Source organism: Dendrobates tinctorius, unplaced genomic scaffold (genome assembly GCF_039654945.1).
Source record: "Dendrobates tinctorius isolate UK_male_01 unplaced genomic scaffold, ASM3965494v1 ptg000085l, whole genome shotgun sequence".
Taxonomy (NCBI): domain Eukaryota; kingdom Metazoa; phylum Chordata; class Amphibia; order Anura; family Dendrobatidae; genus Dendrobates; species Dendrobates tinctorius.
Genome location: NW_027361753.1, coordinates 1972456 through 2044544, shown reverse-complemented (window position 1 = coordinate 2044544; position 72089 = coordinate 1972456).

The following is a 72089-nucleotide window of genomic DNA, read 5'->3' as shown; positions in this document are numbered from 1 at the left end:
CTCAATCAAGAAAAGACGTAAATAGGACCAGCCTGACAAAGTGAAGTAGACAAAAAGATCCTCAAAAGCTAGACATCATGCCGCCATCCAAAGAAATTCAGGAACAAATTAGAAAAAAAGTAATTGAGATCTATCAGTCTAGAAAAAGTTATAAAGACAGTTCTAAAGCTTTGGGACTCCATTGAACCACAGTGAGATCCATTATCCACAAATGCTGAAAACATGGAACAGTGGCGAACCTTCCCAGGAGAGCCTGGCCGACCAAAATTACCCCAAGAGCACAGTGACGACTCATCCAAGAGGATAAAAAAGACCCCACAGCAACATCCAAAGAACTGCAGGCTACTGAGAACTTGCCTCAGTTAAGGTCAGTGTTCATGACTGCACCATAAGAAAAAGACTGGGCAAAAGTGGCCTGCATGGTAGAGTTCCAAGACAAAAGCCACTGCTGAGCAATAACAACATAAAGGCTCGTCTCAGTTTTTCCAGAAAACATCTTGATAATCCCCAAGGCTTTCGGGGGAATACTCTGTGGACTGATGAGACAAAAGTTGAACTTTTTGGAAGATGTGTGTCCCATTACGTCTGGTGTAAAAGCAACACAGCATTTCAGAAAAGCAACATTATGCCAACAGTAAAATATGGTGGTGGTAGTATGATGGTCTGGGGCTGCTTTGCTGTTTCAGTACCTGGAAGACTTGCTGTGGTAAATGTAACCATGAATTCTGCTGTCTACCAAAAAATCCTGAACGAGAACGTCCGGCCATCTGTTCATGTCCTAAAGCTGATGCGCACATATGTTATGCAGCAGGACAATGATCCAAAATATGGCAGCAAGTCCACCTCTGAATGGCTTAAGAAAAACAAGATTAAGACTTTGTAGTGGCCTACTCAAAGTCCTGACCTTAATCCGATCGAGATGTTGTGGCATGACCTTAAAAAGGTGGTTCATGTTTGGAAACGCTCCAATGTGGCTGAATTACAACAATTCTGCAAAGATGAATGGGTCAAAATTTCTAACTGTTGCATCCTCCTGCTGCTGTTGAGTCTCCACCCAGTTAAAGGAAGGCATGGCCAGATTTTGCATGAACTTAACCACTTGTGTCCAGCAGAGTTTAGCTTCTTCAGCCTATCCCGAGGTAGCAGGTGGTTTATTAGACAACTCCCTCCACCACTCCTTGCCTGAATGTAGGTTCCTAGTTGCTTGTCTATGCATATTCCTTCTTTTTCCCCTGCTTTTGACACAGCTCGTTTACCATTTATCCTGATCTCTTCACTCCTGACCTCGGATGTGTACTGTATATTGTACCTGTGCTGCCTGACCTGTCGTTGGATTGTCTGACCATGTCTTTGTCTTCATCCTCATGTACTTTGTACCCATGCCTCTAATCCTCCGGTCAGCTGCTGCAGACCTGGGACCCTCTCTTGCTCTTGAGTGGTATCTGGTGACTACCTACGGTCAAGCCTATCCTCATCAACAGAGGCTCTAGTGAATACCAGGTAGTCACTTAGTTATGCCCCACTAGGGTAAGACTGGTCAGTGGTGCATATTCGGTCAACATTCACCCACATTACAATGGAAACATTTAATTTGTGCAATGATTGCCAGAACCAATGTCTTTTACAAGGTTGGTATGATGACACCACTAGTGTCACTGGCGCAGCCTAGGGGGTCCTATCAGGGGGCACATACACAAGCGCAGGGAGTGAAGGAGCCAGTCACACAGTGCTCAAGGACCTGAGACTAAGCAGTGAGCACAGGACCCGGAACTAGGCAGTCACATGACCAGGGGACTGAATCACTGCACATGAAGACAGGGAAGGCAACTGAGCATGTGGAGTATGGAGCACAGAATATAAACATAGTCAAAGGAGAGCTGAGGGTCAAAAGCCAGATGAGAGTGAGAGCGTGGTACCTAGGGATAAGACAGACAGTAAACGGAGACAAGTCAAGGGGTCAGATAACCAGGAGGGACAGAACAGTGCAAAGCAGGATACAGAGGCAAAAGTCAGGGGACAAACTGGGTCATACACAGCAACGCACACAAGCACAGAGGCACAACGAATACAGATGAGAAACCTGGGTCAGCAACCACAAACCGAGTATACGGAAGTATCACCGACACCAAATCCAGGAACTGCCAACATTAAATAGCCGCCCCAGAACCAAAGAGAGGTGAACTAGAATTAACCCTGACCTGACCAGGATGGAGGCGGAACCATCCTGTCCAGAGTCATAACAGTTAGTAGTGTGATAAAATCATGGGGTGTGCCCATATTCCAACATTATCAGTCAGTGCTATGTGTGTCTGACACTATAGAGACGTGTTTTTCTCCCAGTTCTTAATTAATTCTTAATTTCCAGGTGGAGTAACAGAGGAGCAGCACAATGTGGTGTTTAAGAATAGATGATCTAGAACTTGTATTTCATAAAGAGTACAAGTGTTTACTAATACAGGCATGTACGGAGAGAGGACAGAGTGAGTAATAAGTTGCTCATTACTGGAGGTCCGAGAAATAGGACCTCCACTGATCCCAAAAACACTTGTTTATTATGCGCAATGCCACTCCTATTAAAGTTTTTAGGACTGATGAAGATGGATAAATGCAACATTTGGAAATGTTGTTTGTCCTATGAACATTGAATGAAACGGTGTTTTACATGCTAAACATTCAGATCAGAGGCTCCAGTGTCCCATGATTTGGAGCAGTGGGGGTCCTGCAGGTCAGACCTCAAGTTTTTACAAAAAGTGAAACTCATATATAGAGTCATTACAGAGTGATCTATTTCACGTGTTTATTTCTGTTAATGTTGATGATTATGGCTTACAGCTAATGAAAACCCAAAAGTCATTATCTCAGTAAATTAGAATACTTTATAACACCAGCTTGAAAAATGATTTTAAAATCTGAAATGTTGGCCTCCTGAAATGTATGATCAGTAAATGCACTCAATACTAGTTCGGGGCTCCTTTGGCATCAATTACTGCATCAATGTGGCGTGGCATGGAGGCGATAAGCCTGTGGCGCTGCTGAGGGGTTATGGAAGCCCAGGTTGCTTTGATAGCAGCCTTCAGCTCCTCTGCATTGTTGGGTCTGGTGTCTCTCATCTTCATCTTGACAATACTCCATAGATTCTCTATGGGGTTAAGGTCAGGCGAGTTTGTTGCCAATCAAGCACAGTGATACTGTTGTTGTTAAACCAGGTATTGGTACTTTTGGCAGTGTGGACAGGGGCCAAGTCCTGCTGGAGAATGACATTTCCATCTCCAAAAAGCTTGTCGGCAGAGGGAAGCATGATGTGCTCTAAAATTTCCTGGTAGACGGCTGTGCTGACTTTAGTCTTGATAAAACACAGTGGACCTACACCAGCAGATGACAAGGCTCCCCAAACCATCACTGATTGTGGAGACTTCACACTAGACCTCCAGCAGCTTGGATTGTGGCCTCTCCACTCTTCCTCCAGACTCTGGGACCTTGATTTCCAAATGAAATGGAGAATTTACTTTCATCTGAAAACAACACCTTGGACCACTGACAACAATCCAGTTCTTTTTCTCCTTGGCCCAGGTAAGACGCTTCTGGCGTTGTCTATTGGTCATGAGTGGCTGACACAAGGAATGAGACACTTGTAGCCCATGTCCTGGATACGTCTGTGTGTGGTGGCTCTTGAAGCAATGACTCCAGCAGCAGTCCACTCCTTGTGAATCTCCCCAAATTTTTGAATGGCCTTTTCTTAACAATCCTTTCAAGGTTGCGGTTATCCCGGTTGCTTGTGCACCTTTTTCTACCACACATTTTCCTTTCACTCAACTTTCCATTAATATGCTTGGATACAGCGCTCTGTGAGCAGCCAGCTTCTTTAGCAATGACCTTTTGTGGCTTCCTCTCCTTGTGGAGTGTGTCAATGAATGCCTTCTGGACATCTGTCAAGTCAGCAGTCTTCCCCATGATTGTGGCACCTACTGAAACAGACTAAGGGCTTTTTAAACGCTTAGGAAGCCATTACAGGTGTTTTTTGTTAATTATTCTAATTTCCTGAGATAATGACTTTTGGGTTTTCATTGGCTGTAAGCCATAATCATCAACATTAACAGAAATAAACACGTGAAATAGATCACTCTGTGTGTAATGACTCTATATAATATAGGAGTTTCACTTTTTGTATTGAAGAACTGAAATAAATTAACCTTTTGATTATATTCTAATTTTGTGAGAAGCACCTGTATTATATAGCACCGTGTACTTACAGTTGCTCATTTTGCCTACCATCTAATAATTCTCTTTTCCATTAGGTTTATGACATCACATGATAAAAAAAACTGACTAACTGTATCATTCTAAGCTCTATGTACAAACAGGAAGTCCCTGCATGAATCATCATTAGAACTACCAAACTACATCACTGCAAAGTCTTTGACAGGGGTTGGGAAGCAGAGCAGCTTGGTCAGAAGTTGAAGTGTATATAGAGCTGGGCTGCCAATGACTTTGCAGTGATGTAGTATTATAGTTCCGATGATGGCTCATGCAGAGAAAAGAGACTTCCTGTTTCTACACAGAGCTTAGAAGGATTCAGCTAGTCAGTTTTAATCATGTGATGTGATTAAATGAAAAACAGAAGACCTAAATAAACCTAATGGAAAACAGAAGAATTATCTGGGTAGAAGGGCAAACGAGCAATTGTAAGTACACAGTGCTGTTTAATATGATGACTGCACTGTATTAAGAGGTTAAAAATTTTGATGGGAGTGCTTCTTTAATTGTCACACTATTGCAGTACATTCACAAAAATTGCATACATTTTTCATAAAAGCAAACAAAATAACAAATAGCGAAAAGAAAAAAAAAAAGAAGAAAATAGAAATAAATTGGTGAAGAAAGAGAATTTTTTTTAACCCATTCTGGTTTTTGTAAGTAAATAAACATTACTTCTGGGTGCGGGGGGCTTATTTTACTTTCTGCTGAATTAGAACCAATTTTTTATGGCAAATATAATCACTTTTTTCAAAGCCGAGCGAGTGGCAATTCATCAAAACCGACGGCCGTTATCTTTGTATCTCCAGATCATATGAGTGTTTTTTGAGGATATACATTGAATTCACCGCCCGAAGCTGACAATTATATAGGTGACATATGAAGAGGAGACGACATCTTTAAGATGAGATTTAAGGACAAAAATAAATTAATTGTCTGTCAGCCGGGTAAAAAGCAAAAAAATGAAAAATGCCATCTCCCCCCTGTCTCTAAATGGACCAGTTAAAGAAATACATGTCCGTCTGGGGCTGGTACCCAGAGGGTTAGACACAGTCATAGACTTCCACTGCTTAACAGATAATGCATGTCTTCATCTGATGCAAGCAATGTGTTTTTTCTTTTTTTTTTACCTCTCCCTATCTGGAAGGAATGAATCAAATATGAGGAAGGCTAGAACATAATTTTCGACCCATTGCCTTTGATTAAGTGCCTTAACATGTGGGTCCTAAGACTGGAAATCATTCTAATGAGGCATAAAACACTATAAACAGACTATGCCTACTTATCTAGCTAGAACGCCGCCAACTCCTGCACATAACGCGGGAGAGGTGTATATTGGAATACGCCGCGCGGTAATATTGCCAGCCATTTTCAATGAGACATAAATATATATGTTGTTCCAATGACTGGATGGCGCCTTGCAGCTTAAGGGTCCGTAGCTCGGGTTGTACTTGCTTTTATCCGCTCTGTGATCTTTTTATTATTTAGTGGCTTGGATTACATTTGTTATTTTCTTTCTAGGGTATGAATATAAATTTACTTGGATTCTTTTTTCTTTCTAAAAGTCGTAATATTTTTGGTGCAACGAGAAAGCGTTCCCTATTATCTCAAAACCTTGAGCCTTACATATCAAATTTACCATGGAATAGCAATAGGGTTAGAAAGGTAACGATACTCAAAAGGGCCCTTCAAATTTAGGAGGTCACCCTTATTATCTAATTTCCCATACCATCATTTTAGCTTTTAATCACTGGACACATTTGAATATTTTTTCCTTTGTTTTTTTTTTAATTTTGCTTGTGGTTGATTTAATGGTTCATTTTTTTATGAAAGATAAACCTGTTTTTTTATATTTTTTTCTCTTTCAAAGTATATTGTATGGCATGTAAAATAAGCATTAAATTTAATTATTTATAATTTATTAAACTGCAAATTTACACTAAAAGAAATCAATAAAAAAAATTTTTTCCACTTTGTTTACAAGAATATAACTGCTATAATACTGCCCGCTATGTACAAGAATATAAATACCATAATACTGCCCCTATGTACAAGATTATAACTACTATAATACTGCTCCTATGTAAAAGAATATAACTACTATAATACTGCTCCCTATGTACAAGAATATAAGTACTATAATACTGCTCCTATGTACAAGATATGACTACTATAATACTGCTCCTATATACAAGAATATAAATACTATAATACTGCCCCTATGTACAAGAATATAACTACTATAATACTGCTCCTATGTACAAGAATATAAATACCATAATACTGCCAATATGTACAAGATTATAACTACTATACTACTGCCCCTATGTACAAGAATATAACTACTATAATACTGCCCCTATGTACAAGAATATAACTACTATAATACTGCTCCTATGTACATGAATATAACTACTATAATACTGCCCCCTATGTACAAGATTATAACTACTATAATACTGCTCCTATGTACAAGAATATAACTACTATAATACTGCTCCTATGTACAAGATATGACTACTATAATACTGCTCCTATATACAAGAATATAAATACTATAATACTACACCCTATGTACAAGAATATAACTACTATAATACTGCTCCTATATACAAGAATATAAAGACTATAATACTGCCCCTATGTACAAAAATATAACTACTATAATACTGCTCCTATGTGCAAGAATATAAATACTATAATACTGCCCCCTATGTACAAGAATATAAATACTATAATACTGCCCCTATGTACAAGAATATAACTACTATAATACTGCTCCTATGTACAAGAATATAAATACTATAATACTGCCCCCTATGTACAAGAATATAACTACTATACTACTGCCCCTATGTATAAGAATATAACTACTATAATACTGCTCCTATGTACAAGAATATAACTACTATAATACTGCTCCTATGTGCAAGAATATACTGTAACTACTATAAAACTGCCCCTATGTACAAAAATATAAATACTATACTACTGCCTCTATGTACAAGAATATAACTACTATAATACTGCCCCTATGTACAAGAATATAACTACTATAATACTGCGCCTATGTACAAGAATATAACTACTCTAATACTGCCCATATATACAAGAATATAAGTACTATAATACTGCTCCTATTTACAAGAATATAACTACTATAATACAGCTCCTATGTACAAGAATATAACTACTATAATACTGCTCCTATTTACAAGAATATAACTACTATAATACTGCTCCTATGTACAAGAATATAACTACTATAATACTGCCCCCTATGTACAAGAATATAACTACTATAATACTGCTCCTATGTACAAGCATATAACTACTATAATACTGCTCCCTATGTACAAGAATATAACTACTATAATACTACCCCCTATGTACAAGAATAAAACTACTATAATACTGCTCCTATATACAAGAATATAAATACTATAATACTGCCCCTATGTACAAGAATATAACTACTATAATACTGCTCATATGAACAAGAATATAAATACTATAATACTGCCCCCTATGTACAAGAATATAACTACTATACTACTGCCCCTATGTATAAGAATATAACTACTATAATACTGCTCCTATGTACAAAAATATAACTATTATAATACTGCTCCTATGTGCAATAATATAACTTCTATAATACTGCCCCTATGTACAAAAATATAAATACTATAATACTGCCCCTATGTACAAGAATATAACTACTATACTACTGCCTCTATGTACAAGAATATAACTACTATAATACTGCCCCTATGTACAAGAATATAACTACTATAATACTGCCCCTATGTACAAGAATATAACTACTCTAATACTGCCCATATATACAAAAATATAAGTACTATAATACTGCTCCTATTTACAAGAATATAACTACTATAATACAGCTCCTATGTACAAGAATATAACTACTATAATACTGCTCCTATTTACAAGAATATAACTACTATAATACTGCTCCTATGTACAAGAATATGACTACTATAATAATGCCTACTATATACAAGAATATAACTACTAAAATACTGCCCCATGTACAAGAATATAACTACTATAATGCTGCTCCTATATATAAGAATATAACTACTATAATACTGCTTCTATGTACAAGAGTATAACTACTATAATACTGCCCCTATATACAAGAATATAACTACTATAATACTGCCCCTATATACAAGAATATAACTACTATAATACTGCTCCTATTTGCAAGAATATAACTACTATAATACAGCTCCTATGTACAAGAATATAACTACTATAATACTGCTCCTATTTACAAGAATATAACTACTATAATACAGCTCCTATGTACAAGAATATAACTACTATAATACTGCTCCTCTGTACAAGAATATAACTGCTATAATATTGCCCCCTATGTACAAGAATATAACTACTATAATACTGCCCCCTATGTACAATAATATTACCACTATAATACTGCTCCTATGTACAGGAATATAACTACTATAATACTGCTCTGTTATGAATGGGTCACCGAGGAGGAAAAAACAAAACAAGCTAAGTCACAGAAAACCAGAGAGGTTGGTAACTATGCAGATTGCAGATTCCTGATCCTAACCACACAACTAGCAGCAGACATGGAGCATTCCTACGATGAAACTAGACGTTTCGTCACAGCCGGAGGACTAAGTAAGCCTAAAGCAAGTAAAGGGGAAAGCTAACTGCCCCAGAGCAGACCCCAAAGGAAAGACAGCCCCCACACATGTATTGACGGTGAAACAAGATGAAAACACAAACACAGGCAGGAAAATAGGCTGAGCAAACGATGGGGCCCAAACTAACTAGAAAGGATAGGAAAGGAAAGACACTGTCTGCAATCTGCCAAAAACCCTACAAAAATAATGTCCAACACTTCTGATAACAAAATTAACCCTGAAGTCACTAGACTTCTCCCACTATATCAGCACTCTGAAATATTCTGAGACAGAGCAAAAAGAGGCCATAGGAACCAATGGCTCAACAAACCTCTTCAACAGAGATTTGTGAAATACGTTATGGATCTTGAAAGTAACTGGAAGAGCCAATCGAAAAGAAACAGGATTAAGAATCTCCAAAATCTTATAAGGTCCAATAAATCTTGGCTTAAATTTTGGAGATGCAACCTTCATAGGAATATTCTTAGATGACAACCAAACCATATCACCCACTGGTCCTATGCTGGTTGGAAAATCGCTGGGCCTTTTCCTGAGAGAGTGACAACTTATCCACCACTTGGTCCCATATCTGCTGCATTCTCTCAACCACGGTGTCCACACCTGGGCAGGACGAAGATTCCACTTGCCCTGAAGAGAATCGAGGATGAAACCCAAAATTACAGAAAAAGGGTGACATCAAAGTGGCAGAACTAGCTCTATTGTTCAGCGCGAATTCGGCCAAGGGCAAAAATGAGACCCAGTCATCCTGATCAGCAGATATAAAACATCTTAAATAAGACTCCAAGGTCTGGTTTGTTCTCTCAGTCTGTCCATTGGTCTGGGGATGAAACGCGGAGGAGAAGGATAACTGAATTCCCAGATTGGAACAAAAGGCTTTCCAGAATCTGGAAACAAACTGGACTCCTCTGTCAGACACAATGTTCTCAGGAATCCCATGTAAAAACAAGGGTACCAAATCAGCGGAAGATGGCAACTTTGGGAGTGGTACAGATGGACCATCTTCGAAAATCTATCACAAATCACCTAGATAACAGTCATTCTCTGAGAGACAGGAAGATCAGAAATAAAATCCATTGAGATATGGGTCCATGGCCTCTTGGGCACCGGCAGGGGCATCATCAACCCACTAGAACGAGAACAGGGTTTAGACCGAGAACAAGTCCCACAGGACTGTACAAAATTCCTGACATCATGAGATAAGGCGGGCCACCAAAAAGACCAACTCACCAAATCTCTGGTACCAAAAATACCTGGATGACCAGCCAATGCAGAGCAATGAATTTCAGACATCACTCTCTTTCTCCACTGGTCAGGAACATACAATTTTCCCATAGGGCAACGCTCAGGTTTGTCCTCCTGAAATTCTTCCAGGGCACCTCTCAAATCGGGCGAATGTAAAGCAAGCTAACGGGGGCACCACCGAAATATTAAAAGGGGATCCAACCCTGGCCTGCAAACTACATATGACAGTCAAAAGCAGAAAAGAATAGGCCACAAATCGGGGATCACCCTGAACAGGAATTAGCAAAAATATTACAATTTTTATTTTATTAAATTGAGCACAGCAAACAACAACAACAACATATTAAAAACATTTAAAAATGGTCACACATGTGACACATTCAAAAGATATACATATCTCATAATAGAGAACCAAACCTGATAACCAATTCCACTTTTGGCGGAGAAAATGTCGTATACCCAAAGTCCATGTAAATATCACGCTTACCCTTATCTGCAGGAGGGTAGCGTGACCGGTCAGCGGTCCCGGCATAGGAACTCGGACCACGGGGCTGTCAGCAGCACAGGCTGGAATATCGCAAGACCTGTGGAGGGGGCGGAGCGCTTGCAGAAGCACTCAGACGCTGTAGGACCTAGCACCACGTGACCTGTGATGTCAGAGGGGGCGGAGCTTATCACAGGGATGCTGAAGTGACAGGCAGAGGGCTCAGAAAGCCAGGAGTTTACACAGTAGCGATGGTCGGGCAAGCCAGAAGTCATACACAGGAGAATCAATGCGGTACAGAGTCAGGAAGAACAAGAATGGTCAGGGAAGCAGGAGGTCAGGCACAGGTCGGGCTGCACGGTACAAAATCAGAAAGCCAAGAGACAGAAACCAAAATCCAGACCAGGTCATACACACAACAAACACGGAAAACAGGCGAGAGGCACTTAGCAAAGGCAGGATCGGACACACTCAGGTATGGAGTATAAACGACAGGGAAGGTTGCTCGCCTGTGGCCATAAATACCCTCCCTGAGACCGAAGAGAGGCTCCAAGCATTAACCCTTCGCTTGTCAGACCAAAATTCCAGATACCATGACATTAACCCTTTGCTTGTCAGACCAAAATTCCAGATACCATGACAGTACCCCTCCCTCAACGGGGGGCCTCCGGACCCCCAGGTCTTCCTGGGTATCGAGAATGATATGCCCTGACCAGACGATCTGCGTGTACTGATCTGGCCGGTACCCAGGAACGATCCTCCGGGCCATACCCTTTCCAATGGACGAGGTACTGCAAAGAGCCACGAACCCATCGAAATTGCACAATTTTTTGCACCTCGAACTCCATGTGGCCGTCCACCGATATCGGCGGTGGTAGAGGAGTACGTTCCTCTCTTACTGAACCTACAGGCTTAAGCAAGGACCTATGAAAAACGTTGTGCACCTTCAGGGAGGATGGGAGACGTAGCCGATAAGTTACCGGATTAATCACCTCCGTTATGACATAGGGACCAATAAATTTGGGACCCAACTTTGCTGATGGCAATTTTAACGTTATATTCCGTGTTGAGAGCCACACCTTGTCCCCACACTGCAAGTCCTGACCCGGACCCCTCTTTCTATCAGCAAAACGTTTGTACCTTCCCTGAGCCTTTTCAATACTTGCGCGAACCCTTGACCATAACCCACTGATCTGCCTAACCGAATCCTCTACCCCTGGACAATTTGAGTCCAACCGCGAAAACTCACCAAAATGAGGGTTCAATCCAAGATTAACAAAAAAAGGTGACCTACCGGTGGACTGGTTAATTCGGTTATTAAAGGCGAACTCCACCAATGGTAATGCATCACACCAGTCGTCTTGCAGTGTTGAAGTCAAACATCGAAGGATTTGTTCCAAAGACTGGTTGGTGCGCACCGTTTGGCCATTACTCTCCGGGTGGTAGGCTGAGGAAAAAGACAAACATATCCCCAACTTCCTACAGAACGCTCGCCAAAATTTCGCTATAAATTGTGCCCCCCTATCCGAAACGATATTGATAGGTACCCCATGGAGACGAATGATTTGGGAAAGGAAGTGTTTAGAAAGGACCTCGGCAGACGGTAGTTTCGACATGGGTACGAAATGTGCCATTTTTGAAAACCTATCTACTACTACCCAAATGACGGTATTACCCTTGGAGGGGGGGAGGTTGGTAATGAAATCCATGGACAAATGGGTCCATGGTCTTTCTGGAATTGGCAGCGGTACCAATTCCCCGGCCGGCCGGCAATGAGAGCTCTTAGAACGGGCGCACACCACACGCCATGACATACCCCTTAATTTCTGAACACATTAATGGCCACCAAAACATTCTCTTTACCGCCTCACAAGTGGCCGTAATACCTGGGTGGGCCCCCAACTTAGAATCGTGAAACTCTCGTAAGAGCTTGGACCGTAAGACCTGTGGTACAAACAATTTATTAGGCGGCTTGGCCCTTGGAGCTAAAGATTGAGCCCCCACAATCTCCCGCTCCAACTTTGACGAAAGCTCGGCTATCACCACCACGGGTCGAAGAATGGACGAGGGAGGATCGGGGGCAGAAAGAGGTTCGAAACTTCGTGACAATGCGTCCGCCTTCACGTTCTTAGAACCAGGCCGGAAAGTTATGGAGAACTGGAACCGGGGAAAAAAAAGTGACCACCGAGCCTGTCTGGGAGTCAACCTCTTTGCTGTGTTAATGTACTCCAAATTTTTATGGTCAGTGATAACCATAATTGGATGTTCTGCCCCCTCCAAAAAATGCCTCCATTCTTCAAACGCTAGTTTTATAGCCAAGAGCTCTCTGTTCCCCACATCATAATTTCTCTCTGCCGGAGAGAACTTCTTGGAAAAAAAAGCACAGGGTCTGAGATTAGTTAATGTAGCCGAACCTTGAGACAAAACAGCCCCCACCCCCACTTCGGACGCATCCACCTCTACCACAAACGGCTGTGACGGATTAGGCTGCACCAGAACTGGCGCGGACATAAAGCAATTCTTCAGACTCACAAAAGCTTGTTTGGCCGGAAGGGACCAATTTTTTGTATCGGCCCCCTTACATGTGAGATCGGTAATAGGTTTCACTATCTGAGAAAAACCCTTGATAAACCTCCGATAATAATTTGCAAACCCTAGAAAACGCTGCAGGCCCTTCAGGTCCTGGGGTTGGACCCAATCCGCAATGGCCTGCACCTTTTTGGGATCCATACGAAACCCCTGTGGGGAAATGATCAGCCCTAGAAAAGTTAACTCCTGCACAAAAAAGGTACACTTTTCTAATTTAACAAACAATTGGTTCTCCCTGAGTCTCTGGAGAACAATCTTAACATGAGATAGGTGAGACTGCTCATCTGTGGAGAAAACCAAGATATCATCTAAATAAATGACAACAAAGCGGCCAATCAGGTCCGCAAAAATCACATTAATAAAATTCTGAAAAACGGCTGGTGCGTTGGCGAGACCGAACGGCATCACCAGATTCTCAAACAACCCTTCAGTAGTTAGAAATGCCGTTTTTCATTCATCCCCCTCTTTAATCCTGATAAGATTATAAGCCCCCCTAAGGTCTAGTTTGGAGAACCATTTTGCTCCCGAGAGCTGATTGCACAGATCGGGAATCAGCGGTAAGGGATAAGCATTTTTAACAGTGATTTTATTGAGTTCCCGAAAGTCGAGGCAGGGACGCAGGCCGCCATCTTTCTTTTTAACAAAAAAGAACCCTGCTGCTATTGGAGAGACCGACGGTCTGATATGCCCTTTACGGAGACTTTCCTTTATATACTCTTTCATTGCCAAGCGTTCAGGCCCAGATAAATTAAACAGACGGGCTTTGGGTAATTTGGCCCCTGGGACTAAATCAATGTTACAATCAAAAGGCCTATGTGGGGGTAATGCCTCAGCCTCGCTTTCGGAGAACACATCCTCGAAGTCTTTCAGGAACTCCGGAATGCCCACCAGACACACAGAAGACTCCAAGACAGTATTTGCAGGGGAAACACAACACACAGCTTTATAGGAACAGTCATCACATTTCAGACCCCATTTAACAATTACCCCCCTTTCCCAGTCAATTACCGGGTTGTGCCGCTGAAGCCACGGCATACCCAACACCAGCCCTTCAGGTAGATTATCCATAATGAAACATTTCATCTCCTCCGCATGAGAGGAGCCAACCTGTAACACAAAGGTATTGGTGGCATAACGAATCCCCGAATGGGTGAGAGGGGAGGAGTCAATTGCCACAATTTTCAACGGGGTCTCTAACCTGACTGTCCCTATCTTGGCCCTGGAGACGGTGCTGGCACTGACCAGGTTTAGAGAGGAACCGCAGTCCACCAAAGCTGTGGAAAAAAAACGACATTTGTCTACCAGCAGTTCAACATCAAGCAACAGCTTGGGGCATGAGGAAAAAGGTACCTGCGGGTCTGGGCAGCCTCCTCGATCACTACCCAGACCTAGTAGTTTCCCGACGGCTGGGAAGACGAGGGACAGGATGGACAGTCTCTCCTCTAATGTCCTGCTTCTCCACAATAAAAGCACAGCTGTTTATCGCGTCGGCGTCTCCTCTCTTTCTCTCTGATGGATGTGGCACCAATCTCCATGGGAATTGCACTGGCCCCAACTTCCTTGCTCCCAGTGAACAGAGGGGACTCAGATTGCATCACCCCTCTGGCCCTTAACCGTCAATCCATCCGAACTGCCTGTGTCATGACATCTTCCAGGGTATCAGGAGGCGGATGCAGAGCTAGGGCGTCCTGAAGGCGTTCTGCTAAGCCCCTACGGAATAGACCGCGGAGAGCCGCATCGTCCCAGGTGACTTCCGCTGCCCACCGCCGAAACTCAGAACAATACCACTCTGCAGAGTGCCGACCCTGACTTGCGCTCATCACCATGATGTCTTCCGCCAGGCGTACTCTATCAGGCTCATCATAGATACGGCCCAAGGCCTCAAAAAACGCATCCACAGTCATATGTTCTGGTGCTGTGGGTGCTAGCGAAAATGCCCAGGCTTGTGGGGCACCTCGCAACAGGGAGATAACTACCCCCACCCTCTGAAATTCCCCCCCGGATGAGCGAGGTCTCAGGGAGAAAAATAATTTACACCCCTCCCGGAACGCTCTGAACTCCTTTTTGTCTCCAGAAAAGGAGTCAGGCAGTTTAACCGGGGATTCAGGGGACGTAAGGGATACATCCCTACTCTCAGAAGACATAACCCCTTGCATAGCATTAACCAGCTGCTGCTGGGTATGAGCCATACTGCGCTGTTCAACACTCATCTTTTGGAACATTTGAGAGAGCTGCTTCACTTGCTCTGACAATGCCTGCATCGGGTCCATGACTGCAGCAGACCCACCACACACTCACACACAGGTAGTAACAGAAGGATGAGTGGGGGGGAGGAAAAAGTAATAAGGTCGTTTATAATATCACGCTTACACTTATCTGCAGGAGGGTAGCGTGACCGGTCAGCACAGGCTGGAATATCGCAGGACCTGTGGAGGGGGCGGAGCGCTGGCAGAAGCACTCAGACGCTGTAGGACCTAGCACCACGTGACCTGTGACATCAGAGGGGGCGGAGCTTATCGCAGGGATGCTGAGTTGACAGGCAGAGGGCTCAGAAAGCCAGGAGTTTACACAGTAGCGATGGTCGGGCAAGCCAGAAGTCATACACAGGAGAATCAATGCGGTACAGAGTCAGGAAGAACAAGAATGGTCAGGGAAGCAGGAGGTCAGGCACGGGTCGGGCTGCACGGTACAAAATCAGAAAGCCAAGAGACAGAAACCAAAATCCAGACCAGGTCATACACACAACAAACACGGAAAACAGGCGAGAGGCACTTAGCAAAGGCAGGGTCGGACACACTCAGGTATGGAGTATAAACGACAGGGAAGGTTGCTCGCCTGTGGCCATAAATACCCTCCCTGAGACCGAAAAGAGGCTCCAAGCATTAACCCTTCGCTTGTCAGACCAAAATTCCAGATACCATGACAGTAAACTAATACTTAATTAGAAGGTTTTGAAAGCACACTAATACACTGTAGCAATCATAAATGAATCATAGATATCAGTAATGCAGATATATATTAAGTGGATGTAATCACAAGCTCAAATAATGCCTTGAAACAGTGCATACAATTATATAGCTCTGGCTTGACGAAGCCACCTAGAATGGCGACACGCGTCGGGTCATTGGTCCAGCCTCCCCACTCCACTTCACTTCTCATGTGATGTATTGGGTTCTGTGCATCTGTGTATATTATTTGAAGGTGGTCATGGAGATGTCCTTTGGTTGTTTGTACTCTTTATAGCCCATTTCTGGTCTGGATGACCTGGTCTGCTCTTGGAGCCTGATTTCAGGCTGAGGTATTTCCAAATGAGGTTTATTCAGTACATTCCAGAAACGTTTGTTTTTTATGTACCGCATTGTGAATAAGAGTATGCCAGAGCTATATAATTGTATGCATTGTTTCAAGGCATTATTTGAGCTTGTGATAACATCCACTTAATATGTATCTGCATTACTGATATCTATGATTCATTTGTGATTGCTACAGTGTATTAGTGTGCTTACAAAACCTTCTAATTAAGTATTAGTTTACATGGACCTTGGGTATAGGACATTTTCTCCGCCAAAAGTGGAAGTGGTTATCAGGTTTGGTTCTCTATTATGAGATATGTATATCTTTTGAATGTGTCACATGTGTGACCATTTTTAAATGTTTTTAATGTGTTGTTGTTTGCTGTGCTCAATTTAATAAAATAAAAATTGTAATATTTTTGCTAATTCCTATTCAGGGTGATCCCCGATTTGTGGCCTATTCTTTTCTACTTTTGACTGTCAAATCGGGTGAAATAGCAGAAAGAACTACCCCCTCACCTAGGATGGTAGTAGGCTCGGTCACATTAAGAGAATCGGCAAAGAAACTCCTAGAGAGGGCGTCTGCCTTAACATTCTTAGTGCCCGGAAGAAAAGAGACCACAAAATTAAAACGCGTGAAAAACAAGGCCCATCTAGCCTGTCTAGGATTCAAGCGTTTGGCCGACTCCAGATAAATCAAATTCTTGTGATCGGTGAGGACCACAACTTGATGTCTAGCTCCCTCCAACCAATGTCTCCACTCCTCAAACTCCCATTTCATGGCCAACAATTCCCGATTCCCCATGTCATAGTTGCGTTCAGATGGGGAGAACTTTGGAGAAAAAAAGGCACAGGGATTTGTGGAGCCTCTGAGGCTCAGTCGCCACAGAGGTACTGCACCTTCTCCTAAGGTGTAGTGCCCCACCAACTAGGTAAGTTGGGAACTCCTTTCCACACTCCAACACCTGCATCCCACACGCAGGATAGTTCAGTAGGTCCGCCTAGCAGCTTCAGGCTGGGGGTAGCACAGCATCCTTCATGGAACCCTGCTTCGTAACACGAGATGTGCTGGGAGGTGGGTGGAGTTAGTATAAAAGAGAGGGAAAGTGGAGGATAGTAGGTCAGTCAGACGAGGGTCTGAGAGAGAGAGCAGGCTGACAGCAGGTGAGCCTGGGAGGAGCTCAAGGCGGAGGAAGGCAGTCAGTCAGGAGAGGCTGAGGACTGGTCTTAGTGGAACGAGCTCCCTAGGAGAGGAAGAGAGGAAGGAGTGCTGCAGCTGTCTCTGTGATCTGAGCCAGCTGGCACGGGAAAGAGAAGAGAAAAACATAGACCTGCAACCTAAGCTTCCATAAGAGAGAGAAGGAACAGCGCGGAACGAAGGAGTAGGAGAACAGAGAGGAGTTGTGGGTTGGAAGAGGAACCCTGCCTATAGGTTCTCAGCGCAAGGCCGGGGCCCGGTCCCCGAGGTTGCATGGACACTTATGGTTCTGCAGCAGACACCGGTGGAGTAGTTGGCTGTAAATGCACTACTCCCATCCAAGACTTGTGACACAACAGCAACCGATTTGCGAGCCAGGACTCTGAGAGGAGTCCCCGATAGAGGCTACAGCTGTCTGTCATACAAGTAAGGTTCTAGGAACATCTGACAGGAGGAATTCCAGAGAACTACGGTACTGGAGGTCTTCACATTAAAAGACGCAATAGAGGAGTCGTTCAGGAAAGGCACATGTTGGCGGAGTGTTGGAGAGGAGAACCCTGACTTGCCCGGGAGGTTGATTGAGTCTCTACCCCGGAGGACACGGCATGGAGGCGGGCACCAGTGGGTACCACGAACTGTGAGTAAAGCTTTGAAACTACAAGCCCTGGTGTCCTCCATTCATTCATCGCTAACACCTTCAGCACCGCTACATCTGGGTACCAGCATCTATACCATTCTGTGCCTCTCCTCATCCATTGCACCCACACTGCCCTGGGTCCACAGCTCCACCTGTGGGGAGCTACACCATCTTTGCTGCACCACACCATCAGTCCCAGTGGATCTGCATGCAGCGTTGGCTCAACATCTTACTTGCCAAACACCACTGGTGGCGTCACAAACTATTCAACTAAGCTATAACACTATTGACATCACTGCCATTGATATTGGGCACCCAGGGCCACGGACCGGGTCACCGCTGCTGTGACACATCCCCCCTGACACCGGCCTGGTACCGATTACCCCGCTGCCCTGGGTGTGAGGGGTGACCCAATTTTGATGTCACGAACAGGATGACGAGACCCGATGCCATCGGGTTCTGTGTGCCTGACATTTGTGAGACTTTGTGCTTTTGAAAATGTGCAGAAGACCAAATTTAATAGACTGTAAAATGGACATTAGAAATGGCCGCTGGCGCGGAGAAGAAGGGCGTGAAGAGATTGGAGGTCCTAAGAAAAGACCGCGAAGAGTATTGGGCCTTCCCTGCCTGAATTACTATGTGACAGATCCATGGCCCACCCCCCGAGGGGTACGCATCCTGGCTTAGTATGGAGGCGCTGGAAGAAGACACTGCCCCCAGAAGGAGGGGCAGAAGAAGCCAGTGTTGGGAAAGGGGCCAAGGCAGGAAGAAGAACGCGAGAACGCCATTTTGGAGAGTGAGGGAAGGAGGCCTGCGGAGCGCGGGGAAACGAATCTCCCTGGCGCCATGGCTGACGGCTCCAACCCGAACTCCGGAATGAACCGCCAGCAACTAGAAGCTGAAATAGCTGAATTGACAGCCAGTCTGCAGCTGAGGAAGGAAGCCTTGGAGAAGCTGAGACGGCAGCGTGCCCTGGCGGGGCCTACACCAGCGGTACCCCCTCCATCGGTACCTGCCGCTACCACACCATACTGTCCCCGGGCAGCGCTGATCTACACGTCTACCCTGACTGTGCGGCTGGGTGCCGCCTGCCCGAAGGAGTTACTAGAGGACCCGGGAGTGGAAGCAGAGCTCCCGCCCGGACCCGACACGGCTGCGCAGGTCCCCGCAGAGACGCCTGCGGACCCGGAGCCACCATCCGCTCCATCACCACCTGCACTGGAGCAGAGACCGCACCGCCAGGAGGCCCCAGGTATGTTGGATGTTCCGCCACCTGGGAAGGCCCTGGGGTGTACCGCAGTTGCAGAGGCTGGCCAGGTCGTCCTGGATCTGGTCTGGGACCGGGATGCTGGTGCCGTGGGTGAGAGCAGGTCCCGGGAAGAGCAGGAGAAAGAAGAGAGTTGGGCAGAATGTCGGGACACCATTCGACAGCTGGCAGCGGAATACCGGGAGAGAGAGCAGAGAAAGCAGGCTGTTCTGGGCCCGGATCTGGCCCGGAAGGATAGGGCCCGTGCTGGGCATCATGGTCCCCGGGATGCAGCTGGATGGGGGCAGGTGCTGAATGTAAACCGAGAGAAGGGGTTCGGATTTATTGCGGACCCCAAAAGAATCAGCGACCTGTTCTTTAACCGGCGGGATGTGGAGCCCCATCTGAGGAGGGGGCATCCTGATAGAGACCTGCAGCCTGGGGAGTTTGTGACCTTCATCTGGCATGAAGGACTCCAGGGGTGGTACGCCCTGAATATCCGCCGTATTCCGGAGTGTATCGAAAGGTACAAGCCAAAGAGACCTGTTCTGGTAGCCGTTAAAATACTTTTCAAATCTCGTTACCCAGGAGGGTTTGTTTGCACCAGTTGTGCTTTGTTGTTTTTGCTATCAAATTATGTTTTTCTGGTAGCACTTTTGTTGCCTAGTTTTTGCAATGGCAGCTGTTATGATTGAGTCACCGTAGGAGGCAAAAACAGAAATGCTAGCTAAGTCCAGAAAACCAGAGAAGTTGGCAGCTATCGGATTGCAGACCCCTGAACCTATCAACACAACTAGCAGTAGCCGTGGGGGGTTCCTACGATGCCCTAGACCCCTCGATCACAGCCGGAGAAATAGCTAGGCCTAAAGAAAGAAAGGGGAAAACTAAACTGCCCCAGAGCAGACCCCAAAGCAATAGGCAGCCCCCAACATATAATGATGGTGAAGCAAGATGAAAACACTAACACAGGCAGAAAGATAGACTGAGCAAAGACGGGGCCCAATCTAGCTAGATAGAAAAGGACAGGAAGGCTGCTGTCTGCAATCCGTGAAAAACCCTATGAAAATAAGAGCCAACAGACTGACAGTGAAAAGGGCCCTGAAGACGATAGGCTTCAAAAAAGCTATGTCAGTACTCAGGAATATTCTGAAGACAGAGCTACAGGCAAAAGGAGATTCAGCTCACCCCAGCAGGGAATGGCAGAATCCAGAAAAGCAAGGAAAACAAAAACAAAACACTAATGCAAACAGGCAAAGCAGAAAAACTTAGCTTAGAGGAGCAGGAATCAGACTGGTGTCCTAGAAGTCCACAGAGAAATCACCCGCAGGGCAGAAGGGCATCGGCAGCCTTATATCCAGTCCGTGACTCCACTCAGCCAGTCATCCTCATCAGGTTCAGGTGCCTGATAATCAGGCTCATTACCTTCCTTCACCAGAATAGGGAGTTCACCAGACCTCAGTGACGAAGGGGAAAATGAACTCACAACAGTACCTCCCCCTTGAGGAGGGGTAACCGAACCCTCAACCACGCCACCAGGGCGATCAGGGTGAGCCCGATGAAAGGCACGCACCAATCTTTTGGCATGAATATCAGAGGCAGAGACCCAGGAATTATCCTCCTGACCATAACCCTTCCACTTAACCAAATACTGGAGTCTCCGTCTAGCCAGACGGGAATCCAGTATTTTCTCTACCTCATATTCCATGTTACCTTCAACCAATACAGGGTCCGGAGGTGCCACCCCAGGAACAACTGGTTCAACAAACCTCTTCAACAAGGACTTATGGAACACATTATGGATTTTAAATGTGACAGGAAGAGCCAAACGGAAAGAGACCGGATTAATAATCTCCAAAATCTTGTAAGGTCCAATAAATTTAGGCTTAAACTTAGGAGAAGCCACCTTCATAGCAATATTTTTTGATGATAACCACACCATATCAACAATCTTATACTGGGGACCAATGGTCCTATGTCGATTGGAAAACCGCTGGGCCTTTTCCTGGGAGAGAGATAACTTATCCACCACTTGGTCCCAGATCTGGTGCATTCTCTCCACCACAGTGTCAACACCTGGGCAGGCAGAAGGCTCCACCTGCCCTGAAGAAAATCGAGGATGAAACCCAAAGTTACAAAAAAAAGGTGACATCAAAGTGGCAGAACTAGCTCTATTATTTAAAGCAAATTCGGCCAAGGGCAAAAATGAAACCCAATCATCCTGATCAGCGGAAATAAAACATCTCAAATACGACTCCAAGGTCTGGTTTGTTCTCTCTGTCTGCCCATTGGTCTGAGGGTGAAAAGCAGAGGAGAAGGACAACTGAATTCCCAGCTTGGAACAGAAAGTCCTCCAAAATCTAGACACAAACTGAACTCCTCTGTCAGATACAATGTTCTCAGGAATCCCGTGTAAGCGAACCACCTGTTGCAAACACAGGGGCACCAACTCAGAGGAAGATGGCAACTTAGGGAGTGGTACAAGATGAACCATCTTAGAGAACCTATCACAAATCACCCAAATAACAGTCATTCTTTGAGAGACCGGCATATCAGAGATGAAATCCATTGAAATATGGGTCCATGGCCTCCTGGGGACAGGCAAAGGCATCAACAACCCACTAGAACGAGAACAAGATTTAGACCGGGAGCAAGTCCCACAGGACTGCACAAAATTCCTGACATGAGACAAGGTGGGCCACCAAAAAGAGCGACTCACCAGATCTCTAGTACCAAAAATACCTGGATGACCAGCCAATGCAGAGCAATGAACTTCAGACATCACTCTCTTCTTCCACTGGTCAGGAACATACAACTTTCCACTGGGACAACGCTCAGGTTTGTCCTCCTGGAACTCTTGCAGAGCAAGTCTCAAATCGGGCGAGATGGCAGAAAGAACTACCCCTTCGCCTAAGATGGTAGCAGGCTTGGTCACCACAGGAGAATCAGCAAAGAAACTCCTAGAGAGGGCGTCTGCCTTGACATTCTTAGTTCCAGGAATAAAAGAGACCACAAAATCAAAACGTGTAAAAAACAAGGCCCACCTAGCTTGTCTAGGGTTCAAGCGTTTAGCCAACTCTAGATAAATCAAATTCTTGTGGTCAGTGAGGACCACAACTTGATGTTTAGCTCCCTCCAACCAATGTCTCCACTCCTCAAATGCCCATTTCATGGCCAACAGTTCCCGATTCCCCACATCATAGTTACGTTCAGATGGAGAGAACTTTCGGGAAAAGAAAGCACAGGGATTCATTTTAGCTGTTACAGGATCCTTTTGGGACAAAACAGCTCCTGCACCAATCTCAGAAGCATCCACCTCTACCTGGAACGGGAGTGAGACATCAGGTTGCCGCAAAACCGGGGCGGAGGTAAATCTTCGCTTCAGCTCCTGAAAGGAAGCAACAGCCTCCGGAGACCAATTCAACACATCAGCACCCTTCTTAGCCAGATCAGTCAATGGCTTGGCAATACTAGAAAATTTTGCTATAAATTTCCGATAAAAATTAGCAAAACCCAAAAACTTCTGGAGGGCCTTCAAAGAAGTGGGCTGAACCCAATCATAAATGGCCTGTACCTTGGCCGGGTCCATTTCAATAGCTGATGGAGACAAAATAAATCCCAAAAATGAAATCCTCTGTACTCCAAAAAGGCATTTCGATCCTTTGACATACAGGGAATTCTCCCTCAAGATCCGGAACACAGTCCGAATATGTTCCACATGAGAATCCCAATCCTTGGAGAAGATCAAAATATCATCCAGATAGATAATCAAAAATGTATCGACAAAGTCTCGGAAAATATCGTTCATGAAGCACTGGAAGACAGAAGGGCCATTAGTGAGCCCAAAAGGCATCACCAGGTACTCAAAATGTCCCTCCAGAGTATTAAACGCCATCTTCCATTCATCCCCTGCTTAATGCGGATAAGATTATACGCCCCCCTGAGGTCAAGCTTGGTAAACCAGCAAGCACCTCTAACTCTAGAGAATAGATCCGAAATCAGGGGTAACGGATACTGATATTTAATAGTAATTTTATTGAGGGCACGATAATCAATACAAGGCCTTAAAGAACCATCCTTTTTGGCCACAAAAAAAAACCCGGCACCTAAGGGTGAAGAGGATGGTCTAATATGACCCTTCTCCAACGCCTCCTTAATATAGGACCGCATAGCCTCGTGCTCGGGTACAGATAAATTGAAGAGCCGAACCTTGGGAAATTTACACCCCGGGCTTAGTTCAATTGCACAGTCATAACTCCTATGAGGAGGCAAGGACGCAGACTCATTCTCACTAAATACATCATAAAAGTCCGCCAAATAGTCAGGAACATCATGCGACTGAGGAGAGGTGGAAAAAACCGGAGCCTCACTAAAGGTACACCGACAACCCCAACTCACCACAGACACAGATTTCCAATCCAAAACTGGATTATGAATTTGCAACCAGGGAAACCCCAGAACAACGGCATCATGCAGGCCATGCAACACCAAAAATCTGCAATTTTCTTGATGGTCTGGGGCGACCCGCATGACCACCTGGGTCCAAAACTGAGGTTTATTTTTAGCCAAAGGAGTAGCATCAATCCCCCTCAAAGGGATAGGCGTCTGCAGAGGTGTCATCGGAAATCCACAACGTTTAGCAAAATCCAAGTCCATTAGGTTTAGCGCTGCTCCCGAATCCACAAAAGCCTTGGCGGAAAATGTGGACAGGGAGCAGATCAGAGTAATTGCCAGAAGAAACTTAGGTTGAACACCACCAACAGAAAACGTGTGTGCAAAGCGTTTCTCTCATTTAGGACAAACAGAAATAATATGCGAGGCATCTCCACAGAAAAAACACAGCTTATTACGCCTTCTGAACTCCTGACGTTGCGCCTTAGGCAAAACCCTATCACATTGCATAGGTTCAGACGTCTGTTCAACCGGTGGCAACACCTCTCGTGCAATCTTGCGTTCACGTAAACGCCGATCAACCTGAATGGCTAGTGACATAGAATCGTCCAGACCAGAGGGAACAGGAAATCCCACCATAGTATCTTTTACGGCTTCTGACAAACCCTTCCGAAAGAGAGCAGCCAAGGCATTATCATTCCAGGTAGTAAGGACCGCCCACTTTCGGAACTTTTGACAGTACAACTCTGCAGAATCTCGACCCAGGTTCAATGCCAACAGGGTCTTTTCAGCCTGATCAATAGCATTAGGTTCGTCATACAACAACCCCAAAGCTTGAAAGAATGCCTTCACATTAGTCAGAATAGGATCATCTGGTTTCAAAGAAAACGCCCAATCCTGGGGATCGCCACGCAGCAAAGAGATGACAATTTTAACCTGCTGCGCGGAGCTCCCTGACGAGTTAGGCTTCAAGGCAAAAAATAATTTACAATTATTTTTGAAACTCAAAAATTTAGATCGATCCCCCAAAAATACATCAGGTGTAGGGATCTTTGGTTCAACAGCATGCGAACGAGCAAGGTAGGTGGAAATTCCCCGCACTTCCGCAGCGAGCTGCTCCACACGATCAGACAATTGCTTTATCTCCATTGAGAGAAAAAAAAATTCCCCCTACGGCCTCAGAGATATAGAGGAAAGAATAAACGCACACCTTTTTTTTTTAAACACAATTCTTTCCTGCTATTGAGTACCCTAGGATCTGCGGTAGGGCATGTGATTTTGTTATGTTTGAGTCACCGTAGGAGGCATAAACAGAAATGCTTGCTAAGTCCAGAAAACCAGAGAAGTTGGCAGCTATCGGATTGCAGACCCCTGAACCTATCAACACAACTAGCAGTAGCCGTGGGGGGTTCCTACGATGCCCTAGACCCCTCGATCACAGCCGGAGAAATAGCTAGGCCTAAAGAAAGAAAGGGGAAAACTAAACTGCCCCAGAGCAGACCCCAAAGCAATAGGCAGACCCCAACATATAATGACGGTGAAGCAAGATGAAAACATTAACACAGGCAGAAAGATAGACTGAGCAAAGCTGGGGCCCAATCTAGCTAGATAGAAAAGGACAGGAAGGCTGCTGTCTGAAATCCGTGAAAAACCCTATGAAAATAAGAGCCAACAGACTGACAGTGAAAAGGGCCCTGAAGACGCTAGGCTTCAAAAAAGCTATGTCAGTACTCAGGAATATTCTGAAGACAGAGCTACAGGCAAAAGGAGATTCAGCTCACCCCAGCAGGGAATGGCAGAATCCAGAAAAGCAAGGAAAACAAAAACAAAACACTAATGCAAACAGGCAAAGCAGAAAAACTTAGCTTAGAGGAGCAGGAATCAGACTGGTGTCCTAGAAGTCCACAGAGAAATCACCCGCAGGGCAGAAGGGCGTCGGCAGCCTTATATCCAGTCCGTGACTCCACTCAGCCAGTCATCCTCATCAGGTTCAGGTGCCTGATAATCAGGCTCATTACCTTCCTTCACCAGAATAGGGAGTTCACCAGACCTCAGTGACGAAGGGGAAAATGAACTCACAACAGGCAGCGTTTTCACAATTTGAACTAGCGATCATGAACTTGGAGTGATCCAAAAACTCTTACTTGTAAATAGTTGCACCTCTTTAGGTGCCCTCTCTTGGTTTTACATTTAGAGACTCTTTGCGAGGATAATGTTTTTGCATGGACACTTTCAAAGATGATGTCTACCTCAAAGGACACTGCAAGAGATTCCGGCTGGGAGCGGTGTCCAGCACCTTACAAGAATAACTGTTGAATGTTTTACTGTGAAGTATTTGATAATGTGTTTATTGAATATTAGTAACTGAGAAATGGCTTTTATAGAAGAATTAGTAATGTCTGATATAGAGATGAGTGATATGAATAAAGAATTGAAAGTAGACAGGTGATGGACCAGGTACTTGTGGTCAGCGTCTTGCGTTTAGAAGAGACAGGGAAAGTAGAAAAATAAATGTGTACTAGAGAGAGAGAAAAATGCGAGAAAATGTGTTACAGAGAATAGCACTTTGAATTAAGAATTGCACTTAGAATTAAAAATTTGAGATAGAATCTAAGATAGAATTGTTTGTAACGTTCAAGATGAGTACCTCCTATACTAGGAAGATTAGTATAAGAAAAGTTGTTATGCATTACAAAATTTTTGCATGTTTCTTTGCTGTCTACTTTGTTATCTTGCAGCCCGTGGACGTGCTGTGTTTAATGGGGGGTATGTGGCACCCCTGAGGCTCAGTCGCCACAGAGGTACTGCACCTTCTCCTAAGGTGTAGTGCCCCACCAACTAGGTAAGTTGGAAACTCCTTTCCACACTCCAACACCTGTATCCCACACACAGGATAGTTCAGTAGGTCCGCCTAGCAGCTTCAGGCTGGGGGTAGCAGAGCGCCCTTCGTGGAACCCTGCTTCGAAACACGAGATGTGCTGGGAGGTGGGTGGAGTTAGTATAAAAGAGAGGGAAAGTGGAGGATAGTAGGTCAGTCAGACGAGGGTCTGAGAGAGAGAGCAGGCTGACAGCAGGTCAGCCTGAGAGGAGCTCAAGGCGGAGGAAGGCAGTCAGTCAGGAGAGGACTGGTCTTAGTGGAACTAGCTCTGTTGTGAGTTCATTCTCTGGTCTACCAGTTGTGAGTTCTCCTTCCAGGCTCCCTCTGGTGGTGACAGGAGGTAGAGAGGCTGATTTGATCGGTGGAGATCTGCCACCTGAGAATGAGGATGACGATTGTATCTCAGGAGTCTCAGATTGGATTTAAGATAGCCGACGCACTATTCAGTTGGTGATTCCTTCTGGCTTGTCAGCTCTTGGTTTTCAGCTCTGTTCCAGTCATCTAAAGATAAGTTTTTCTGCTAATGTTCACACTTGATTTTGTTGGTCTATTCAGTTTTTTTTGGTGTGGTCAGCCAGCCCCTGCTGGGGACTGTGCTGAATTTCCACTCTTATTTATCAGTATTTTGCCAATTGGCTTTTTGTCCCTTACTAGTTCGGTCTCTTTTTGCTCTGTCTCAGAATATTTCAGAGTGCTGATATAGTGGGAGAAGTCTAGTGACTTCAGGGTTAATTTTGCTATCAGAAGTGTTGGACATGATTTTTGTAGGGTTTTTTGCAGGTTGCAAACAGTGTCTTTCCTTTCCTTTCCTGTCTAGTTAGTTTGGGCCCCATCATTTGCTCAGCCTATATTCCTGTCTGTGTTTGTGCCTTCATCTTGTTTCACCGTCAATACATGTGTGGGGGCTATCTATTCCTTTGGGGTCTGCTCTGGGGCACTGCCCCCTATGTACAAGAATATAACTACTATAATACTGCCCCCTATGTACAAGAATATAACTATTATAATACTTCCTCCTATATGCAAGAATATAACTACTATAATACTGCTCCTATGTACAAGAATATAACTACTATAATACTGCCCCCTATGTACAAGAATATAACTACTATAATACTGCACCTATGTACATGAATATAACTACTATAATACTGCTCCTATGTACAAAAATATAACTACTACAATACTGCTCCTTTGTGCAAGAATATAACTACTATAATGCTGCTCTTATATGCAAGAATATAACTACTATAATACTGCCCCTATGTACAAGAATATAACTACTATAATGCTGCTCTTATGTGCAGGAATATAACTACTATAATACTGCTCCTATGTACAAGAATATAACTACTATAATACTGCCCCTATGTGCAAGAATGTAACTACTGCAATACTATTTCTACTATTATTTCCTCTGTTGTAGTGCTTTTTTGAATCACAAAGAAAATAATTAATAAAGAAAACATAGTAGACGCTGGTTAAGATCCAGGCTTTCCTTGTGTATGAGAAGCATTCATCTCTGCAATACGAGCATCTGGTAAATCAGGAAGAGCTCTCACATTAAAATCCGCCTAATTCACAGTTTGCTGCTAATTCAGGAAAAGAGATGGTTGCCCAGGAGCATCACTGATTAATCCACTGCTGTGATCCTCCATGTATCGCCCCACACTAACATCTCAGAGATGTTTTAATATCTGTAGATAATGCAAAGCATTAAACACAGTCTCCAAAGATCCGAACGTAATGTCTGACATAAAAACTTTCATAAACCACCCACAATCAGTTGGCTTCAGCCCCAAATACTAGGAACATATTTTATGATACAGTGACAAGATATATACCTCGTACATGGTCCTGAACAAGTCTGGTCCGACTCCTCACGGACCAAGAATTAGATGAGCAATAGCATTATCTAACAAGCATAGTTATAGATATACAGTTGTGCTCAAAAGTTTACATATCCCAGCAGAATTTTTGCTTTCTTGGCCTTTTTTCAGAGAATATGAATGATAACACCAAAACTTTTTCTCCACTCATGGTTAGTGGTTGGATGAAGCCATTTAATGTCAAACTAAAGTGTTTTCTCGTTTTAAAACATAATGACAACCCAAAACATCCAAATATCTCTGATCAAAAGTTTACATACGCTGGTGATTTTAGCGTGATAATATGCACAGAAGTTGACACAAATCGGCTTGAATTGCTACTAAAGGTAACATCCTCATTTGTGACCTGTTTGCTTGTAATCAGTGTATGTGCATAAAAACTGAGTGAGTTTCTGGGATCCAGACAGACTCTTGCATCTTTCATCCAGCCACTGACATTTTTAGATTGTGAGTCATGAGGAAAGCAAAAGAATTGTCAATGGATCTAGGGGAAAAGTTAGATGAACTGTATAAAAGAGGAAAGGGATACAAAAAGATATCCAAGGAATTGATAATGCCAGTCAGCAGCGTTCAAATTCTGATTAACAAATGGAAGATATGGGGCTCTGAAAAAACAAAACCAAGGTCAGGTAGACCAACAAACATTTCGTCCACAACTGCCAGGAAAATTGTTCGGGATGCAAAGAAAACCCCACAAATAACATCAGCTGAAATACAGGACTCTCTGAAAACTAGTGTTGTGGCTGTTTCAAGCTGCACAATAAGGAGGAACTTGAAGAAAAATGAGCTGCATGGTAAAGTCACCAGCAGAAAGCCATTACTGCGCAAATGCCACAAAGTATCTCGTATACAATACACAAAAAAGCACAGAGACAAACCTCAAAACCTCAAAACTTCTGGAGCAAGGTAATTTGGAGTGACGAGACCAAAATTGAACTTTTTGGCCACAACCATAAACGTTACATTTGGAGAGAGGTCAACAGGGCCTATGATGAAAGGAACACCATTCCTACTGTCCAGCACGGAGGTGGATCGCTGATGTTTTGGTGATGTGTGAGCTACAAAGGCACAGGAAACTTGATCAAAGTTGAAGGAAAAATGAATGCATCACGGTATCAGCAAATACTGAAGGCAAATTTGCAATCATCAACCCGGAAGCTGCACAAGGGACGTACTTGGACGTTCCAACATGACAACGATCCAAAACACAAAGCAAAGTTGACCTGTCATTGGCTACAGCAGAGCAAAGTGAAAGTTGTGGAGTGGCCATCTCAGTCTCCTTACCTCAATATCATTGAGCCACTCTAAGGAGATCTCAAGTGTGCAGTTCATGCTAGACAGCCCAGGAATTTACAAGAACTGGAGGCTTTTTTCAAAGAAGAGTGGGCAGCTTTACCATCTGAGAAAATAAAGAACCCCATCCAAAACTACCACAAAAAACGTCAAGCTGTCATTGATGTTAGAGGGGGCAAGAGACGGTATTAAAAAATTGGCTATGTAAACTTTTGATCAGGGTACATTTGGGTGTTTTGGGTTGTCATTATAATTTAAAAGCAGAAAACACAATAGTTTGACAATAAATGGCTTCACCCAACCACTAACCATGAGTGGAGAAAAAGTTTTGGTGTCATCATTCATATTCTCTGAAAAAAGGCCAAGAAAGCAAAAATTCTGCCTTGTATGTAAACTTTTGAGCACAACCGCGTATGTGTATATATATATACACACACACAGTGGGGGGGGGGAAGTATTTAGTCAGCCATCAGTTGTGCAAGTTCTCACACTTAAAAAGATGAGAGAGGCCTGTAATTGACATCATAGGTAGACCACAGCTATGACAGTCGAAATGAGTAAACAAATCCAGAAAATCGCCTTGTCTGATTTAGCAAGATTTATTTTTCAAATTGTGGTGGAAAATAAGCATTTGGTCATTAACAAAAGTTCATCTCAATATTTTGTTACATATCTTTTGTTGCCAATGACAGAGATCAATTGTTTTCTGTAAGTCTTCAAAAAGCTGGCACATACTGCTGGTGGTGTGTCACCCAATTCCTCCATGCAGATCTCCTCTAGAGCAGTGATGTTTTGGGCCTGTCACTGGGCAACACAGGTTTTCAAATCCCTCCAAAGGTTTTCTGTGGGGATGAGATCTGGACACTGGCTAAGCCACTCCATATAGACCTTCATATACGAAGCCACGCCTTCATTGCCCTGGCAGTGTGCTTGGGATCATTATCATGCTGAAAGACACATCCACATTTCATCTTCGATGCCCTTGCTGATGAAAGGAGGTTTGCACTCAAAATCTCACGATACATGGCCCCATTCATTCTTTGTTGTACACGGATCAGTTGTCCTGGTCCCTTTGCAGAGAAACAGCCCCAAAGCATGATGTTGCCACCCCCATGCTTCACACTAGGTATGGTGTTCTTTGGATGCAACTCAGCATTCTGTCTCCTCTAAACACGACGAGTTTTGTTGTTACCAAACCTTTCTACTTTGGTTTCATCAGACCATATGACATTCTCCCAATACTCTTCTGGATAATCCAAATGCTCTCTAGCAACTTTAGAAGGGCCCGGGCATATACTGGCTTAAGCAGGGGGACACATGGGGTGATATCTTGTGTGGAGCCCCAGATCGAGGGAGTTTATAAGTGGTCTTGTATGTCCTCCACTTTCTCATTATTGCTCCCACAGTTGATTTCATCACATCAAGCTGCTTGCCTATAGCAGATTCAGTCTTCGCAGCCTGGTGCAGGGCTACAATTTTGTTTCTGGTGTCCTTCGACAGCTCTTTGGTCTTCACCATAGTAGAGTTTGGAGTGTGACTGTTTGAGGTTGTGGACAGGTGTCTTTTATACTGATAGCAAGTTCAAACAGGTGCCATTACTACAGGTAATGAGTGGAGGACAGAGGAGCCTCTTAAAGAAGAAGTTACAAGTCAGTGAGAGCCAGAAATCTTGCATGTTTTTAGGTGACCAAATACTTATTTTCCACCATAATTTGCAAAATCAGGCAAGGTGATTTTCTGGATATGTTTTCTCATTTTGATTCTCATAGTTGTGTTCTACCTATGATGTAAATTACAGGCCTCTCTCATCTTTTTAAGCTGGGAGAGCTTGCAAAATTGGTGGCTGACTAAATACTTTTTTCCTCACTGTATGTATATATATATATATATATATATATATATATGTATATATATATATACTAGCTGAAGAGCCAGGCTCTGCCCGGGCATAGTAACTAACTGTGGTTAGTTATAGAAAATTATAATTATCCTCCATCCCATAGTGCCGTGCCCATATACCCATCATACATATCCACGATCCCATAGGCCCGTGCCCATATACCCATCATACATATCTTCCATCCCATAGTCGAGTGCCCATATACCCATCACACATCTTCTATCCCATAGTACCATGCCCATATACCCATCATACATATTCTCCATCCCATAGTCCCATGCCCATATACCCATCATACATATTCTCCATCCCATAGTTCCATGCCCATATACCCATCATACATATTCGCCATCCCATAGTCGAGTGCCCATGTACCCATCACACATCCTTCACCTCATAGTCCCATGCCCATATACCCATCATACATATCCTCCATCCCATAGTCCCATGCCCATATACCCATCATACATATCCGCCATCTCATAGTCCCGTGCCCATATACCCATCATACATATCCTCCATCCCATAGTCCCATGCCCATATACCCGTCATACATATCCTCCATCCTATAGTCCAGTGCCCATATACCCATCACACATCCTCCATCCCATAGTCCCGTGCCCATATACCCATCATACATATCCTCCATCCCATAGTCCTGTGCCCATATACCCATCATACATATCCGCCATCCCATAGTCCCGTGCCCATATACCCGTCAAACATATCCTCTATCCCATAGTCCAGGGCCCATATACCCATCACACATCCTCCATCCCATAGTCCCGTGCCCATATACATATCCACCATCCCATAGTCCCGTGCCCATATACCCGTCATACATATCCTCCATCCCATAGTCCAGTGCCCTCCATAGTCCAGTATCCTCCATTCCATAGTCAACCATTATGACATCATAATGAGCGGCGGCAGGGCTTGCAAGCTTTGATGACATCAGCGTCACCATGGCAACCATTGTGACATCATAATGAGGGGCGGGGCTTGATACGCACACACTGCTTCCCCAGTATGCAAATAGGGGCATTATGACATCACAATGAAGGGCGGGGCTTGACGCACACACACTTTTTCCCCAGTATGTAGATAGTGGCAAAATTGTTTGGTGAATTGGAACGTGCGGGGTTAAAATTTCGCCTCACAACAAAGCTTAGGACGCTCTCGGGGTTCAGACATGTGAATATGCCAAATTTTGTGGCTGTAGATGCGACGGTGCGGATGCCTATCCCGGACATACACACATACACACACACACACACACACACACACTTTGAGCTTTATATATTAGATGTTTGTATATATGTGTATATATATATAAATGTATGTAAAACACTGGTGCACTGGAATGGCGTCAATGGTAGAACGCTCCACAAAGTTTAGTTGACAACCAGTGAAGGTATGGTCTTAGCGGTCACCACACCCAGACGGTGGAGCATAGAGGGAACTAAAAGACTGGTGTTACATAAGGCACGTCATAGGTTTGGGGTTCCTATTGTTCCTGAGATCACAGGACTGCAGAGACGTTCACCCTGTAGGGGAAAGTAGCTGCCAATCAGAGAATGATCTACTTTATTTTGTTCTTTATTGATGTGGCCAATTTTCGGTTTCACTCATCCTTTATTTCCTCTTCTTCAAAAAAACATAACTTTTTACAATTTTCATTCGACAAAGCCATATGAGTACTTTTTTTGTAGGACAAGTTTTAGTTTTGAATGACATTTGTTTTACCATATAATGCACTAAAATGAATGAAAAATTTCCAAGTAAGGCGAAAAGGTGAAAAAAAACTTTCGACATTATCTTTTGGGTTTTATGCCATGTGTTGTGCAGTAAAAATAACCTGAACATATTAGGGTGTGTGCACACGATCCAGAAGTAGCAGCATTTTGGACGCAGTACATGTTTGCTGAGTCCAAAGTACTGCTTTCTATTACGCAGGTAAATCTGCATGTTTTCATTGAACCGTGCAAATTTACCGAATTCAATACATTGTATTAATTAAATTAATGTTGCGTAGATTAGCGTCTCCGCAAGAGAAGTCGACATGCTGCCATGGACATGTGATTTCTAGAAATCCCATCCACTATACTGTAACATCTGGCCGCTGTGTTAAACCCACAGCAATTCCTGATCTTGGGAACGTACCCTTAAAGATTCCATAATATAATCAATATGGGCTGAAAGTGCAGACTCTCAGCTTAAGGGCGCAGTCAGACTGTCTTATTACATGGAAGATGACTGCATCGCAGTGCTAGGACTAGCCGGAGACTCTACTGACCTGAGCGGCTGTCTGCCTGTGCCCTTAATGTGAGGATATTCACATCCTAATTGAAGTAAGGGTTTAGGAATTACTTCATATGTAGCTGCCTCTTTTTAAAGGGACCAAAAGTAATTAGACAATTATTTTAAAAGTTCTTTAATTGGCTGTATGACTTTTCTCTAGCTAATCCATCATTAATTAAGCAGGTAAATGGTCTATATTTGTTTCCAGGTGTTGTATTTGCATTTACAAGCTGTTTCTGTGAACCCACAACATGCGGTTAAATAAGCCAGGGCCGGACTGGGACTAAAATTCAGCCCTGGCATTTGAAGTTACACAGGCCCACTAGTCACATGGTGACTATATAATATCTTTGTACACTTGTAGTTTACAAGAAGTGAGAGGAGATTAACATGACTATATAACATGTAGTCAGAGCTGTGCCCAGTATTTCAGCTCAGTCCTATTTATTGCTTTTAGGTACAGTACTCCTCCCAAAGCTCTGTCCCCTTTTGTATGCATGATTACAGAATTCCTGGCAGAACTGCTCTCTATTGGGCAACCAGACCCCCTGGTCATAGCCGCCCCTATCATACCTCCCAACTTTTGAAGAAGGGAAAGATGGACAAAGACTGCCACGCCCAGCCACACCCATTTCACAAATAGTCACACCCATGTCCACACCTAATCGCACCCATTTAGCACTGCTGATCACACTGACTGGTACTGAGGGCACAGTGGCTGGCATTATGGGCACACTGACTGGCACTAAGGAAGAGAGAAAACAGAGAGAGAGAGAAAAAAGAAAACAGAGAGAGCGGGAAAGAAAGAAAGAACAGTGAGAGACAGAGAAAGAACAGAGAGAGAAAGAAAGAAGTAAAGAAAAGAAAGAAAGAACAGAGAGAAAGAGAGGAAAGAAAAAGAAAGAAAGAGGGGAAGAAAGAACAGAGAGAGAAAGAAAGAACAGAGAGAGAAAGAAAAAGAGAGAAAGAAAGATTCTACAAAGATACTATAGCAGCCCGGCTCCCATTGTAGTGCCCACCTGAGCCTCCCGGTGCAGGACCTATCATGATCCGCTCACATGGCCGGCATCCCCGATTCCAAGGCGATCCTGCTGTCTGCGCTGTCGGAGGAGGACACGGTGATGGATCTGAAGCATTCCTGGTTCCGTCACAATCTCCTCAAGAAATTATCTCATTTCCGGTCAGCTTCCAGCACATCACTTCAGGTGGAACGTCATGTGTGTGTTTTAAAATGCTCCTCGGGGCTCCGCCGTGTACTCCTGTGTCCGTGGGAAAAGCCCAATTTGTATGCTTCGTACACACTTGGCTCCGCTCCGTACATCCCGTACACATATGGCTCCACTCCATACACACACGGCTCCACTCTGTCCACCTCGTACACACACGGCTCCTCTCCGTACACCTCGTACACACGACTCCTCTCCGTACACCTCGTACACGCGTGGCTCCTCTCCGTACATCTCGTACACACAGGGCTCCGCTCCGTACACCTCGTACACACACGGCTCCGCTCCATACACCTCGTACACACACGGCTCCACTCCGTACACCTCGTACACACATGGCACCGCTCCATACACCTCGTACACACATGGCACCGCTCCATACACCTCATACACACGCGGCTTTGCTCCGTACACCTCGCACACACGCGGCTCCGCTCCGTACACCTCGTACACACGCGGCTCCGCTCCATACACCTCGTACACACGGCTCCGCTCCGTACACCTCGTACACACACGGCACCGCTCCATACACCTCGTACACACACGGCACCGCTCCATACACCTCATACACACACGGCTCTGCTCCGTACACCTCGTACACACACGGCTCCACTCCGTACACCTCGCACACACGCGGCTCCGCTCCGTACACCTCATACACACGCGGCTCCGCTCCGTACACCTCGTACACCCACGGCTCCGCTCTGTACACCTCGTAAACACACGGCTCCGCTCCGTACACCTCATACACACACAGCTCTGCTACATCCACACTGTAAATCCTGACCCCACACATACTTACCTCAACCAGCACCATGACAACAGCAAAGCAGAGTCTTGCAGACGGTAGAGGCAAGGCTGAGCGCACAGGACCTGTGATGAGGTCACAGGAGGGGCGGAGTCAGGGGTGACATGTTCGGGGGTCTCGACAATGGCTCCTGATCATGTGACCCCCTGACTCCTCCCCTCCTGTGACCTCATCACAGGACCTGCGAACAGAGCGAGCAGGCAAGCGAGTGCGACGCTGTGAGTGGCTGCGGGGGGGGAGGGGGTCTCATGCTAAGGCGAGGATGGGGTGCGAGGGGGGGCGTGGCGGCTTATCTCCCTGCAGTGCGGGAGGAACTTGGAAACTATCACCGCCGTGCCCGCAGAGGGCCGGCGGCAGGAGCCACAGTGGCCGCAGCAGCTGACAAGCGGCCCACGTGACAGCGGCCCAGCGGGAAAATGCCCGGTTGGTTATATTCCAATCCGGGCCTGAAATAAGCTCTCAACGAAAGTGAAAAAGATCACAATCAGACTGAAAAATAATGAAATGCATCAGAGAAATAGCTGAAATGTTAGGAGTGGCCAAAACAACAATTTGGTACATTCTGCAAAAAAATAAGCAGACATGTGAGCTTGAGAGTCCAAAAAGACCTGGATTTCCGCAGAAGACAAGAGTGGTGAACAATCAAAGAATCCTTCCCATGATGAAGAAAATCAAGCTGAAGAACACTCTCCAGGAAGTAGATGTTTACGTATTGAAGTCTACCATAAAAAGACTTCATGCAGAGGGTTCACCACAAGGTGCAACCATTATTCCGCCTTAAAAATAGTATGGCCAGATTAGAATTTGATGAAAATAAATCTAAAGAAGTCATCCAATTCTGGAAAAGCATTCTTTGGATAGATCAAACTAAGATCAACCTGTACTAGGATGATGGGAAGAAGAAAGTAAGGAGAAGACTTGGAACGAGTCATGATCCAAAGCGCAGCACATCCTCTGTAAAACATGGTGGAGACAGTGTGATGGCGCGAGCGTGCATGGCTTATATTGGCACTGGGTGACTGACTAGTAATTATTGATGATGTGACTGAAGGCAGAAGGAGCTGGATGAATTATGAAGTGCACAGGGCAATACTTTCTGCTCAGATTCAACCAAATGCAGTATGGTTGATTGGACGGTACTTCAGCGTACAGATGGACAATAACCCAAAACATACTGCAAAATCAACCCAGGAGGTGTTTTTTAAGGCAACTAAGTGGAATATTCTGCAATGGCCGAGTCAATCATCAGATCTCAACCCCATCAAGCAGCATTTCCACTTGTTTAAGACTAAAGATGAGCAAACCTTTTGACGTTTGGTTCTGAAAATGTTCGCCGACATGTTAGACAAACATAACCGAATGTCGAAAGCCGCGCCTCCCCTTCCCGCACCTCATCTGATAAGCTGTCAAGTGCTCCTAACAGCCGTGGGTGGAATCACAATCCAATTTTCTTCAATGAGTAAAAAGGTGACATCTTTTAGGCAATTCATGCAAATCAAATGACAAATTGTGTGAATTTGCCACAAATTTGATTTGCTCATATGTCATCAGTGTCTCAAAGGAACTGTTTTATGTATGTTCTGTTCCTGCGTAGAAGACACCAGCATAATACTGATGAAATATCTGGCTTGCCATATTCCATCTACTGTATACTCTACATGTTGAAACAAATATTTATGGAAGTCTATAAGCACATAAGCAGATATGTCAATCACCTAGAGTGGGGTGGGGAGAAGTCGGTCTACTGTTGCAATGAGCTAGTCACACCTCTCCCTCTGGTCTCTTGGCCAGTTCTGATGAGCGGATTAATTCATGTACAAGGGTACAAATACTATGCCATAAATTGAATAAAATCACTTTTTATTTAATTTTTTATTTAAAAATTTCTAAAATCAAATTAACATACATGCATAAAAGGCAAGAGTACCTCAAGGATACACACTGGGCAATACATCAGTTTTTACCTGATATACTATATATATATAGACTGCTCAAAAAAATAAAGGGAACACTTAAACAACAAAATATAACTCCAAGTAAATCAAACTTCTGTGAAATCAAACTGTCCACTTAGGAACAATCAATTTAACATGCTGTTGTGCAAATGGAATAGACAACAGATGGAAATTATTGGCAGCTATCAAGACACACTCAATAAAGGAGTGGTTCTGCAGGTGGGGACCACAGGCCACATCTCAGTACCAATGCTTTCTGGCTGATGTTTTGGTCACTTTTGAATGCTGGTTGTGCTTTAACACTCGTGGTAGCATGCGATGGACTCTACAACCCACACAAGTGGCTCAGGTAGTGCAGCTCATCCAGGATGGCACATCAATGCGAGCTGTGGCAAGGTTTGCTGTGTCTGTCAGCGTAGTGTCCAGAGGTTGGAGGCACTACCAGGAGACAGGCCAGTACCCCAGGAGATATGGAGGGGGCCGTAGGAGGGCAGCAACCCAACAGCAGGACCGCTACCTCTGTCTTTGTGCAAGGAGGAACAGGAGGAGCACTGCCAGAGCCCTGTAAAATGACCTCTAGCAGGCCACAAATGTGCATGTGTCTGCACAAACAGTTAGAAACTGACTCCATGAGGATGGTATGAGTGCCTGATGTCCACAGATGGGGGTTGCCCTCACAGCCCAACACCATGCAGGATGCTTGGCATTTGCCACAGAACACCAGGATTGGCAAATTCGCCACTGGCTCCCTGTGTTCTTCACAGATGAAAGCAGGTTCACACTGAGCACTTGTGACAGACGTGACAGAGCGATCTGCTGCCTGCAACATCCTTCAGCATGGCCGGTTTGGCAATGGGTCAGTAATGGTGTGGGGTGGCATTTCTTCGGAGGGCCGCACAGCCCCCTATGTGCTCGCCAGAGGTAGCCTGACTGCCATTAGGTACAGAGATGAGATCCTTAGACCCCTTGTGAGATCATATGCTGGTGCGGTTGGCCCTGGGTTCCTCCTAATGCAGGACAATCATAGAATCGTAGAGTTGGAAGGGACCTCCTGGGCCATCTGGTCCAACCCCCTGCTCAAAGCAGGATTCGCTAAATCATCCCAGTCAGATGTCTGTCCAGCCTCTGTTTGAAGACATCCATTGAAGGAGAACTCACCACTTCTCGTGGCAGCCTGTTCCATTCATTGATCACTCTAACTGTCAAAAAGTTTTTTCTAATATCTAATCTGTGTCTCCTCCCATTCAGTTTCATCACATTGCTTCTAGTCTTTCCTTGTGCAAATGAGAATAAAGTTGATCCTTCTACAATGTGACAGCCCTTTAGATATTTGTAGACAGCTATTAAGTCTACTCTCAGTCTTCTCTTTTGCAAACTAAACATTCCCAAATCCTGCAACCTTTCCTCATAAGACAGGGTTTGCAGACCGGTCACCATTCTGGTCGCTCTTTTCTGAACTTGCTCCAGTTTGTTGATGTCTTTTTTAAAATGTGGTGCCCAAAACTGGACACAATATTCCAGATGAGGTCTGACCAAAGAGGAGTAGAGGGAAATAATGACTTCACGTGATCTAGACTGTATGCTTCTGTTAATACATCCTAGAATTGCATTTGCCTTTTTTGCTGCTGCATCACACTGTTGACTCATATTCAGTCTGTGATCTATTAGTATACCCAAGTCTTTTTCACATGTGCTGTCACTTAGCCCTATTCCTCCCATTCTGTATATGCTTTTTTCATTTTATTGCCCAGATGTAGTACTTTGCATTTCTCCCTGTTAAAAACCATTCTGTTAGTTGCTGCCCACTTCTCCAGTTTTTATATCTTTTTGAATCCTCTCTCTCTTCTCTAGTATTAGCTATCCCTCCTAGCTTTGTGTCATCAGCAAATTTAATCAGTTTACCCTCAATTCCTTCATCTAAATCGTTGATAAAGATGTTGAACAATACAGGGCCCAGGACAGAGCCCTGTGGTACCCCACTTGAGACATTCTTCCAACTGGATGTGCAGCCATTTACGACCACTCTTTGGGTCCGATCACTAAGCCAGTTATGAATCCACCTAACAGTTGCCTTGTCCATTCCATACTTAGTCATTTTTTCAATAAGGATTGTATGAGAGACTTTGTCAAATGCTTTGCTGAAGTCAAGATATACCTTATCTACAGCATTTCCTTGATCCACCCAATCAGTGATTCCGTCATAGAAGGAAATTAAGTTAGTCTGACATGACTTATTAGTTACAAACCCATGCTGACTCTGTTTAATCACTTCATTCTTATCCAGGTACTGACATACATGTTGTTTAATAATTTGTTCAAAGATCTTTCCTGGTATAGAAGTCAGACTCACCGGCCTATAGTTGCCAGGGTCCACCTTCTTCCCCTTTTTGAAGATAGGAACAACATTTGCTCTTCTCCAGTCTTCTGGCACTTCTCCTGTTCTCCAAGAATTTTCAAAGATTATGGAGAGGGGTTCAAAAATTTCTTCTGCTATCTCCTTCAGTACTCTGGGGTGTAATTCATCTGGACCTGGAGACTTGAATTCATTTAGGTTAGCTAAGTGTTTCCTCACTATCTTTCTGTTTATAGATATCCTGGATTCTTCTATTCCTTTAATAGGACAGTGAAGAACAGTTGATGTTACATTTCCTTTCTGAGAGAAAACAGATGCAAAATAGGAATTTAAAAGTTCAGCCTTCTCAACATCCTGTCTTACCATTTCATCATTTTCATCCTGTAAAAATCCTATAGCATCTTTGACTTTTCTTTTACTTTTGACATATCCCCCAAATCCTTTATTATTGCTTTTGACATCTCTTGCAAGCCTCAATTCATTTTCAGCTTTAGATAATCGGATTTGTGCCCTGCAGGTTCTGCAGACAGCATTATATTCTTCTTTAGATATGCCTCCCTCTTTCCATTTTATAAACATTTTTTTCTTCCTTTTTATCATGTGCTTAAGTTCTGTGTTCATCCATCCTGGTTTCCTTAAATGCTTCCTATTCTTCCCTCTTTTCGGAATTGTTAACAACTGTGCTTTGAGAATTTCATTTTTGAAGATTTCCCATCCTTCCTGGACATTTTTGTCTTTAAGGATATCCAGCCATTGGATCCCTCCAATTCTCTTTCTGAATACCTTAAAATCTGCCTTTCTGAAATCTAACCTTGACGTCTGAGTCTTCACAGGTCTTCCGCCTCTAGTTATCCAAAATTCTAAAATAGCATGGTCGCTACCTCCTAGGGTCCCAGCCACTTTTACCTTCTCAACCATTTCCTCCCTGTTTATAAGGATTAGATCCAAGGTAGCAGTTCCCCTTGTTTTCTCCCCTACCTTTTGGAAGATAAAGTTGTCAGCAAGAGAGGATAAGAATTTTCTTGACCTGTTAGTTTTTCCTGAGAGAGATTCCCAACAAATGTCTGGATAGTTGAAATCTCCCATGACAACTATGTCATATTTTTTGGAGAACTTGGCCATTTGATGCATAAAGAGTTCATCCATATCTTCAGCTTGCACAGGCGGCCTGTAGTAAATGCCTACAATGGTGTCATTTCCATTGTTCTGTCCTTGTATTCTTACCCAAACAGTTTCCACAGAACTCCCAGTCTCTGAAGCTTCAATCTCTGTGCAGATATACGCCTTTCTAACATACAATGCGACACCTCCTCCTCGTTTACCAAGTCTGTTTCTTGCAAATAAGTTGTATCCTTCTAGTCTTGTATTCCAATCATGTGTATCGTCCCACCAAGTTTCAGTGATTCCAATGACATCATATTTCTTTTCCTGCGTTAGTAGTTCCAATTCTCCTTGTTTGTTGCCCATGCTTTGTGCATTAGTATAGAAACATTTTAGTTTGTGATAGGTTTCTCTTTCTCCAATATTTTTATTAATTAGATTCTTTTGTCTTTGTTCTTCCTTTCCACTTCTAATAGCAGAGTTCTCAATAGCATTTGTCAGGTGTATGGCTTTTTCTGGTCTTTTGCTTCCCTTCCCATGTTGTTCTAGTTTAAAACTCTCCTTACAAGTGTAGCAAGGCGACTTCCAAATACATGCTTTCCAGTCTTCGTAAGGTGCACCCCATCTCTAGCAAGTAGTCCATCGTATAAGTAATTCACTCCGTGATCCAGAAATCCAAATCTTTGCTGACGGCACCATCGACGTAGCCCGTTGTTCACCTGCAGAATCTTATTCCACCTCCTTGTTCCATGGCCATCCACTGGGAGGATGGAAGAGAAGACCACCTGCGCTCCCAGTTCTTTCACTTTCTTGCCTAAGTCTTCAAAGTCTCTGCAGATGGTTTCCAGGTGATTTCTTGCGGTGTCATTTGTCCCCACATGTAGTAGCAGGAATGGGTAGTCATCTGTAGGTCTGAAGATTCCTGATATCCTGTCAGACACATCTTTAATTTTTGCACCTGGAAGACAGCACATTTCTCTTGAAGTTATATCCAGTCTGCAGATAGCGGCCTCTGTTCCTCTCAGCAGGGAATCCCCCATGACCACCACTCTCCGTTTCTTCTTCACAACATTTTTCTTTCTCCATCCAGGAGGACTCTGAAGGCGTACAAGGTTGCTGTTTGTGGGCAAAGTCTTATCCTGATGTATTTCTTCATCGTTTTCCTGCGTGAGAGCCTGGTACTGTTTCCTGAGCAGTATGGGTGCTGACTGCCTCCTGATCCTCCTGCTTCTCTGGGTCACATGTCTCCATTCCTGTTTCTTCAGGTGCACTTCGAATTTCTTCTTTCTGTAACATGAAGAGATAATTCTGCTCTGTCTAAGAACTCTTCACCTTCCTTAATGATCTTCAACGTAGCTAACCTCTCTTCGAGATTTTGCAACTTTTCCTCCAACAGGGACACAAGCTTGCATTTGTGGCATGTGAAGCTTGGCTTTTCCACTGGTAAGTCTGTGAACATGTAGCAAGAAATGCAGCTCACCAAATGGCTCCTGGCCTCTTCCATATTGAGATTTCTTAGAAACGATGATAGGCGCGCGGTTTTCCAGTTTCCTCTTTTCAGGTGCAACGGCATGTGGCTGGAGTGTGTCAGCAGTTCCTGCAAGATGAAGGTATTGAAGCTATGGACTGGCCCACCCATTCCCCAGACCTGAATCCGATTGAGCACATCTGGGACATCATGTCTCGCTCCATCCACCAACGTCACGTTGCACCACAGACTGTCCAGGAGTTGGTGGATGCTTTAGTCCTGATCTGGGAGGAGATCCCTCAGGAGACCATCCGCCGCCTCATCAGGAGCATTTCTCTTTGTGTATACTCATCAGGAGCATGCCCAGGTGTTGTAGGGAGGTCATACAGGCACGTGGAGGCCACACACAATACTGAGCAACATTTGGACTTGTTTTAAGGACATCACATTCCACTTTAATTTTGTGTGAGACTCCAAATCCAGGCCTCCATTGGTTAATAAATTTGATTTCCATTTCCACTGATGATTTTTGTGTGATTTTGTTGTCAGCACATTCAACTTTGCACAGAGCAAAGTATTCAATGAGAATATTTCATTCATTCAGATCTAGGATGTGTTATTTGAGTGTTCCCTTTTTTTTGAGCACTGTATACACACACGCATATAACTCTTTTGGTAATGCAGTGCCACAAAGACAGATAAAATACCCCACTCGGGGATAGTTGTAATTATTGGTATTTCTGTTTTAATTCCATGGAAATTTAAAAGTGTGTACATTGTTGAAAATATCAATATATCATAACACAGGTCAACGAAAAAAATTTTTTTTTCTGGTGTCCAAAATATTTTAATGAATTTGGGGTATTTTTGGGGTGCTGATTCTGAATATGTCATCAGTTTTGCCAGATTGGCTCAAGTTTTTGAGAAAATTTTGGTATCTTATTTATAGCACTTGTTGGTAAATGCGACGCATCATCTCATTAATTTCTTTGGATTAGTACTTGAACTGAGCAGTTCTCAATATAGTTTTGTGTTAATTAGTGTTCTAAAAGTTTGTTCATAGCTTGATTTTTGCACTAACTTTATGTTGTTGTCTGTTTTCCAGTGAAAAGCATGAACTCATCATGAAGAAGTTGTCTTAACGATCCAGACTCATTCTGTTACATTTGTGGTGAATATACACTGCCAAAACATAGAAGAAACATAACAGACTTCGTAAAAAAAGTGTATTTTGCCTATTTTGGGGTTATGCTTGGGGACCAAGACAAGTTTTGGGCACCACACATAGTGTGCAAAGCATGTATCGAATTATTACGAAAATGGAGCAAAGGACAAAGAAAAAGCTTCAAATTTGGTGTTCCAATGGTGTGGAGAGAGCCAAAAAATCATCATGATGACTGTTATTTCTGTGCAGTGCAAGTGCAAGGATTCAATAAGCATAAGAAACGAAAATGGGAGTAACATGGAATCTGCAAGAAGGCCTGTCCCTCATTGTGAAGATGTGCCTGTACCTGTGTTTACCATAAATAACAGTCATCATGATGATTTTTTGGCTCTCTCCACACCATTGGAACACCAAATTTGAAGCTTTTTCTTTGTCCTTTGCTCCATTTTCGTAATAATTCGATACATGCTTTGCACACTATGTGTGGTGCCCAAAACTTGTCTTGGTCCCCAAGCATAACCCCAAAATAGGCAAAATACACTTTTTTTACGAAGTCTGTTATGTTTCTTCTATGTTTTGGCAGTGTGTATTCACCACAAATGTAACAGAATGAGTCTGGATCGTTAAGACAACTTCTTCTTGATGAGTTCATGCTTTTCACTGGAAAACAGACAACAACATAAAGTTAGTGCAAAAATCAAGCTATGAACAAACTTTTAGAACACTAATTAACACAAAACTATATTGAGAACTGCTCAGTTCAAGTACTAATCCAAAGAAATTAATGAGATGATGCGTCGCATTTACCAACAAGTGCTATAAATAAGATACCAAAAATCTCAAAAACTTGAGCCAATCTGGCAAAACTGATGACATATTCAGAATCAGCACCCCAAAAATACCCTAAATTCGATGAAATATCTTTGGCACCAAAAATGCTGTTGACCAGTGTAATCATAGAATCATAGAATCGTAGAGTTGGAAGGGACCTCCTGGGCCATCTGGTCCAACCCCCTGCTCAAAGCAGGATTCGCTAAATCATCCCAGTCAGATGTCTGTCCAGCCTCTGTTTGAAGACATCCATTGAAGGAGAACTCACCACTTCTTGTGGCAGCTTGTTCCACTCATTGGTCACTCTGTCAAAAAAAATTTTCTAATATCTAATCTGTGTCTCCTCCCTTTCAGTTTCATCCCATTGCTTCTAGTCTTTCCTTGTGCAAATGAGAATAAAGTTGATCCTTCTACAATGTGACAGCCCTTTAGATATTTGTAGACAGCTATTAAGTCTCCTCTCAGTCTTCTCTTTTGCAAACTAAACAATCCCAAATCCTGCAACCTTTCCTCATAAGACAAGGTTTGCAGACCGGTCACCATTCTGGTCGCTCTTTTCTGAACTTGCTCCAGTTTGTTGATGTCTTTTTTAAAATGTGGTGCCCAAAACTGGACACAATATTCCAGATGAGGTCTGACCAAAGAGGAGTAGAGGGAAATAATGACTTCACGTGATCTAGACTGTATGCTTCTGTTAATACATCCTAGAATTGCATTTGCCTTTTTTGCTGCTGCATCACACTGTTGACTCATATTCAGTCTGTGATCTATTAGTATACCCAAGTCTTTTTCACATGTGCTGTTGCTTAGGCCTATTCCTCCCATTCTGTATATGCTTTTTTCATTTTTATTGCCCAGATGTAGTACTTTGCATTTTTCCCTGTTAAAAACCATTCTGTTAGTTGCTGCCCACTGCTCCAGTTTTTATATCTTTTTGAATCCTCTCTCTCTCTTCTCTAGTATTAGCTATCCCTCCTAGCTTTGTGTCATCAGCAAATTTAATCAGTTTACCCTCAATTCCTTCATCTAAATCGTTGATAAAGATGTTGAACAATACAGGGTCCAGGACAGAGCCCTGTGGTACCCCACTTGAGACATTCTTCCAACTGGATGTGCAGCCATTTACGACCACTCTTTGGGTCCGATCAAATATATAAATATAATATCCTACAACAGGGACTTAATTCAGTGATACTGATACAGAGTACATACCCATAGTGGTGTAATGTTTCAATATCTATAATAATTCAAAGTGCACACAGTGCCTGCAAATAACAATGCAACACATGTACATTACTGGGGGCAAGATTTCAATGGGTGATGAGTCCCTTTACTGTATGCAGTGTAGTAGCCCTGGACATAAAGGACTTTATAGTTATATCAAATATACACAAAAATCCAGGAATCCATATAGAATGCAAAGGGAAGAGCTTAACTTACCCAGTGCATACCCAGGAGCCCCAACAATTGTTTTACCTTGCTTCCTGGGGGTTAAAATACTTTATGGCGTTCAATGGAAAGAGTGACAGACTTGCACACACAGCCGTGATTCATTAACATATGGATGGCGCATCACAGGCTGGCTCTCAAGCGGAAAAAAGAATTCACTTCCTGTCTCTGGGCTGCTGGACGCAAGCAAGGCACATACACCATGGTAACTAGTGCTAGTGCATTTGTGCATGCGCCGGTGCCCCGCCATGCCATACTACAGAGAAGGGACCCGGGGATTAGGGCTGTACGTACGCACTAAGACTCAATGTGGAGAGGTAGTAGGAAGGTGGGGGACATTAGTTAATCACACGACCAAAGGGGCGTATTTGTCATAGACTTGGCATTGCATAGCACAAGATTAGCCTCACGATTTATGGCAGTAATATATAAGGATGTGAAAAAAAAATAACTATTACATTTATATCTGGTGACATCTTGCTCTTGTTTGCTCTCAAAATAGTTCTGCAGCAGAAGAATGATCCCAGACATCCAGCCAAAGTCATTAAAAACTATCTTTAGTGTAAAGAACAAGAAGTCCTGGAAGTGATGATCCGGCCCCTGCAGAGCCCTGATCTCCTCATCCAGTCCGTCTGGGATCACATGAAGAGACAGGAGGATTTCCACAAGCGACATCCACAGAAGATCTGGGGTCTGCAAGTACAAGCACCTAGAAGAACTGAAAAAGTCATTGAGCGATCACAATATATTGATGGGATTTAGATTTCTCTTTTGTTCACTCACTTTACATTTGGTTAATTTATAAAACTAAACTACTAACACTTCTATTTTTGAAAAGCCTCTAACTTTGCAATATTTTTTCCATGCCGGCCTAAAACTTTTGCCTAAAACTGTGTGTGTGTGTATGTGTTTTAAAAACTAACTTACTACAAAGGGAAACATCTAATGTCCTATAATCCTAAATTACACGTTGACATTCCGAAGGAGGAAATTCGCCCGTGGGAAAAAAAAAAAGGTTAAGAAAATGCAAACCATTTAGTGATTTAAAAAAAGAAAATAGTCTGCACAAAACAATCCCTTTAATAATAGTTTTCCATAAATATTATAGATCAAAGAGAATCTCGTGAACAATCGCACGGACTTTTCAATGTAAATTCGAAGAGTTTTTTTTATTTTCGAACCATTTCTATTTTTTTCATTTTTTTTTATTTATATATATATATATTTTTTTTTTTCTTATTCTTTTCAAAGTCTTTGAATTGCGCTCGGTTTAGAGAAGAATTTTATGAATAGAAGGAGCAGCATTAAAGAGAGGGACCCATCTGGCCACTAGTACAACTCAATTTGATCTCATTCACTGTCTTTTGTCCCGCTCACTTTACAACCGATTTTTGTGAATTTCGCTCAGCCGCTAGGGCACATGCTTAACGTTCTAAATTACTATTAAAAACAGCAGGCGCAGCGTGGAAACAATATTGAGGCAATCTCGGTTTAAGGTATCATTTCATCTGGACCTTTAGAACTTGAGAGCAGAAGCCGCGGATTTCTCCTGCCCGTGTTTTGTTAAGGTTAAAATATCTGTACAGAGAGCAGCTGAGCTACATGAATGGGGGGTTACAAGGGCTCCTCGCAGCCTTTTACCATTTCTTTGATGCCACAATAGCTGAATACATGGATTCAAAAAGACTTCACATTGTTTCCTAAATTTTAATTTAAACGGGGGGCACAAAACCACTTGATCTGTGGGATTTGATTAAAAATTCAGACAAATAAATAGGTTACTGTCAATTTCTAAAAAAAAAAAAAAATTGGATCCGTAGCCTCGTAGCCTTAGTGGCCTGCTGGGTTGTGTTGTATAAATCCTAATAATAGTCATTTTACCAGCTTCAAACTATTATTATTTTGTTGCTGTTGTCTATTAAATATATTTATTTCACCAGCTTTAAACTATTATTATTTTTATTATTGTTTTGTTGCTGTCGTCTATTAATATCTACTTTTTATTTTTTATAAAACGGAACGCTAGGTAAGAAAATTTATTTAAAACCGAATAACAATTTCTTTAAAAATGTAAAGGGAACGTGTATATTTTTTGAAAATGATCTATTGATCGGCCTTTTATGTTGAAGGCGTTTTCATGCAATTTTTTTTTCCTTTAGTTTTCCATAACTCCGCCTATATTAAAACAAAAACAATTTTCACACTGGTCATAGACTAATTAGACTTATACTTTCTGCTATTTTCAGCAGTCACATGGACATTAAAATAGGCAGCAAGTGTGTCTAATTGAATTATCTGATAATCCAGGGGTTGGGGGGGAAGTGAGCTGTGACATCAGCTATTGTGAATGGTGGATCCTGTGTTATCTTCCGGATATTAAATTGTCAGTTATTGTAAAGGAGGAGGCAGTGAGCTGTGATGTCTATTGTGAATGGTGGATCCTGTGCTATCTACTGTATATAGAGGTGTTATTAGTCATTGTACAGGAGGAGGTGATCTGTGACATCATGTATTGTGATTGGTGGATCCTGTGTTATCTTCTGTATATAGATGTGTTATCAGTCATTGTACAGGAGTAGGAGTAGGTATGCTGTGATATCACCTATTGTGAGTGGTGGATCCTGAATTAGCCAGTGTATGTTGAGCTATCTGTCAATGTACAGGAGGAGGAGGAGGGGAGCTGTGATATCACCTATTGTAAGTGGTAAATTTGTTTTATCTAGAGTTATTTTCTGTCATTGTGCAGGATAAGGTAGAGTAGGTGATTAGGAGATGTAAAAATTGTCGCCATAATGTATAGCTTCACTCTGACGGACAGTAAGTACAAAATCAAAATGAGACAAGAAGAGTGACTATTCTACTTGACGTGGATTTAATTTGCAGGAAGATTGAAATTATTCCAGGTTTTTTGGGGTCATTACAAATGGTCACATGAAATTTAGCTCCTACAGACCAATTCCTACTTCTATGGAGGAGGCATCCACTTAAAGGAAAAAAAAGTTTGTTGATGTCGGGATGTTGTATAGAAGGGAATCAAGACTTGAGAAGACTGAAGGATTTCACTGCAGAGTCCGGCCAGTACTGAGAATTTGTGTCCATCCAAGTAGGGACCATAAAGATTGCATACCACTTGAGAATAATTCTAGAAGAGCTGTCAGTAATATTTAATGAAGCCAAGAAGTCTTTAAAGGGCTTTAAGAGTCATGGGTTGAGGCCAGTTCAGAAATTCCTAAAAAAGTTTCAGGATCCATCTATAAGCCATGAGAAGAAATACTATATCTAGGGTATGGCCTTTCCAATTGTTCAAATTTGCACAACTTAAGTTTTGATTAAACTTCTTGCAGTCTATGTAAAACTGAAGGAACATGCTGGCAATGGAAGTCCAGATATTTAGAAGGAAGTCGTCCAGGTACAGTATATGAAAGCATAGTGACTCAGGATATCACAGAAAGTCTAATTTGCAAAATGCGAACACTACTGGAGAGTTGCACAGGCCAAAGAGCATAGCTAGTAGTTATCCATGATGGGAGTTTCAGGCGTCTTCCATTCATCAGCCTTCATGATTCTAATTAAATTGTAAACTCCACAAAGGTCTAACTTTGTAAAGATGCGGGCATCGTTGGTTTGGTCAAGGAGTTCAAATATGAGTGGCAACAGGTCTTATTTAAATGCTGGTAATATATGCATATGTAAAGGAGCAGAGAAGCTGCCCACACACTCTTTGACGAATTTATGGTTATATCACGCATTGATCTGCTTTAAATGTTGTTTTATCTGGTTTGTGTTCTTCATTAGTTGGTTAGCTGCAGATTGGGTTAACTTACGGGACCAGGATAGGAGGCGTTACGTGGTGCGGTAGAGCGCCCCACTCGGCTGGTCGCAGAGATATTACTGAAACACTATCTATTTAAGAAAATGCTTGGTTTACTGTAGCAACATAAACCAAGCTGGAAAGTAAACACAGCCCTCTGGGCAAAACAGCAAAACAAAGAAGCAAAAAGAAACACAGTCCTCTTCCTAGCAAGTTCAGCCCACTAACAAGACAGCAATGTCCACGGTTCAGATCGAGCACACAGCTTCCTGGAGTCCTATCTCACCAGGAACCACTGAACACGGGAAGATCTGCCAGTCAGCCATTTAAGGCCAGACCTTGTGACTCCTCCATGTGACTGATTACATGATTCTGACATCACACAGGTCCTTGCGGCTCTGCAGGAAGAGATACGTGGACATTCTCCCTCCCACTCTACGAATGTCCACTAAAACCAGTCCATTATATGATTTTATATAAACTGTCCCAACATGCAGTGTGCTGGAGGAAACTATTTTGGTTTTACATCACTGACGTGCTCATTTGCAGTGACACGTATCTCCCCTCCATCCCTTCACCAGTGACTCAGTCACATATTCCCCCCCTCTGCCCTTCACTCGCTAAACAGGGGACTCTGGACAGGGCATCTGCGTTCCCATGCAACCTCCCTGGCCTGTGCTCGACATGGAAAGTGAAGTCCTGCACATAGTTACACGGACATTCTTCCCCTTCTTTTCCTTCATCCATCTCAGGGGCGCATGCTCAGATATTAGTCTGAACTTTCTGCCTAACAGCTAGTATCTCTAGGTGTCAATTGCCCACTTGATGGCCAAGCACACCTTTTCCACGACAACAGTTTTTCTGATATCTTCTGACAGGAGGAGAGTTTCCTACTCAGGTATAGAACTGGGTGTTCGTCGCCATGTATTACTTGGGACAGTACAGCTCCTAAACCGACTTTGGCAGCGTCCGTCTGGAGCACAAACTGCTTCGTGAAGTCTGGTGCGACCAAGACTGGCTGTCGACACAGGATGAGCTTCAACTCCTGGAATGTCATCTCCGCTTCAGAGGACCATTTGATCATTGTCAACTTTGTTCCCTTGAGAAGATCAGTCAGGGGCAACTATCATGGCGAAGTTTGGGATAAATCGCCGATAATATCCCACAATTCCGAGGAACGCCCTGGCCTGCTTTTTGGAGACTGGCTGTGGCCACTTCTGGATTGCCTTCACTTTGTCTACTTGTGGCTCTATCTCGCCCCTTCCAATGATATAGCCCAAGTATTTTGTCTCCTCTTTCTCAACATGTAAATCAAAAGCCGCGGAGACACCATCATATCTTTCTCAATGCAAGCAATGACTAGCCAGGTCTTTCCCCGGGAAGGAACAACCACGGGAAGGGCAGTCTCCAATGAAGGAAACCACCTATGCCAAAACATGGTATCCATCCACAGACAGCTGTTTCGGGGTATTGCCCCTCATCAGTGTGGAGTAGGAAACTGGCTAGTAGGAGCAATGCCTAGTAACAGACTGTGAAAATGAGGATGAGTGACCTCATGGAGATCAACATCCAACACTGCGGAGACACCATCACATGTTTCTCAAGGCAGTGATGCTAGAGCAATGCCCCCATCCCTTATGGGAAATATGCAAAAACATGTAAATCAACAGCCGCGGAGACACCATCACATGTTTCTCAACGCAAGCAATGACTAGCCAGGTCTTTCACCGGGAAGGAACAACCACAGGAAGGGCAGTCTCCAATGAAGGAAACCACCTATGCCAAAAAATGGTATCCATCCACAGACAGCTGTTTCGGGGTATTGCCCCTCATCAGTGTGGAGTAGGAAACTGGCTAGTAGGAGCAATGCCTAGTAAAAGACTGTGAAAATGAGGATGAGTGACCTCATGGAGATCAACATCCAACACTGCGGAGACACCATCACATGTTTCTCAACGTAGTGGTGCTAGAGCAATGCCCCCATCCCTTATGGGAAATATGCAAAAACATGTAAATCAACAGCCACGGAGACACCATCACATGTTTCTCAACACAAGCAATGACTAGCCAGGTCTTTCACCGGGAAGGAACAACCACGGGAAGGGCAGTCTCCAATGAAGGAAACCACCTATGCCAAAACAAGGTATCCATCCACAGACAGCTGTTTTGGGGTATTGCCCCTCATCAGTGTGGAATAGGAAACTGGCTAGTAGGAGCAATGCCTAGTAAAAGACTGTGAAAATGAGGATGAGTGACCTCATGGAGATCAACATCCAACACTGCGGAGACACCATCACATGTTTCTCAGCGCAGTGATGCTAGAGCAATGCCCCTATCCCTTATGGGAAATATGCAAAAACATGTAAATCAACAGCCGCAGAGACACCATCACATGTTTCTCAACGCAAGCAATGACTAGCCAGGTCTTTCACCGGGAAGGAACAACCACTGGAAGGGCAGTCTCCAATGGAGGAAACCACCAATGCCAAAACATGGTATCCATCCACAGACAGCTGTTTCGGGGTATTGCCCCTCATCAGTGTGGAGTAGGAAACTGGCTAGTAGGAGCAATGCCTAGTAAAAGACTGTGAAAATGAGGATGAGTGACCTCATGGAGATCAACATCCAACACTGCGGAGACACCATCAAATGTTTCTCAAATCAGTGATGCTAGAGCAATGCCCCCATCCATTATGGGAAATATGCAAAAACATGTAAGGGTGGTTTCACATTAGCGCTTTTTAAGCGCACGCACGGCCGGTGGTAGCTCCGCCCCCGAGCCGACTCTCTGCCCGGCATGCCCGCCCCTTGCTTGTAGCGCCGCCTCCTAGCGCACAGCGCCGCCTGCGATTGGCGCACCCTATCTTTAGCATAGGGTGCGCAGATCGTGCGCAGGCCGTGCGCTAGTTACGCTTTGACCTGCGCTGCGCACTTTTGACGGTGCGCCGTGCGCGCCAAAATCAAACTTTTCGGATTTTGCCGCGCACGGCGCACCGTCAAAAGTGCGCAGCGCAGGTCAAAGCGCAACTAGCGCACGGCCTGCGCACGATCTGCGCACCCTATGCTAAAGATAGGGTGCGCCGATCGCAGGCGCCGCTGTGCGCTAGGAGGCGGCGCTACAAGCAAGGGGCGGGCACGCCGGGCAGAGAGCCGGCTCGGGGGCGGAGCTACCCCCGGCCGTGCGTGCGCTTAAAAAGCGCTAATGTGAAACCACCCTTAATCAACAGCCGCGGAGACACCATCACGTTTCTCAACGCAAGCAATGACTAGCCAGGTCTTTCACCGGGAAGGAACAACCACGGGAAGGGCAGTCTCCAATGAAGGAAACCACCTATGCCAAAACATGGTATCCATCCACAGACATCTGTTTCGGGGTAATGCCCCTCATCAGTGTGGAGTAGGAAACTGGCTAGTAGGAGCAATGCCTAGTAAAAGACTGTGAAAATGAGGATGAGTGACCTCATGGAGATTAACATCTAACACTGCGGAGACACCATCACATGTTTCTCAACGCAGTGATGCTAGAGCAATGCCCCCATCCCTTATGGGAAATATGCAAAAACATGTAAATCAACAGCCGCGGAGACACCATCACATGTTTCTCAACGCAAGCAACACTGATGAGGGGCAATACCCCGAAACAGCTGTCTGTGGATGGATAACATGTTTTGGCATAGGTGGTTTCCTTCATTGGAGACTGCCCTTCCCGTGGTTGTTCCTTCCCGGTGAAAGACCTGGCTAGTCATTGCTTGCGTTGAGAAACATGTGATGGTGTCACCAAACTCCCTGAGTCTGAGTCCTGTCACCAGCACCCCATTTATTGACACGTGACATGCCTGTGGCCCCTCACCAGGCTGATAGTCCACACTGCAGAAGGGGTAGGCATAGTAGGAGCAGTGCCTCCCTATGCTACAGTTCATCTCTTCGGAGGACAAGGGGCAACGGGCGGCTATATGTTCAGGATCGCGACACCTCCAGCAAAGCAAGTTTTTACCTGTGGCCTTTGACAGCTCTTCAGTGACTCCTTGGGATCTATAATGTCACCCAGTGGTGGCTTTACTTCCCCTCTTTTGGGGCTCCGGTTCTCGCTGGGTACCCCAGTATGAGGATGCACCACCCCCTGGCTTTCTTAGGGACCTCTTGACCACCTGGAACCGTTCCACTAGTCCCACCAGTGTGTCTGCATTTTGGGGATCTCCCTGGGCAACCCAGGTCTGCACCAGCCTAGGAAGAGAGTGCACAAACAGGTCTGGGTCGACCTCCCAGGGCTGTGGGGTACTCGGTACCGGGCCGGTGTCAGTGGGATGTGTCACAGCAGCGGTGACCGGGACCGTGGCCCTGGGCGCCCAAGCAATAGGGAGATATGTTAATGGTGAATAGTTCATGACGCCACCTGTGGTGTTCGGCAAGGGAGGTGTTAAGCCGACGCTGCAGACAGATCCTCCGGGATAATTGGTGTGGTGCAGCAATGATGGTATAGCCCTCCACAGGCAGGACTGTTGTCCCAGGGCAGTTTAGATGAGGGGACACTTAGGTGATGTAGTGTCCGGAGCAGGGGATGTAGCAGTGTCAGGCAGACGAACGCAGGAAGGAATGGAGGACACCAGGGCATGTAGTTCCAAAGCTTTACTCACAGTCTGTAGTGCCCGTTTCTGTGCCGTGTCCTCCGGGTCAGGGACTCAGGCAACCCCCAGGCAAGATGGAAAGCTCCCTTCCACACTCTGCCAACTTATGTGCCTTTCCTGAAGGGCTCCTCTATAGCGCCTTTAAATGTGAAGATCTCCAGTACCGTGGTACGCTGGTTCCTCCTGACAGATGTTCCCAAGAACTCTACTTGCACAGCAGACAGCTGTAGCCTTCTTCGGGGACTCTTTACTCCTAAGTCCCAGCTCTTTATCCGTGTTGCTGTTGTGCCCTCAAGTCTTAGATGGGAGTAGTGCATTTACAGCCTACTACTCTACCGGTGTCTGCTGCAGAACCATTAGTGTCCATACAACCTTGGGGACCGGGCCCCGGCCTTGCGCTTAGAACTTCTAGGCAGGGTTGTTCCTCTAACACAAGTCCTCTGTGTTCCCTTTACTCCTACGTTCCGTACTTGTATTTTCCTTCTATGGAAGTTCAGATTTCAGTTCTACGTCTTTCTCCTTCTTTCCTTTCCCGTGCCAGCTGGCTCAGGTCACTGAGGCAGCTGCAGCACTCCTTCCTCCATCCCTTCTTCCAGGGATCCCCACTCCTCCCGAGTGACTTCCTTCCTCACTGACCTCCTGTCAGACTGACCTGTAATCCTAAACCATCCCGCTCTTTTATGTATCCTAAACTCCACCCGCCTCCCAGCACGTTTAGTGTTCCAAGCAGGGAACCACCAAAGGTGCTCTGCTACATTCTATGCAAGGAGCCGCAATGTGGTTGTGCTGAACTACTCTATTGTGTGGGGTGCGAGTGTTGGAGTGTGGTCAGGAGCCTCCAACCTACCTGGATGGTGGGGTACCACACCTTAGGAGAGAGGAAGGTGCAGTACCTCTGTGGCGACTGAGCCTCAGGGGTGCCACAGGTCCGTGACAAAGCACTCGACCATCTGGGCTATGGTGGAGAATTCTGGCTGCAGCCATTTTTGCACCAGATGTAGTAGGTTGAACATTTGGGATTTAGGTGGTTTGTCCCCATAATACGCCCAGTGGTGAACCCTTTGTGCTCTGACTGACATAGTCACTCCTGTGCATGCCAAAATCTCAGCTTCACAGGAGGAGCAACATGGCAAATACGGGGCAATTGCTTGTATCACATGGAGGCCAATGGGGCCGGTGCGCACTTATCATTTCAGTGCCACTGTCACACATTGTTTACAGCATTTAAGATGCTAAACTGCGGCGATTGGAGCTCATTTGTGCCGCTGTAGTTGCCGGCATATGCCAGAATGGTAATGGCTGAGATAAGAAGCAGAATTAGCCTCTGAGTGGATTCATACAATCCTAAAATGTTAAACTGTAAAACTTGGACAGTGCCCACCTGTGTGTTATGTATTTTTTTCACTGACTTGCACTACCGAATGTAATTAGCAACACAGATCACAGTGTCTCTAGTTTTTTTTTGTTATTCCTCAACCAAAAATAAAAAAGAGTGATCTATCTGCAAAAATAATTGCCAGCACACTTGCCAAAAAATCTGATGGGAGGGGCCCTTAATCAGCTATGGCTTTACTAATATAGAAAGAGAACTTTCTCAAACTTTCCTTCTCTATCATAACTGATTTGAGGGCAAATAACTCAACCCATGCAGCTGTCAGGAAGTTTGAGTGTGTGCATGTGTATATGTATTCTGTCTCTTCCTGATGGCTGTAAATCCCAAGCGTTCTAACTATCAGCTTCTTAGATAATTGTATAACTCGTACTCACTCCACCAGGCGTCTGCAGATAGGTTAACTCCACGGGCAATGCAACTGTAGAAAGACCAGGAGAAATGATGCTGTTTTCTTCCAAAATCTTGTATTAGTTATAATGTACAGTAGGAAAAAAGGAGTAATCTGTACAGGGGAGTACACATAAGTATTGAGTAATGGCTGCTTTAGGCTAAACTTAAGAAGGGAGAAGCAACCTAATACAGAGCTCAACTATGGGAGGGAAGTAGGGACACTCTTCATACAGTCTAATTCTACCTAGCAACAACAGGGAATTTGCTGATTGGAGGAAAAATGCAACACAGAGAATATATATATTACAGGTTGTTCCCATTCGTGGGACATAACAATATGGAGTAGGAATGCTTATACTCATGTATAATGTGTGTAAAGTTGTCAGTGCGAGTGTGGGGGACCTCATTCAGTAAAGTATGATACGGGTGTTTTGGGAAGAGGACCCCTAGTTATCCATAACCCTTATCACTCCTCATTCAGGCTGACACACCGGTAACACACATTAAATAGGAGTGAGTATAAGTACAGACCTCAGTCTGGTGCCTTCTACTTTGGCATGGCTGTGCTGAGGCCAGTAATTGGCTGCAGCACACAGGACATGACCGCTGCAGCCTATCGAAGCCAGGTGATGAAACAGAGGCTGACTGCCAGTGGTACAACCTAGTCAGCTGAAACAGGCGCCCAAGAGATAATGGGGGCCACTACCACCTCAAACGTAGCAAGCAGCTTTTGTCACAGACACATTATTGGGACCACAGTGGCCCTCATACTGCTCTTGCGCATGATGCCGATTCAGTTTTAACACTGCGGTGGAGCAGAGATCTCTCAGCCCCCTGCTCCATCACTAGCTGTGATGACTGACAGGCTGTTCGCTCTGTGTGACTGCAGACTTGTGAATCTTCACATTATTCTATGGTGCCAGCACCAAAACCGAGCGGTCAGGTTACCGCAAGTCTGCGATATGTCTACTCCTGACCACATTCCGATTAAACATGCGTAACCTCGCTCATTTCAATTGCATTGAGTGACTCAGTGTTCATCTGGGCACGTCAATACATATCGCATACTTGCAGTCACATGTCTGCTCAGTCTCGCCACCGGTATTGGAGAATCCTCAAAGCGCATGACTGCAGACTTTTGTGGAAAGCCTGAACAACCCCTTTAAGGCTTGTTACCTACCAGATCTCGAGAGTTCAAAAATGAATCAGGAAGTGCAATAATGTCATATCATCGAACCGCCTGTGCCTGGCCTCTCATGATGGGAGAGAAGTGTTTGAATTTTTTTTTATTGAAAATTGGAGCATCAGAGAGCACAATGTGAACATCACTAGAGATGAGCGACTTTGCCTTTTTTCGGGTCGAGTCGGGTTTCATGAAACCCGACTTTCGCAAAAGTCGGGTCGCACGAAATCGGCCGATTTTTGTGAAAAGTCGAAGGCCGACTGAAACACAAAACCCAATGCAAGTCAATGGGGAAGCAAAGTCGGCAGGGAGTGGAGGACAGGAAACACACCTACAGTGCCCTTTTGAATGCCAAAAACATCAATTCTTATTACTGAAGCTTGTCAACCTTAATTTACTTCATAATACTAGTTACGCACTGAAAAATGGGGGTTATTTGGCTAAATTTGTGGGGGGGGAGGGCTGGCTCCAGGTTTTCATGTGCCCTGTGCCAAAGAGGGCCCCTTTAACACATAGCACAACTCATGTTGATCCGATACGGCAGAGAAATAGCGGTATAGTACAATGAAAAATACTTCACTTTTTACATCTCATGACTGATATCCATTTTAAATTCTCCAATAGCTCCAAAAACGGACAGTATATTACTCCATACAGTATTATGGCCACCGCATAGTGCGCTATACAGAGTAATGAGGCCCATATATTTCTCCATACAGAATCATTGGTCCCATATAATGTTTGAAACAGTATATGATGAGCTCCACATAATGCTACAGTGTATGTTGGTCCCCATGGATGAAGCTGCACTGTCTTATGGGCCCAAATAATGCTCCATATATAATGGGCCCCATTTCTAATGCTCTAGTGCAGGGGTCCCCAACCGCCGGTCCGCGGCCCAGCACCGGGCCGCTGCAGTGCCCTTGCCGGTCCACGGACACAAGGGGAGCCAGGGGCGGTCAGTGGCATAGCGGGGGATGGGGCGGCGTGCAGCAGTTCTTAGCAGCGGCCAGGGAGCGATCCAAGCAGCTCCGCTGCCTGCAAGAGGTAATAGCAGGAGCGGAGCTGCAAGGACCCGTCCAGCTTCCTGCCCGCCGCCCGCGCTTCCTGTCTCTGACTGACACAGAGAGGAGCGCGCCGCTGCTGTGTCAGAGCGAGGAAGCGCGGGCGGCGGGCAGGTGAGAGGAGAGAGGTGGTGTCTGTGTGTATGTATAATGTGTGTGTACATGTATGTGTGTGTGTATATATGTGTGTGTGTGTGTTGGTCTGTGTTTGTGTAGCCTGGCCCTGGAGGAGATGGGGACATGAGGAGAAGGCCATGAGGGGAGTGATGGAGAGACGGCAGTGATGGGGTGAAGGCAATGATGGGGAGAGGGGAGTGATGAGCTGAAGGCAATGATGGGGAGAAGGGAGTGATGGGGTGAAGGCAATGATGGGGAGAGGGGAGTGATGGGGTGAAGGCAATGATGAAGAGATGGTAGTGATGGGGTGAAGGCAATGATGGGGAGAGGGGAGTGATGGGTTGAAGGCAATGATGGGGAGAGGGGAGTGATGGGGTGAAGGCAATGATGGAGAGATGGCAGTGATGGGGTGACAGCAGTGATGGGGTGAAGGCAGTGATGGAGAGAAGGCAGTGATGGGGTGAAGGCAATGATGGGGAGAGGGGAGTGATGGGGTGAAGGCAATGATGGGGAGACAGCAGTGATGGGGTGAAGGCAATGATGGGGAGAAGGGAGTGATGGAGCACTTATTCAAAACCTATGGTGAGTTGAGTCACATTATAAATGTTATTTAATTATAAGTATGCACTGCTACACTACAACCGTGTCCATAGCCCCGCCCCCTTATGACCAAAGCCCCACCCCTGCCACACCTCCATCCCCGCCCTGCCGGGCCATGGAAGAATGGTCTTGCTTGAAACCGGTCCCTGGTGCAAAAAAGGTTGGGGACCACTGCTCTAGTGTATAATGGGCCCTGTAAATGCTGCTCCAGTGTCTGATGTCCACCTTTGGAATGCTCCAGTGTATGGTGGGCCCCATATATCATTCTCCAGAGTATAGTGCTCCCCAAAAATTGCTGTCCCAACATTGAAAACAATTAAATGAGTCTCCTTATATAAGTCTCCTTGCTAGGGAATCCCTGTACTACTAGTCTGGGCATACAGACGTGATGTCATTGCGCTCTCTGATCAGAATATCACTGTCAGGAAACGCGGAAGACGTCATGGCGGAGGAGCAGGGAGAGGTAAGTATTTCAACTTTGCAAGTGCTGTGATCCTGAGCAAGCAGGGGGGGCCCACTGGTTGGCGATGGCACTGGCACAGGGCCCCTCATAGTACGGCGGTGTGTCTGACGGCGGGTGGGCCGAACCTGCACTTTCATCTGCACCTTCCTCTTTGTCACCGTGTAAGGTGGTACAGTATATGGGAAGGGTAACGTGAGTTTCATCAGGGTCAGATTCTGGTTGTGTAGGGTGCGAGGGGAATGTAGTGGTCTGGGTCAATGTACCAGCAGAATCATCTAGCAGTGGCTGGGCATCAGTGCACTTGTGGCGCCCCCAGGAGTACGCTCGCCACAGTGGCATTACCTTCCTCCTAGGGAGTGTGATGTCATGCTTGGGAGCAATGAAGGATCTCTCTAGCAGTTAAACCAACACACAACACAGTTCCCACTCCAGGCCAGCAGGGAGACCTCTGAACTTGACTGCTGAGGAGCTGCTCTCTGTGGTTGGGAGGAGGTAAGTTAGGGCAGTCTGTGAAGGGAAGGGGAAGTGTGTGGATGTGAGAAGGGGAGCTGGAGGATGAGCAGAGTTAAGGCTCACTCCTAGCTGGAGCACATGGTCCGGATTCCGGTCTCCGAGTTTGTAGGGACACTGACATTCCTGCAGCTGAAACCGGAGGAAGTAGCAGTTGTAAATGCTCTGTACCCAACTAAGGCTCGGAGGCCCCAGCAGCGACGTTTGGGAGCCAGAAGGAAAAGGCTACGGCTGCCTGCCATACAAGAAAGTTCCAAAAGAGAGTCAACAGGGGGAACTTCATTGAACTCAGCACTGAGAGTACCTCAGAGAAGCGCTAGAACGGAGGCCACACAACCTATCTGCAGAGAGAGAATTCCAAATTGGCTTCCAGGCTGACAAACTCCTTCTCCATCTGTACTCTGGGTCCTGGACGGCACTTACCAAGTACAGGTAAAGGAACTGCACGACTGTGTCTGTCATCTTTCTCCTGCGCCTGGCACACGGCTCTGCTACATCCTGCACTGCACACCATCTACCAGCTCTTTCATCTGCCCTGCGACTACGGCCCTACCTGTGCAGGGCTTCTACATCTTAGCTGCACCACAACGTCTGTCCCAGAGAAGCGACACTGCAGCGCTGGTCAATCTAATCATAAACCACAGGTGGCGTCACGTATCATTCACCTATAAACGTAATTCACCCCTTTGAATGGACGCCCAGGGCCACGGAACGGGTCACCACCACCATGACACATCCCTGTGAGACACCGGCCCAGTACCGATTAACCCCACTGCCCTGGCTGGCCACCCACACTCCATGTCAGATTTATCTTGGACTGGGGAATTCACGATTTGACTTGATAACCCAGGCATGGTATGATAGAAAGAGCTACATGGACTAATGTGAAGTGTGGCCTGCTGCATCATTCACTTTGGGTGGGGGTGCAGGACACAAGGAAAGGGGTTCTTCCTGACCAGGAGCCAGCACTTGATGACTCAGTGCTTGCATTTTTTGAAACTTCAGAAGAGGAGGGCATATTTGCTGGAGTCTGTTTCGGCAATGTAAGCCAAAACCAGTTCCTCATGCTCCGGCTTTAAAAGCGGTTAACCTACTCCCAGAAAAGGTAGCCTTCCAGGCGTTCCGGAGCCAGACCATGACGCCGGCTCAACACCTCCTGCCTTAGGTGCTATTATGCTTTTGCCACTACCAGCAGATGCACCACCACCATCAGCACCAGCTGGCCCCACCCACGCCCACGTCCGCGGCCTCTTCCACCAAACTTCAAAATTTAGCACAAAATAGACACAAAATAACATCAGATATATGGCACTGTATCAGAAGCGTACAGCTCTATTCAGTCAAAGGATAATTGTCAATCTCCATATATATTCCATCAGTCACACAGAGATGCTCACAGGCTCAGTACGGATTAGACAAGAATATAAAAAGTAGACAAAGTGTATAGTATCATCAGATAGCAGGCATATATAGCATAGTTTAAACATTAACAATGTACGTCTATATATCAGGAGTAGTGTTGAGCCACCACGCTAGTGTTTTGGTTCGTCGCACAGGAGGCAAGTTCGTCGAATGTTCGTTGAACCACATTGAAAACAATGGCAGGCAAACACAAACACATACAAACACATAGAAAACAATTACAAAACACCTTAAAAGGTGTCCCAAAGCCGAAAAAATGCTCAGAAGACAAAAATTAACATATGGAAAAGGGCAACTACATTTAGAAAAGAGGTGGAGGAGTAAAAGGAGGAGGTGGAGGAGACACAGATATAGGCTTGTCATGCCCTTATGAAGTCAAGAAAGGCTGGAATAAAAATGTAAAATACAAACCAAAAAAATAAAATTCTGAAATCGAACACGATCATATACCGTCGGACTTCTCACCAATAAATTATGCCAACTGGCGATCGGGCGGCGTTATTCCCACGAACCTCCAAACAGCGGCCATGGAGGCAAAGTGTTTGCTTTCCGGGGGCAGTATGATTGCAAAGCTGAACCTTAAAGGAATGTCCAAAAGGGCACCACCAGGAGTGGAGCCTGTGGCTTAATTGGACTTCACCCGGGAAACCACAACCATGCCACCTCAAGAAAAGATGCACACATTGAAAGTTTTGTCGATTCTGTGTGTGGTGTGGTATGTCCATTTGTAGTTGTGCTAGCAATTTGTCAGCTTTATTCCGTTAACGAACGAGACTCCGGCATGCCCCCGCGGTATGCGTCAAGCTTACTAGAGGGATACGCAAGGCTCTGGCACGTGAGATCGAGCAATAACACGTCTATCATGGCCTTACATGTCCGGGGCTGCATGCGTGCTACACTGAAAGGACCAGCTTTTGTCACTTACAGGTGCAGATAACCCGCTGAACACCGTTATTGATGGGGATCTGTGATTCCAATTATTCCCCGCGAACGATGATTTCCCAGTAAGTGTAGGTCAACCGCAATTCCTGAATTAGGCCTAACCGGCATTCCTGAAAAAATGCAAAAAATTACGTGTCCAAACCACAGGTGCTGTAGCTTGCTTAACAGCTCGGCAGCCGTTCTCAGGCCCAGTATGGATTCGATAAGATTCTAGAAAGTTGATAAAGGGTACAGTTTCACCGGATAACACGTATATATGTTTTATAGTTTACACATTAAAAACCTATGTCTATATATCAGGAGGCAGACTCAGAGGGTCTCAGGCCCAGTATGGATTTGACGTGATTGGACAAAGGTGAGAAAGGGTACCATATCACCGGATAACAGGTATATGTAGCATAGTTTACACATTAAAAATATATGTCTATAGATCAGGAGGCAGACTCAGACGTTCTCAGGTCCAGTATGGATTTGACCAGATTGTACAAAGTTGAGAAAGGCTACATTATCACTGGATAGCAGGTATATATAGCATAGTTTAAACATTTAAAATCTCCGTGTTCTCAGTATGGATTAGACAACAATCTAAAAAGTCGAAAAAAGGAAATGTATTTGAAGCGTACACCAGTATACACTTTTGGTGGTATTTTTTAATCTTTATATATATTTTTGTCTCAGTAAGACAGTCCAGACTCTCCACAATAGGAAATGAGATGCATACAATTACTGACATAAAGTCTAGTGATTGAAGAAATCTAGGAATTACTATTCACGGGAAAAATTTCCGTCACAATTCTCAGAGGCGATGCTGACCCTCAATTAATTAGTGTGTGGAGACAGCAAAAACCTTTCTTTGTGAAGAAAGTGTTGCTGTATCGCGGTACCGTTGATCCCATCGCCGTTACTCATATCCAATTTTGATCACAGGGAGAGATGTAAACATGGTGCTCACTGCCTATCATGATCTGTCACATAACTTTGGAGTGCAAAACACAGAAGCCACAGGCCGTAGGCGATTCTATTGGATTGGCATGAGAGGGCACATTTAAAAATGTGCGCTGGAATGTCACACGTCTGTGGGTAGGAAAACTGTGAAAGCTGATGAAAAACCACCACTGCATCTCATTGTGAGTCGACGTCCATAAGAAATGGAAGCCATTGATAGAGTTGAGCGACTTTTGGTTTTTTAGGGTCGAGTTTCGTTTCGTGAAACCCGACTTTTCCAAAAGTCGGGTCGAGCAAGATCGGCCGATTATAGGGAAAAGTCGGGGTCGTCCCGAAACACGAAACCCAATGTAAGTCAATGGGGAATAAAAGTCGGCAGTGAGAGGAGGACAGGAAACACACCTACAGTGCCCATTTGAATGCCAAAAGCATCAATTCTTCTTACTTAAGCTCAACCTTAATTAACTTCATAATACAAGTTACGCACTGAAAAATGGGGGTTATTTGGCTAAAGTTGTGGGGGGGTAGGGCTGGCTCCAGGTTTTCATGTGCCCTGGGCGAAAGAGCGCCCCTTTAACACATACCACAACTCATCATGCTCCGATACGGCAGAGAAATAGCGGTATAGTACAATGAAAAATACCTCACTTTTTACATCTCATGACGAGGCCCATCTATTTCTCCATACAGAATCATTGGTCCCATATAATGTTTGAAACAGTATATGATGAGCTCCACATAATGCTACAGTATATGTTGGTCCCCATGGATGAAGCTCCACTGTCTTATGGGCCCAAATAATGCTCCAAACATAATGGGCCCCATTTCTAATGCTCTAGTGTATAATGGGCCCTGTAAATGCTGCTCCAGTGTCTGATGTCCACCTTTGGAATGTTCCAGTGTATGGTGGGCCCCATCTATCATTCTCCAGAGTATAGTGCTCCCCAAAAATTGCTGTCCCAACATTGAAAACAATCAAATAAGTCTCCTCGCTAGGGAATCCCTGTACTAGTCTGGACTCCTCGTCGTCCCCATCTTCCATCTCACTGCACAGTATTTCAACCTTGCAAGTGCTGTGATCCTGAGCAAGCAGGGGGGCCTACTCGTTGGCGACTGCACTGGCACAGGGCCCCTGAATGTACGGTGGTGTGTCTGATGGTGGGTGGGCCGAACCTGCACTTTCATCTGCAGCTTCCTCTTTGTCACCGTGTAAGATGGAACTGTATATGGGAAGGGTAACCTGAGTTTCATCAGGGTCAGATTCAGGCCGTGTAGCATGCGAGGGGAATGTAGTGGTCTGGGTCAATGTACCAGCAGATTCATCGAGCAGTGGCTGGGCATCAGTGCACTTGTGTCGCCCCCAGGAGTACGGTCGCCACAGTGGCATTACCTTCTTCCTAGGGAGTGTGATGTCATGCTTGGGAGCAACGAACGATCTCTCTAGAAGGTTAACTGATTGGGCGGCGTTATTCCCATGAGTCATGACCCTCCAAACAGCGTTCATGAAGGCAAAGTGTTTGTTTTACGTGGGCAGTATGGTTGCAAAGCTGAACCTTAAAGGAATGTCCAGAAGGGCACCACCAGGAGTGGAGCCTACGGTTAAATTCGACTCCACCTGGGAAACCTCAACCATGCCAGCTACAGAAAAGATGCACACATTGCAAGCTTAATTCCGTTAACGAACAAGACTCCGTCATGCCCCGTGGTCCGAGTCCGGCTTACTAGAGGGACACGTGAGGCTCTGGCACATGAGATTGGCCAATAACTGGTGTGTCATGCCCTTACATGTCCGTGGCTGCATGTGCGCTACACTGAAAAGGCCAGCGTTTGTCGCTTACAGGTGCAGATAACCCGCTGAACAATGTTAGTGATGGGGATCACTGATTACAATTATTACCCGCGAACGATGATTTCCCAGTAAGTGCAGGTCCGGAATTAGGCCTAACCGTCATTCCTGAAAAAATGAAAAACTTACGTGTGCAAACCACAGGTGCTGTAGCTTGCTTAACAACTCGCCAGCCATTCTCACGCCCAGTATGGATTACACGTGATTGCACAAAGGTGAGAAAGGGTACCGTATCCCCGGATAACATGTATGGATAGCGTACACATTCAAAATATATGTCTATACATCAGGAGGCAGGCTCAGACGGTGTTAGGCCCAGTATGGCTTGCACGTGATTGCACAAAGGTGAGATAGGGTACCGTATCCCTGGATAACATGTATGGATAGCGTACACATTCAAAATATATGTCTATACATCAGGAGGCAGGCTCAGACGGTGTTAGGCCCAGTATGGCTTGCACGTGATTGCACAAAGGTGAGAAAGGGTACCGTATCCCCGGATAACATGTATGGATAGCGTGCACATTCAAAATATATGTCTATACATCAGGAGGCAGGCTCAGACGGTGTCAGGCACAGTATGGATTTGACGGCCCAGACTACACAGCGGAGGAGCAGGGAGAGGTAAAGATTGCAAATGCTGGGGCCCTGCCCAAGCAAGGGGGGCCCACTCGTGGGCGTCGGTACTGGCACTGGGCCGCTCATAGTACGGCGGTGTGTCTGACGGCGGGTGTGCACCACCACCATCAGAGACACGTGATTGCACTATGAGGGACCCTGTGCCAGTGCCCGCGCCCAAGAGTCGGCCTACCCACCTGTCCAGGGCAACGGCACTCGCACGGTGTCGTGCGCTAGGTGGTGACCCCGGCCATGGGGGGGGAGGCAGCACAGTTAGGGAGTTTTAGAAAGTGGCATATGTTGATGTTGGACATTCAGCTGATGCAAAAGGCAAAATAGGTCAAGTCCCAGGAACAGGTGGACCAAAGCAAGCCATTTTTCTGTCACCCTATGTGTCATCAGGGGAAGGTGGGACAAAATCCTTGGAAACCCATGCATGGTTCATTTTAATGAAGGTTAGATCATCCACATTTTGGGTTGACAGACGGGTCCTTTTTTCTGTCAGGATTGATCCAGCTGCACTGAAGACTCTTTCCGATAGCACACTTGCAGCTAGGCAAGCGAGCTCCTGTAAGGCATATTATGCCAATTCAGGCCAGGTGTCCAGTTTAGCGGCCCAATAGTCAAAGGGGAATGACCTGTGTGGGAGAACATCGATATGGGAGGAAAAGTAGTTTGTAACCATAGTTGACAACTGCTGTCTCCTGTCACTTTCCATCGATGCAGTATTACCAGTTGTGTGAGCGGTACTTGAAAAATCAGTCCACAACATTGTCATGAAACCCCTGTCTCCAACGCCACTTCTGCTGTGTGCACCATGAACACCTCTGCCAAGCTGCCCCTGGCCCGTACGGCTCGTGTGAGAACCATCACCGCTGCTGTGTGCTGGGAATGCCTCAAGCAACCGATTTACCAGAGTTGCTTGTTTATTAGCCAATATTAGGTCAAGGTTCTCCTGTGGCATGATGTTTTGTAATTTGCCTTTATAGCGTGGATCCAGGATGCTGGCCAACCAGTAGTCGTCATCGTTCATCATTTTGGCAATGCGGGGGTCCCTTTTTAGGATCTGCAAGGCATAATCTGACATGTGGGCCAATGTTCCCGGTGTCAATGATGCACTGCGAGTGCTGGTTGGAGGAGCACTTTCTGGCAAATCCACATCCCTCCAGTCACGCACAAACCCTGTACCAGACCTTGCCACGCCAACATTTTCACTTGCCCCACGAGATGCATCCTCCTCCCCTAAGTAATCATCCCCATCATCATCCTCCTCCTCCTCTTCTTCCTCCACCTCGTCCAGGAGAGGTCCCTGAGCAGACAATGGCTGAATGTCATCAAGGATTCCCTCCTCGTCAACATTGGCTGCAGACACCTGCTCCTTAAGGTGCGTCAAAGTTTGCATGAGCAGACGCATAAGTGGGATGCTCATGCTTAGGATGGCGTCGTCTGCGCTTACCAGCCGTGTGCATTCCTCAAAACACTGAAGGACTTTACAGAGGTCTTTCAGCTTCGACCACTGCACACCTGTCAACTCCATGTCTGCTCTCAAAGTGCCTGGCCGTGTATCCTCCCACAAATGCATTATGGCCTGCCTCTGCTCGCACAGCCGCTCCACCATGTGCAGGGTGGAGTTCCACCTTGTTGCAATGTCGATAATGAGGCGGTGGTTGGGAAGGTGGAGCAATCGCTGCAGCTTCTGCATACGAACGGAGTGTACAGGCGACCGGCGGATGTGCGCGCACAGTCTTCGCACCTTCTGGAGCAGGGCTGTTAACTCCGGATAATTTTTGAGGAAGCACTGCACCACCAGGTACAAGGTGTGAGCCAAGCAAGGTATGTGGCAGAGTTTTGAAAGTGCTATGGCTGCCACAAAATTACGGCCGTTATCACTAACTACCTTGCCTGCCTCAAGATGTACACTGCCCAGCCATGACTCAGTTTGTCGCTTCAAGTACTCGGCCAGCACCTCGTGTCTGTCGCCCAAACACATCATCTGCAAAACAGCCTGCTGACGCTTTCCACTAGCTGCTCGATAGGGGGACACCTCGTGTGCAACAGTGGCAGCTGCAGATGGAGTGCTCGTATGACTGCGCTCTGTGGACGAGCTTTCGCTTCTGGAGGAGGAGGAGGAGGAGGGTCGAACGCCTACAGCCAACTGTTTCCTATACCGTGGGCTAGGCAGCACTGTCCCACCACCGCTGTCCCCTGTGGACCCTGCATCCACCACATTAACCCAGTGCGCAGTGATGGACACGTAACGGCCCTGGCCATGCCGACTGGACCATGCATCAGTTGTGAGGTGCACCTTTCCACTCACTGACTGCTTGAGTGCATGGACAATGCGGTCTTTTACATGATGGTGGAGGGCTGGGATGGCTTTGCGAGAGAAGAAGTGGTGACTGGGTAGGTCATAGCGTGGTTCTGCATAGGCCATGAGTTCGCGGAAAGCTGCGCTTTCCACCAACCGATAGGGCATCATCTCAAACGAGATTAGTTTGGCAATGTGGGCGTTCAAACCCAGTGTACGCGGATGAGAGACTGAGTACTTTCTTGACCTACTCATAGTGTCTGGGAGGGTGAGCTGGACTTGAGATCTGCATATGATGGAAGTAGCGGTAGACAGGGCGGACTGAGAGAGGGTTGATGATGGTGATGGAGTTGGTGTTCTTTCTGATGGCCTAGATTCAGTATTTCGTTGATATAACAGTGGGATTCCCTGACTGCTGTGGCCTTGCAACGACACCTCAACATTTGCTGCTGTGCTAACCGGTGGGCTTACAGTGGGGGAAACAATGTAGCGTTGCTGACTACCTTCTTTGTGATCAGTTGCACATGTGGCACTTGATTTTTGGTGTTGTGTCCACACTTGCAAGTGCATGGTGGTTAAATGTCTAAGCATGCAACTGGTATTCAAATTTTTCAGATTTTTCCCTCGGCTAAAGGTCTTTGCGCACTTCTTACAGATAACCTTGGCCTGATCATGAGGATTTTGTTAAAAAAAGTGCCACACTGCACTCTTCCTACTTTGGCAGACATTTTGCGGCCTAGCACGCTGTGATCTTTTGACCCACTGGACAAGCTGTCCAGCAACTCTTTTGATTTTTGGAACCTGTCTTTGGAGTGCTCCGGGCCTGCCAGATAACAGCTGTTGCGATGTCGATGTCTGCTGTGGATGCTCCTCATCTGAGCTATTGGAAGCAGCACCCTCTTCCCCCAATGGATGCCAATCTGGGTCAACAACTGGGTCATCCATCACCTCCTCTTCAATGTCATGTGCACCTTCCTCTGTGTCACCGTGTATGGTGGTATAGTGTGCGGGAAGGGGCACCTGAGTCTCATCAGGGTCAGAATCTGTCTCTGTACACTGCGAGGACAATGTAGTGCTCTGAGTGAATGTACCAGCAGAATCATCTATCAGCGGCTGTGCATCAGTGCACTCTATGTCAGATTCATCTTGGCCTGGGTAATTCACCATTTCACTTGATAATCCAGGCATGGTATGTGAAAACAGCTCCATGGAGTGATCAGTAGTATGGCCTGCGTCATCCTTCAATCTTGGTTGGGGTGAAGGACACAAGGAAAGGTGTGGTTCATGAACATGAGCCTCCAATGACGACTCAGTGCTTTTACTTTTTACAACTTCAGAAGAGGAGGCGATAGAGCTGGAGGCTGAGTCAGCAATGTAAGACAAAACTTTTTCCTGATGCTCTGGCTTTAAAAGCGGTTTGCCAACTCCTAGAAAACTAAGCCTTCGAAGCCTTATGGAGCCAGACGATGATGCAGGCTCAACACCTCCTGCATTCGGTCCTATTTTGCTCTTGCCACTACCATCAGATCCACCACCAACACCATCATTACCAGCTGCCAACCCCCGCCCAATTCCACGGCCTCTTCCACCAGCCTTCCTCATTTTTTGTAGAAATGTAGACAAAATCCAACAAACTATATAGTAATGTAAAATAAGGTACAAGGTGTCTATAGGACAGGGGAGATTTTGAATTTCTGCACACACTTGTGGACACTGGACACTTATGGATTGTGTGAGGCCCACTGAATATCACAGCGCTATGTCACAGGCTCGATGGCACAGGTGTGAAAAAAGTGACTACAGGATCACAGAGATTTTGAATTTCTGCACACACTTGTGGACACTGGACACTTATGGATTGTGTGAGGCCCACTGAATATCAGAGCGCTATGTCACAGGCTCGATGGCACAGGTGTGAAAAAAGTGACTACAGGATCACAGAGATTTTGAATTTCTGCACACACTTGTGGACACTGGACACTTATGGATTGTGTGAGGCCCACTGAATATCAGAGTGCTATGTCACAGGCTCGATGGCACAGGTGTGAAAAAAGTGACTACAGGATCACAGAGATTTTGAATTTCTGCACACACTTGTGGACACTTATGGATTGTGTGAGGCCCACTGAATATCAGAGCGCTATGTCACAGGCTCGATGGCACAGGTGTGAAAAAAGTGACTACAGGATCACAGAGATTTTGAATTTCTGCACACACTTGTGGACACTGGACACATATGGATTGTGTGAGGCCCACTGAATATCACAGCGCTATGTCACAGGCTCGATGGCACAGGTGTGAAAAAAGTGACTACAGGATCACAGAGATTTTGAATTTCTGCACACACTTGTGGACACTGGACACTTATGGATTGTGTGAGGCCCACTGAATATCACAGCGCTATGTCACAGGCTCGATGGCACAGGTGTGAAAAAAGTGACTACAGGATCACAGAGATTTTGAATTTCTGCACACACTTGTGGACACTGGACACTTATGGATTGTGTGAGGCCCACTGAATATCAGCGCTATGTCACAGGCTCGATGGCACAGGTATGAAAAAAGTGACTACAGGATCACAGAGATTTTGAATTTCTGCACACACTTGTGGACACTGGACACTTATGGATTGTGTGATGCCCACTGAATATCAGAGCGCTATGTAACAGGCTCGATGGCACAGGTGTGAAAAAAGTGACTACAGGATCACAGAGATTTTGAATTTCTGCACACACTAGTGGACACTGGACACTTTTGGATTGTGTGAGGCCCACTGAATATCAGAGCGCTATGTCACAGGCTCGATGGCACAGGTGTGAAAAAAGTGACTACAGGATCACAGAGATTTTGAATTTCTGCACACACTTGTGGACACTGGACACTTATGGATTGTGTGAGGCCCACTGAATATCACAGCGCTATGTCACAGGCTCGATGGTACAGGTGTGAAAAAAGTGACTACAGGATAAGGGAGATTTTGAATTTCTGCACACACTAGTGCACACTGGACACTTTTGGATTGTGTGAGGCCCACAGAATATCACACCGCTATGTCACAGGCAGAAATTGGCTAGTGTATCACAAACTACAAGGTGTATGTAGAATTGGGCAGAATAGGAATCTCCCTAGAGTGTAGGTCTGTAAGAACGGAACAAGTCCTCCACTTATCCTTCCACAGTGACACAGATAGCTTCACT